Raw genomic sequence first — 69,997 nt, 5'->3', positions numbered from 1 at the left:
AATTCCAAGAAAGTGCAAGAATTCCAAGAGGACAAGAAAAAAGAAAAACTCACCACCATAGGCTAGTCCAAGATTTTGAAGTTCTAATTCAATTTGGGGATGAATTAAAGCTTTCTTTTTTTGATGAAGTAAGTTGTATTAATAACAGCATGTAGAAGATACAAGAGGGACAAGAAAAAAAACTTAACCACCAGAGGCTAATCCAAGATTTAAAGTTCTAATTCAATATGTGGGTGAATTAGAACTTTAAATCTTGGATTAGCCTCTGGTGGTGAGTTATTTTCTTATTCAAGGAGTTCTGAAATATGCTGAGTTACTAGTTGACTCCACTGCTCCACTCCTCTCTTTTAATTCTTGTAATCATTTTGTTGACAGGTTAAGGCTAACTTGGCGCCGGGGTTTGTTAGAGATATCAATGCGGATAAGGTGGAGTTCACATTTAAGAAGCCAAAATCTTTGGAAATTGGCGGGAGTTATTCTATACATTGTGTTACCAAACGCGATCTAAATGTTGATCTTTTTCTTCACTTGCCAAAGGTGTGCTGTCTATTTCCTCTAGAAAGCTATACTCTCGAGTGTCTTAAAGCCCTACTTGATGTGTATTGTATTAAATTATATTGTAATTTATTTACTTTTCACTTTGATGCTAAGTTAAAATGTTTTAATTTGTTACACGATAATATAAGAAGCTTGGTATGTAAATAAGAAAATTCACATGTTTGAAATGTCAAAACTTTAAACTTTTAGCTCTTTCTTAGTCTATGCAATGGAGAAGGATTTATAAGCTATGAAATGTGAGAAAGTTCAAATTTCTTGAAGTCCAACTCCATTCAAGAGTTTGTTTAACAGCAATGCAGGGAACATGATGAGTAAAGCAAGCTATCTGGTTTCCATCTTCTCCTTATAGCTTCTTTTTTTACACAATACATGCCTTGTAAATTCCTAACTATGAATATGGAGAAATTGAAAGAAGTTTTACTTGATGAATCCTAGTCGCGGGCTTATCTTACTGGAAAAAAGTGGCCTGGAACACACACATGTAATGGTGGTTTTATAGTTGTGATAGACCATAAGTTTTTGTTCATGGGATCTGTCATAGGTGAAAGCTCATTTGTCGGTATGCTGAATGAATAGTGTGAAGATCGTACCTTATGCTTCATGTAAACATAGTTGGGACTAATTGATTTGGGCGAAATGATCATGCAGGTCTTATTGTAAATAACCACATTCATGATATGTTACTTTTCTGAGTTTCTGGTTGTGAGATATCTTGTTCTTTTTCAAATTTGTTCCTTTTGGCAGGAGTGCTTTTATGAAAAAGATTACCTAAATTATCGATACCATGCCAAAAGATTCCTTTATCTCTGCAAAATCAAGGAGCAGCTGACAAAATCTCCATTAATCAAAGCTGTGAGGTGGTCTAGTTTCCAAAATGAGGCTCGGAAACCTATTCTACTTGTCTATCCAGGTCGAGTCAAATTATCTTCCATACCTTCTCTTGCTTCTTTGTGGGCAAAGTTTTCTGGCGTTTACTGCAAGTTTCAGATGTTTATCTGACTTGATGTTCTTTTGTTATTGAAGCTGTTAAGCTTATTGGAAATGCTGAATTTGTTGTGAGGATAATTCCTGCTGCAACATCTTTGTTCAGTCCAACAAAACTACGCCTTGAGCGAAATAATATCCATACTCTCAAACAAGGTTTATATATTTCGATATTTTGTCAAGCTCCTGTTCTCCTATTGAATTGCTTCTTAAACATTGATTGCACTTATTTCCACTTCTAGGAGATGCTTTACAAGCAACACCAAGGTACAATAATAGTATATTGGAGGATTTGTTTCTTGAGGATAATGCCGAGTTTGTCAAAAGAACTTTCTCTGGATGGAAAGAATTGGGGGAAGCCTTGATACTGCTAAAGGTATTTTTTTTAAAAGGAGCTAATATGGTCCAATAGCTTACTTTTCTTAGTCAGAATATTACATCAGTTGCATATCTGCAGGTGTGGGCTCGGCAAAGGAGTTCAATCTATGCTCATGATTGCTTGAATGGGTTTCTAATCTCTATAATATTGGCCTTCCTTGCAACAAAGCCTGGTAGGCATCATATCAACAGTTCCATGAATACAATGCAGATATTTCGTATCACATTGGACTTCATCGGTATGTGTTCTGTCCTCTATCCTGGTTTTCTTGTACTATGTTACCTGCACAAGAAGAAGATAGACCATGTTCTGGATTCAGACATAGATATGTTAGGCTTCTGTTGGAAAATGTAAGATATTACATAGGATTAATAATTAGAGTTGGTCGAAAAGTTAAAGAAATTCATGAAAGCCTTGAGTATGCCAAGAATTCCCTACTCTCTCTCGCTTGTTGCTAGCCGATTACTCCTTAAGCATCCCTTGTTTTCTCCTCAGCTTAATGGGAAGAACTTTATCATGACCTTGTGTTTTTGCATTGAACAAGATGAGAATAAAATTCCTAGGTGCAGTGTGTTAGTTCATCCTATGACTTATGGGCATCAAACTCTGGTGTGTGTAGTTCGTAAGAGAAGTTATGCCTTGATTTAAATGGATTGTATTACGGATTATCAATCCCTTGATTTTGTACACTTGAGGATTAGCCTCCTTTTTTTTTTTCTGAAACTGCAGATTAGCCATTTTCCGTTATTTGTTTCTCATTCACCCACGAAATTCCAATAGGTATAGAAAATTGGGTGTTGTTTGTAAAAACCCATATCTTTTTGTGAGTTCTTTAACTTATGGTGTACTACTTGTATACCGGTAATTTTTTGCTCATTTGTTGATAAAATCTTATTGCTTGATAAAAAGAGAAGTTCATAAACTTTCTTTGACGAATGTTTGATTTTGCTGGGATTATAATTTGTAATCCTGGTAACAAAGCACCTCTTAAGTCATTTTGATAAGAATGTTTTGCTTGCCTGAAATAGGTAAAAAGTTCTGCTTACTACGTTAGATGCTTAAATTAATTCTGTTTTCTTAGAATTTGTCTTGCAAAGGAAAAAGGAGTTATCAGGCGGATATCTTCTGCATTTGACTTGAAAACCAATTGCCCAACACTTAGACTCGCAAACATTTGTTAACAACCTTAACATGAATATTAACTGAAGTCATGGGCATATTTGAACTCAACTTTTGAGATTTTAACAAAGTAGTGGTGCTAAATAATGTGAAGAGTTTCTCTAGAACTGATGACATTATTTAACATGTCCGTTCCAAGCATTTGTTGCTGTGGTGATTTTGTTTTTCTCCATGTTTTATCTTTTCATTTAGTGGAGTTGGCTAATCATGGCAAGAAAAATATCTTAATTAATGTGCTCTTCATACTTATCTTTTATTTGGTTGAGTTAGAGAACAATTGTAGTACTAATTATTTCTCTGTGTTCGCAGCCACCTCTAAGACATGGGATAAAGGGCTTTTTATTCAGCCCCAGCATGAAAAAAATGCTTCAAACAAGGTTTATTACTTCTCTTTGTTTGGTGATTACAAGTTATAGTTGTCAAGGGAATGTGCACGAGGCTTTAAGAAGACATACTTGCCAGAAAGAAGTGTGTGATAGATTATAAAGATGTATCTAGTGTTTCATGATTAACTTAATTCGAAAGATTTCAAGGATCTAGTTAGAAGTAAAGTCCAAGACATTTTTGATAAAAAAGAAACCAACAATCAACAAGGTGCAGAAAATCTATTAAATCACCTGGTACAGAGAATGGAGCTTCACCTTTCCAGGCAATGTACATGGAAGAATGTCAAACATGTTCCCCCCACCTTATATTGCATCAATTCATGTTCTTGTTTGATTGTCTCAGCTAGATTACTATATTTGTCTTTGGTTATTATGCTTAAAAAATCTTTATTCTGGGCTGATAACCAATTGTTACTAATCCCCTTTTTATTAGTTGTCTAAATAGGTGACATGATCAAAACAACAAAAGCTTTAAATTAGGCCATTCCTCCATTTTTATGCATTCTAATTTTTAGGCGTCAACATCTAAAAGCCTTGTTACAAATGCCATTGTTTGGTCTTTGAGAACTTGCATCCCACTATGTAGTTGTAGTGGCTCCTCTTCATAAGATGCATGAGTTCCATTTTGGTGAATTACTTCAACTTCTTATTTACTCTTTCTTGTCTCCAAGGAATTGGGACAAGTCTAATAATTTAAATTGTTGTTGTACGGTGTACCATACTCATGTTAAGTTTCAAATTGTAGGATATGCAGTTGTTTCCTGTGGTCATTTGCAATTCATTTGAGGACTTCAATTTGGCATTCCGTCTGTCACACAATGGTTTCCAAGAGGTGATTTTCGAGAATTTTAAAGTGCACATTCAGTTAATTTAATCTGAATGATAAGTGCATTGCCATATTGATCATAATGATCTAACTGCTAATAAGAATGGAGAAATAATAACACTATCCTTCCTCCATAGTTTGTTTCTTAGATGGTCAAAAAAAGTGAGAAGCAGGAAGAATTATATTTCAAGTCTGATTCATGTTCACTAATAAAATGTTTTGATTGCTTTTATAACTTACAGCTGCGCCATGAGGCTGCTTTGGCAGTTAATTGCATCAACAAATGTGGAGATGGTGGCTTTGATGAGCTTTTTATCACAAAGATTGACTTTCCCGCTAGATATGACTACTGTGTGAGGTGCATCAAATGAACTGTTTGTATTTGCTCTACTAGTAGTGTCTTCGAAGTGAATTTCCTTTTGCTATTATCGGAGTCCTGAATTGTGGTGGCTACTAAATGATGCTTAGTGGAGCTAGTCACCCTATAAAATAATATTTTTTAAATATCTATTTGAAAGATCTGCAATACACTATGTCCCGCTGGTCTTTAGCGCTTTTATAAGGGGGATGCAACATAAGGGGCTTTGTTTGTTTTTAAGTGTGGGGTGGGGTGGGTGGGGGCGCTAACAAGAATGGGTCAAGTACTAAGTGACTAACCTAAGTTTTCGATCACAACTATTCATGGAAGTGTAAATGTCTTATTTTGGTTTTGTTGTTCATCACCAAGATCACTTATATTGTGCTTTGATCCTCTAGGTTGAACTTGAGGGGAAACCGTGAAGTTTCTAGCTCAGGATACTGCTTAGACGATGAATTTTGGAGATCTCAGGAGCAGAAGGTAGTCTCCCTCATGGACCAAGGTTTGAGAGACAGATCTAAGTCTGTTCGTGTTATTTGGAGAAACACTTCATCTGAATGCAACTTTGAAGAGGTATGTGTATATTATTGGTCATTCTTCAACTAAGATATTGTGGTACATAACTGATCTTATTATGGAAACAAACTATTCTAGGGACTGTCAGAGCTAGACAATGAGCCATTGCTCATTGGGATTTCTGTCAGCTCTGCAGAGGCAGCATTTAAAATGACTGTCGTAGGTCCTAGCCCTGAGGAAAGAGATAAGGTACAAGTCTATCTCATTGATTATCCAGTTAACTTTTGTTCACTTTGCTTTACTCATACATACTGCATGATATCCCACCAGGCTTTAGAATTTCGGAAGTTTTGGGGAGATAAGGCGTCACTTCGACAGTTTCGTGATAGTAAAATAGCTGAAGTTGCAGGTTAGGTCATAGATAGACTTCTGTTTCTGCTTCTGCTTCTACCAGACTCGGAGACTGTTGAAATTGATATTTTTTTAAATTTCTATTCTGTATACTCCTCAATTACCAGTATGGGAACATGAGGAGTGGCAAAGGCATCTCATCATAAAAGATATTGCCGAGCATGTTTTGTCTAGGCATCTTTCCATTCCCAAACAAAAAGTTGTTCCTATTGTGGATCAACTTGATTTTTGTCTTCTCCACAGGGATGTAGGTACGGTCATTATTGCTAGTTACTTTCAGTCTTTGCCTTCTCAAGCTTGAAGAATGTTCCTTGTGAATAATGAATTTTATTTTTAGATCCTATATCTTTCTCAAAAAGTTTGCTGGTGGCACTTGAAGAGCTGTCAAAGCGTTTGCTTCAGCTGAATGACATTCCACTAAAGGTGTCGACTGTGCAAGCTCTAGACTCAGGTTTCCTTTTCTCTACTCTTAAGAGTTCTTTCATACATATATATTCGATACTCCTATTACTGCAAAAGTGGTTCGTGCTTACAGTTAGTCACAGCTGCTAGGTTGACATCTGTCTTTCCGCCCATGCCTCATCCTCTGGCACATGAGAAGAGTGTTGCCACAAAACTAAGGAAGCCTATTTCAACCTGTATAAATCCAGTTGAAGTTATGATTCAGGCATGAACAGCTATCCTTGAATAATTTTGTTGTATAGTCTGCACTGAATCCCCAAGAATCTTAAGGATTTACCTCCCCCTTTTATAATAGCTTGAAGGATCTGGAAGTTGGCCGATGGATGAAATTGCAATAGAGAAGACAAAAACTGCATTTCTTCTTAGAATTGCTGAGAGGTGGTCTTTCTTGAGTTTATTTTTTATGGAACAATACTTTGTGTAAGCCAACATTTAACTCATTTGAGTGCACCATTCTGGCAGTCTGCAGAACAATTGGGGGATGATGTTTACAGCTACAGAAGATGATGTAGATGTTCTAATGTCTGGCTATGCATTCCGCCTTAAAATTTCTCATGAAAGGGCTCTTGGTCTGGTGACTGGGCAAAGTAAGACAGTTTGTGCCTGTATTCTTTACTCAAATAGAAAATTTCCCTATTGTTATGGAACTTTTTATCTAATATGTAAAAGACAGCCTGTAGTGACCTACTTCTGTGTATTGATTATGGATGATTTTTTTCCACAGGTAATAACAGTCGACATCAATGGAGCCTCTCTGCTGACAGAAAACTTCTTCTGCAACACCAACATGCGAGCAAGATCAATGCTTTAAGGGGTCGTTATCCTATATATGGACCAATAGTTCGGTAAGGACATGAGTTCATACTCCATGCCCGTTTTCATCCTCCTTATAGCTCATTTACGTCTTTGCTTTGCAGGCTAGCTAAAAGATGGGTCTCTGCACATCTATTATCCACGGTGCTGACAGAGGAGGCAGTTGAACTATTGGTTTCAAATCTTTTCTTGAGACCTTTGCCATTTGAACCTCCTTTCTCCCGAATAACAGGATTTTTGAGGTTTAATATCTGTCACTCAGCATTCAATTTTACTCAATTATATTACCGGTTACTTTCTCTTCCCCACTTCTTCACACTCAAATACTATTTGGTTAAAAGTTAACTATCAAGAACAAAAGAATTACAATTTGGTTGCTTGGAACACACATGTGCTCTTCCGAAAACCTAATAAGTTCCTGCAAAATTGTGGGCGACTGTCATGCGTGCATCAAATAGTGTTCACTTTCTGTTGTTGTTTCAAAATTATCTTTGCTCTTTCACATTTATGATGGACCTCTTTTTTATTTTCCCTTGTGTATGTTTGTATGTGTCACTTGCAACTTATACTTCTTTCACAACACAGTAGAATGTTGTGACCTTGAATGGAACAGCTAACTTTTTGTGCATTTGATGCTATCTGTTTGAGGGTAAGAATGTGGTGGGTCTTCAGGTAATGTAATTATGTGCATGATTTATAGGGAAGGAGGTGGAGGGCTAAAAAATGTGCATATGTGTAGAGCCATGGTTGGCTGTGGTGCTGATTGTTAGCAGATTTTCTTTTATGAAATAGGCAATGGCTCTTGGCAGTTAAATAGTAGTAGGCTCTAATTGCCACTAATATAGTAACTTCAATTGATCTTTAATTATGATTTTACATGGTCTTAGCATTAATATGTCCTAATCATATGATCAGTTGATGTATTTGGTCAAATTCCTGGTGTCATTGCAAGTTGTTTGAGCCCCATGGCATATTCGGTCGGCCAGCCGTGGCACTTATCTGGCTTATTATTGATGATTGTACTGTTTTGATCCCCATAATCATGGCCAATTGCTATTCATTTCTGTTTTATGTTGCCTATTGCCTCCTGTTCTTCACTATTACTTCTTTTATTACCAAGGTCACTTTCAAAGCTTCAAATATAACAGCTATGCCAATTCAAGTTTTACAGTAATGGTAGGAATACTATGAACCACTAACCCCCGAATTTTTTTCATTCCTAAAACTTCACTTCTTGCGATCTTTTTCATTTACAATCCCAAGTTTGATTGAAGAACACTGTGAGAGAATATTTATCATATTATTTATTGGGGTTGAGTGTGGTGCAAAAGCTACTTCTAAGTTCTAATTGCTTATGAATATATGACTCTACAATATGAGAAGCTTCAAGCCACTTCCGCTGTCCGTGAAACTTTAACTTGATGCAGACTGAGAAAGAATTGTTGAAGGTGCAGATCAGTTTTGTATTTAAAAGTTCCAATATGATATTGGGGCTTGAAGCTAATTATAAAAAGTAAAGGACTCAACTTAAATAAGAAGTTTGCTTGTACCTTTATAAATTTATCAGTTCTACATGACAGCTTGTGCATCTATATCAAAGAGCAGCAGATTCCTCAAAAGAACAGAAAATCTAGGGTGGAAGTGCAGTACTTCTCCCTGGTAGTTATACCCGTGTAGGCTAGAAGATCTACATAAGACAAAAGTTACTGACGTCTGTAATCACGTCAAAACATACTCGTGAGCAGTCAATTGATATAGTGTCCTGCAAACCAACGTTTGAGCTCTAATAGCTGTGTTCTTTTTTCATGCTTGTTTTTTCCCCTTTTAAATTCCCCCGTCCTTTTATGTTCTTTGTTGTTTTTGAGGTAAGAAATGGATGAAATCTGAAATGGTGCTTTCGGTTTCAAATTTAGTTATAAACTCTGTTAGTTGGTCACTTTTTCTTATATTCTGTATCTTAAACAGGTTCTTACGATTATTATCGGAATATGATTGGGCCTTTTCTCCCTTAATCGTTGATTTTGATGGTGACTTTTCAACTGAGGAGAAAAATAAAATTAATGTAAGTACCAAGCCAAATGATCCATCTTTGGAGGGTGTTCCATGCTCTTATCTTGTTTTTCCATGTATATTTTTTTATAATTCAGAATACTATTTGCATATGAAATTTGACAGGAGAATTTCATGAGAAGTAGAGAAGAGCATGAAAAGGACACACAGAAATCAAGTCCTGCAATGTTTTTAGCTACTAAATATGACGTTGCATCTGAAGCTTGGACAAGATCCTCACCAACTACAGCAGTAAGTGTTCCTCAATGATTGAACACTTGTATTAAATCTTCTCCTGTATTTTATGGAATCTTGTTCACCTAAGCATATTCTTATGCTTTTACAGAATTAAGGGGTTGTTTGGTAGAGAGTATAAAAATAATGCTCAATAGAGTGTATTAGTAATGCTAGCAATAGTTTTACTTGCATTGGTTATGCATAGATTATTTCTTATGCATTGTTTGGTTTGGTGTGTTAAAAGTGGTATGCATTGTATAAAAATCTATGTTTACAAGAGTATCCTTCACAATTATGATGGAAAAAATGTAAAAAGTGCTTTTTGAGGGGTAATTGAGTCATTATTAAATTTTTTGCATTGCTAATACCTAGAAATTCATGGTATTAGTAATACACTCCTCAATAGTCAATACACAATAGAGTGTGTAACTAATGCTTACATTAGTTATATATAGCATGAAAAAATGCTCAAACAAGGGCCTACTAATACACATTAGCTAATGCATGCATTATTTTTGCTATTACATTCTACCAAATGACCCCTAAGTGAAGAAACATAGTGTTTTGCTTCCTAATGTATATATATTGCACCCAAATAGTTAGCACATGTTTAGAAAACACTGTAGATTAGATGTCAACTTAAGACCATTGTCCCTAGAATGTATGACCAAGGTTTCATTTGTAGAAAAGTGGCCTCTGGAGAGGCTCATGTTAATCTTAGTTTCCATCTGCAGACTACTTTTTGCAGCTGCCTTACTACCATATACATACTCACAACAAAAGTAATTCTTAATTACTATATGCAAACCACATGCTTTGTCAATATTGTTTGTGGTTGAATCATTTAGGAGAAAGGAGAAGTATTTCATATGATGGTAACCATGATCTGTCCTGTACATATTTGGACCAGTGATGTTACAACTTCACACTTTGGCTAAACATGTGCATAGGATGCTTATCAAACATATATACAACACAAAATTACACCAGATCCACGTTTCCACTTCTTGTGCATCCTTTTCTCTTTTATATTCCTAGATTAAGAAAAGTAGCTAGAAGTAATTCTCTTAAGAATTTTTTTTTTTTATGGTAAACCTGTTGTCAAACCCACCAAGGAGCTCCATATTGATCCTATTCCTCCTTATCTCTCTTGTTGGCTCGATTCCTCAACCTTATGGTTGGAGGTGGAGGGTTCTTACCATTAGGTTATCCCTCGCATCTCAAAGTCTTCATAAAGTCAATCGGGGAAGTTTAGCTTGGGACATGACTACCGAAAAGGATAAATATTGTTGTCTTATGGATAATGAGATATCACAATATGAAGAAATCAAACAATAAGATAAAGCATTTAAACCTTCTATGGAACCAGGGCCTGTAGTGTAACACAATCTGTGCATGTATACTAGTTTTTAGGAAATATTGTCGTTCATGGTCTTGAGAACAAACTCCTCTCATGATTGTTTTGTTGATAAGTTTTCACGATTGTCATGGCTTTTTTTCTGGCATTAATGTGGGTACCGATGTGTACTAGGAGCTAAGACGACTGGTGGCTTATTCAACTAGCAGTGCGAATTTGTTGACCAAACTGATTACGCAAGATGGATATGATTCTTATGGATGGAAAGTATGTAAAAACATCAATTTTCCAGTATCTGTGAACTTGTTTGCTACGACGTGTCATTCATAGTGCTGTTGATGTTTATCCTGCAGTGTCTTCTCCGCACGCCTCTGAGCAACTATGATGCTGTTGTTCTTCTCCACAGAGATAAATTGCCCTACCCCCAGCATCTTCTCTTTCCATCCGAACTTGAACAAGGTTCTTTTTCTCATCTTACTTTGTAATTGCATTTGTTTCCACATGATATCTACCTCTATTTCCTCCCCCATTTTCACCCATTAAGCATTGAAACTCCTGTACTAATTAAGAGTCTGAAACACTTCCATTTTTTTTTCTAGAGCGATGTGTGGTGCGTGGGCATGCATCCAAGATTTTCCATCCTTTCTTTTCTCCTCGAGACTTCAAAGTGAACTCTGGGGAACTGAAAAGTAAGCTGATGGTGAATTTTGATCCAGTAAGGTGCTTTATTGCCGATATCGAGGCAAGTACTTACATTTGCTGATATTTTTTCCACTGAGGTGCTAGTCAGTTATTCAATCCCTTGAATCCCATCGTTCCTGTGATTCTGAGGATCACCCATTTCTTCTTGCCCATATGTGACCCATTTCTTCTTGCCCATATGTGATGCAGAAAGGATTTCCCGATGTGGTCAAGGTTTGGTACGATGCTGTGGGTGGTGATGCTCTTGGTCTTACACTAGGAAAAGCAAGTTCACAGGTATGCTTTCTAGTTGTATTGAAGTAACAATGATGGTTTAGTAACAAGATTGTAATTGTGGTCTGTTCTCCAGAAACGGAAGCATGATGACTCCGCGGAGGAGAGCACAGATCTTTTGAATACGCTAAAAACCATAGGCGAGGTTGGGAAAGGCCTTGTGAGAAGTATTCATGTTGTCAAGGCCCGAAAGGCGTGATAATTGAAATGTTCAAAAGAATGTACACTATGGGTATTGTTATCAAGGTTACCGGCCGGTAGGGAGCTCTTCAAATTTTGCAGCACAACTTTTGTACATGTGTAGTCTCTTGTCGAAGAGCCAACAATCACTTGTATTTGTAATTGTATTGAGAAATTCATTTTATAATTCGAGAAAAAGAAGAAAAAAGAGAACTGCATGTATTTTCTTTTATTTCAATTTTAACCAATTGAGCCACTAACAATTGTTTGATGTAATCCACAGAAACCTACGGGTACATTGCAAGAGGGAGATGGTAGAAGTATGAATTTTACGATGATTTTTGTACTTGTACAGATTAAATTGAGGATTCGGATAAGTTGACCGTAATCGTACCTTGGTTTTATGAAAAATATGTTGTATTTATTATAGTCAAGAGAAGTCTAAAGAAGAAGTATTTCAAACGCTTTTCAAGACAACATAGCCATCATAGTGAAAGATGAGTGATACACTTTTTAGTTTTGGTGTTTCAAAGAAAAACTATTAGAATTAAAACTTTACAAGTGAGATGGATGTATTTTTTTTGGTTTGGCAATTAGGTTGTCAAAAGAATATGTGTTGCCTCTAATTAAGTTGTCAAAAGAATATGAAGAAGAACTAAATCTAATTAAATTGTTATATCACTTTTCTTATTAAAATTGCGAACTTTTATTTAAGTGTATAATTGTTTTGATTAATTAAGAGGGTCTTTTTAATATATAAAAAAAATAAAAAAATTTCAAACCAAATCGTTTTACTATTTTGTATATTAATAACATGTTAAATTTAATATATAAATATAACCTAGGCCCTAGATATTATAATAAATATTTCATCAAATAATACGGCAAAATCTATTCAAAATCTATTCAAGAACACAGATTAAATGTTTAAGATTAAACAATATGGTAACAAAGTTTTACATTCTTGGCATCTTGATGAAGAAGTTAAGTGCTTCTTCAAAAACTTACCTACAAAGAAGTATTTTAATAATAGTATATTTTGTGGTGACTCTTTAAAAGTTATTTTTTTTTAATTATAAATGAATTGTACCAATATTGAAAAGAAATCGATATGATTGGGATGATTTTAAAAAAATTAATTTTAATTATATATTATAAAATACCAAACATTTGAAATGGTGTAATTTTTTAAAAATAACCAACTAGTCTGTACCCATTAAAACCCCATAAAAAAAAGAATGTAAAAAAAACTAAATAGTTATTACTCTCTTCATTTCAATCTATTTGTTGTTAAATCTATTTTTTTTTTTATAGCTTTTCTAGTTTCAATCTGAACGCAAATCAAAATATTTTAATATCAAATAAAAACCCAATAAACAAAGTAAAAAAGGAAGGGAGGAGTGTGGAAAATAGGCAAAGTTTATGAACAAATTCCCAAAAGAGCGGGACAAAGCATTAACATGCTAATAATACGCATGTAGATTGTGGAACAGAGAGGTTATTTTGACATGCTACCCAAATCAATCAGGGAAGAAGAAAGATGGTGCACACTGCCTACGATACCTTCCAACTCCTCAATAATTCTCCCTCCAAAATCGATGCCATTGAATCATACCGCTCAAATTTGCTCATCGCATGTTCCGATGGATCGCTCCGTGTTTACGTTCCAGAATCCTCAGTTTCCGATCAATCTGATTTCCATTCCGAAACCTTAGGGCTTCATCAAGGACCATATGTGCTTGAAAGAACTCTGAATGGATTCTCCAGAAGACAAATGCTGGCCATGGAAGTCCTCGTCTCACGAGAACTTCTGCTTTCCCTCTCCGAGTCAATTGCGTTACATCGATTGCCTGATTTGGAGACTTTATCAGTGATTACTAAGGCTAAAGGTGCAAATGTATATTCGTGGGATGATAAACGAGGGTTACTTTGCTTCGGCAGGCAAAAAAGAGTCTGTATTTACAAACACGACGGTAATGACTTGAATGTAATTTAATTGTTGTATTGTTAATTGAAAATTTTATATTATTGTCACGGCAATGCGGTTTCGTGCATGTGTACTAGATCAGTCTCTGCCATATGTGAAAGGAAAAAGGAACTACTTTTCTCTATGGGCTGATCAATCATTTAATGATGTTACAAACATAATGTAGAACTGTGCTTTCCCACTATCAAGTGGACGTAGAGATATTATATATGTTATAATAATCGCTGGAAAGATTGTTTGATGTAAAAAACATAAGATAATGCCCAAAATAATTGAATAATTTAATGATTTGAATTTTTGGAAGTTGTATAGAAACAGAATGGTTCAAACATTTTGTGACATCCGAAAATAGCCGAGTGTTACATAAATTGGGACAGGGGAGTATAGTTTTTGGTTCACTACATTTAGTTTAACACAAGTATCATAAAGGCCTGTAATTTCTTTTTCCTTTGATTATCAGGTTTGTTGCCTAAAGCAGTTTGGATACTGATGATCGTATTTGTCTAATGATATAAGAACTCTATTGCTGTAACCTGATTTTTATTTGGAACTTCTATAGGGGGGAGTGGATTTGTGGAGGTGAAAGAATTTGGAGTACCTGACACAGTTAAGTCGATGTCATGGTGTGGTGAGAATATTTGCTTGGGGATTAGAAGAGAGTACAAGATATTGAATACCACTAATGGTGTATTGTCTGAGGTGTTCTCTTCAGGGAGGATCGCCGCACCTCTTGTGGTGGCTCTTCCACCCGGAGAACTACTTTTGGGCAAGGTAATGTTGGTTATTTCTTGTAGAAAGGTAACAATATTATATATCATTGGTACAGAGGTTATGCAGGAATCATATTTACATTTCCAAAGAAGGAAAGATATCTCCTTACTCTTCTTAGAGGGATTCTACTATATCTATCAAAGATTCAGCATCATCTAGGAATTTAACCTTACACCAAAAGTGAACCTAAGAGCAGGTAGTTCATCTTGCCAAAGCTGGTCAACTCCTATCCTTCCCACACAAAACACATGTTGAACACAACTTCAACCTGTTTTCCATCAAGTTGTCTTGAGTCAAGCATGATTCTTTTGCAGCTAGCCAGAAAAATGCCACCCTACAAGGTATCTTCACTTCCTAGATATGCTTCCACGGCCATTGGCTGTCTTAAGTGGCTCTATTACCTGGAAAATGCTCCAAACTTCTGAGAGATTCAGCTATTTTATTTACTTCCCAGTCATTCAATGGTCTTCTAAAGCCTATCGCTGTCATTATTACATTGAGTTGATTGACATTGTAGTTCTTTTCCACACTTGCACACAACACTATGGCCTGGTTGACTGAGGTGGGCCATCTTCCCTATGTGTTGTTTCTTCTCAAATTCCACATACCAGAGCTCCGATGTATCCATAGAGCAGGGGAAACATACTTTTACTTCAGAATTTTAAAATTCATGTGATTCACCTTTGATCCTCATTCCTTGGATGATATATGATTCCATAGAATCTATAGCTTTCTTTCTATGACTTAGCTGATGAAGCCCTTGTGGATCATCTTTCACTTCTCTCGAGTAAATTCCTAATCTTTGAAAATTATCTGTCCAGCTTTTTATGCATACTGAACCAGTACCGGTTGGTTCGGGTTGCCCTTTTGCAGTTTAATCGCTGTTAAGTATTGTTGTTGCAGGATAATATTGGTATCTTAGTTAACCAAAACGGGAAGTTGATCCAAGAAGGGAGGATTTGTTGGTCTGAGGCTCCTGCAGCTGTTATTATCCAGAAGCCGTATGCAATAGGTCTTTTGGGGCGACATGTTGAGGTAGCTTAGCTTGAGTATTTAGTTTGCTTTTCTGTACATTTTGTTCATTTAACCGAATCTCCTTAGATCTAATAATCTGGAATGACAATGCAGTTTGATGTTTTGGAAAATTGCAGATACGTTCTCTTCGTGTACCTTATCCTTTGATTCAAACAGTTGTCCTTCGGAATGTTCGTCATCTTGTTCAAAGCAACAATACTGTGATTGTTGCTCTTGATTATTCTGTTTTTGGATTTTTTGCTGTACCTCTTGGTGCGCAGGTAATTGTCACTCTAGAAAAATTTCTGTCATATTATGTTGAAGTATATTGCTTACGCTTCTAATCCAGTATTAAAACTGTAGCACATTTATGTATTGTCTATTTGAAGGACTCATTTTGGACGGACTCAAGTTTGTCATGAAACTAATCTGAGAATGCCTTAGACACTCAAACAGAAAGTCTAAGTCCTGCAAAAGAAATCTATGTTGCAAGTTGTAATGATTATGATTATGAGTTTTACTTATAAGACCTCATGAGCCAAATAATTCATCTTCTTACTTCAGGTATCAAAAAAGGATCATTTTATTCTAGAGTTTTATGGAGAAAATCGTGAAAATAAATATTGCACTGGAGAATATTCCTTTTTTTTTTTGACGACAAGGGAAACCCGCAGCCGCTACCCTTTTGGGTGCGCACAGGGTAAAACCCCGCTCCTATGCAATAGCTCGCAAACCACATAGGAGAGGTAACCAGCACAAGGCAAGCCTGGTGCGACGAGCTCGACCCAGAAGGCAAACCCCTTGCTTTCGCTGGCAAGGGGTTTCGAACTTGAGACCTCTAACATGGATGTCCCAAGCTCAAACCACTGGGCCACCCCGAAGTTATAATATATCCATAGAATCTATATCCTCAAAGTTTTCTTCATTGTATATAAAAGAGCAAATGTAGCACATTGTCCAAATTCTTATGCTGCCTCATCTCTTTGAATATTATGTGGTTTGACTAGGAGTGCAAACTAAGAAATTTGTTTGAATTGTATATCACATTCATGTGGTGAAAAAGATCAAGTTAAATATTGGAGTTCATGTGAACGGCTGGTTTGATTGGAAAATATAAGACTGCAATATAGTTTAGACTCGAAAGTTTAATTTGGGAAGTCATCCAAAGTGAACTGTGTAATATACGTCAGATGGGGGTGTATTCTAGTACCAGTGTATTTTGTCTTTATGATTTACCGTAACTGAAGTGCCCTCAGTCAATAAATATCGGTGTTTAGCTGAGGTGATGGATATTGGAGATTGAAGAATGTTAGTGATCAAAACAGTATGTTGAACCTTGTACTTTAAGGTTTGGAATGTAGACTCTTGGATTACTATTATGGATCCTAGGCCCATCTACTGTTCAACTCAAGTACCACCATCTTTAGCCTTCAACTTGTAGAACTCACTACGATTCCAGGTGGCCCCATAGAGCCGAGTTCTGATGCCTAAGTGAGTGTTGACCAAAAACTTCTAGGTGTTGACCAAGGTAGAAGAAAGATTGACACAACCTTAGCACCAAAAGCTAGCTATTAAGGTGGGAGAGCCCAAGGCTATATAAGCCCCACATAGGGTGGCTCTGATACCATTGATACAACCTTAGGAGAATCACACCTCAATAGCTAGCTATTAAGGTGGGGAGAGCAAGGCTATATAAGCCCCACATCAGTTTCCCATTTAATTGATGAGGGACTCAATTTCCACTCCTTGCAATAATGTCATAACAAAGATGGAGAAATATGGGGTTTTGCTTGTAATCTCGTGCTTATATTGTGCTTTGTGAACTGAGGAGTGGTAGAGCCACTCTTGTTCATGGACTGCACCTCTGGCTAGTTAATCGAGATATGAAGGCAATTATACCATCACTTGTTAATCAAGATTTGTAGCAGTGAGACCTGGGTTCAGGCTCATACCTTGCTTCTTGGACTTGATCTACCAGTTGGCCAAAAGAACTTAAGGTCTGAATTATTGAGTTTGGATCAGGGTATGTGGAACCTGTTAGGCCATGCACCTTGAACCTGTTACCAACAGATCTTAGTAAAGGATCCCTAAATTCAACAGCATGTAAAAGAATTCCTTGACGCACTTCACAGGTACAAAAGTCGGGGGAAGACCCATTACTCACTGAGTTAACTTTGAGAGTGTGATTCCAACTTTTCTCCATGATGCAGATTGTACAACTAACAGCATCTGGAAACTTTGAGGAGGCCTTGGCTTTGTGCAAATTGCTACCACCAGAAGATTCCAGTCTTAGATCTTCAAAGGAGCAGTCAATTCATATGAGGTGATTGCCCCCTTCCCTTGTCCCCACCGCCCCTCTTCTGCACTAACTTTGTGCTAAGTTGTAAGTCAATAGCAACAGCATCTCACTTAGATCATTTTCAGCACCTTCTTGTTTATATAATTATATTAATGAAAGTTAATTTTTACCTGAACCAAACAAAAATATATCTCATTGAAGTCATGGTTACATTGAACCTCCTGCCTGGGGTGGGGGGTGGGTGCGTGATTTAACCAAATATTATGTGTTAACGTTGCAGTTCAATGGCAATAGTCTCCTGTTATGTCAAATCTATTGAAATTGCATCTTTTAGTATATGATGTTATGGTGTATACGTGTTTATATCTAGCACAAGTTATAAATTGATATGGGTCCATTTCGAGGCTGATATCAATGTAGCTGTGAAGTCTTAATTTAAAACTTTTAGATCAAGAATCGGCCAAAAATTTGTGGAAACATCTGTAGTTGATATTCTTTATAACTAGGGATTTGTTCTTTCTTCTAGAGTGCTTTTGAAATCCTCAACTCGGAAAGTTTTGGCTTGTTAATGGCTTTGATAATGTGGGTTCTAACAAAGTATGTCACATATCTTGATAAAGATTAGATTATATAGAGGCTATATGGAAATTAATTCTTGTAGAAAACTTGGAAACATCTTTGATAAAATGTAGGCTTCAACCAAAATGTGAAATTATTGATAATGTACATTTATTTCTTTGGATAGGAACAATGTATAGGGTATTAGCACCATAAACTTATTTGAGGTGTTATGTTTGCTTAAAGTTTTACTTCATCCAGTGTAGTACGCATGAGTAGTAAGACTGACAGCATACTGGCTTGACCAGGAAACTGTCCTGGCTCGATTTTCTAGTCAGTTTCTTTTTCCCAGGAAAGATGAAATAAGAACAACACCCAAGGGTGAGGCCTAGAGGCTAATGTAATTGAAAAGGCCCTGGGAGACCAGGGCTAGAATTTCAGCAAAGGCGAAAAAATATAGGTGATTACTTCTAATCCTGCTATACCTTGGTGGGCAGGGTCAACCAGTACGTGTGCTTGTGGGAGGTAGAAGGTAACACGGATTATTCGAGGTTTGAACAATCTGTCATTTACACCATTGTTGTGGGAAAAAATTGAAATATGAACATTGCTTGGCAAGAAGTTACTAAATACAACTTGGTTCTTCTCTTTTATTGTTCTTTCCATTTTTTGTAGTTTTAGCTCATATAGTTTGTTTTTTTTTGGGAAAGAAGGAATGAAACGAAATGTGAAACTAATATACATGAAGATTGATAATAAATCTTTGATTCAGATATGCGCACTTTCTATTTGAAAATGGGAGCTATGAAGAAGCAATGGAACATTTTCTGGCATCTCAAGTTGAAATCACTTATGTGCTCGCCTTATATCCATCCATTATTGTTCCAAAATCATCTTGCATACCTGAACCACAGAAATTTGCAGATGTTGCAGATGCACCATATCTCTCCCGAGGCTCTTCTGGTCTGTCAGATGATCTAGATTCTCCGTCTTCGGATGTATTTGAATCTGATGAAATGGATATAGAGTCCAAGAAAATGAGCCACAACACTTTGATGGCTCTGATTAAGTATTTGCAGAAAAAGAGATACAGTGTCATTGAGAAAGCAACAACTGAGGGAACTGAAGAAGTGGTTTCAGATGCTGTTGGAGATAATTTCATTTCTTATGGAACTGACCGGTCCAAAAAACCAACCAAGGTAACTTTTCAATGTGTCTTGTGCCTTCCATAAACAGCTTTTCGGGGAAATCTTTTTTGTTGAATAAGTTCTCAATTGGAAGTCAAAGTTTTGACATTAAGCATATCTCTTCTTGATAACTGTGACTAGCAATGTATTTAGTATTTTCAGCAAAGCTTTCTAGAAATCCCAAAGATATGCAGTTGGCAGCGCGCATTATATTGAGCTGTTTAACATGTACCTTTCTTTGCATCAAAGCATAAATACCTTTCTGGCTGCATGTGTTTGATCATTTATGAATTTGATGGATTATTCAAGTCATCGATCATTTATAGCCTTCTGAAAAATACTGTTTCATTTGTATCTTCCAAAAGTCTGATGTCAGGTAGGTAAGTTCTGATTCTTCCATATGCAAAAGTACTGGCTTATTCTAGTGAGCCTACTGAAGGGAGAAACCACTTACGCCTCAAAGAGCTGTTAGTACTTGGATAATTTCTACTTAGCTGTATTACTTGCCTAATTTAAATCTAAAATGTGTTTTTCTTTGATCCATTTAGGGCAGAATTCATATTCCTATCACTTCCATCGCTAGGGACATGGCTGCAATACTGGACACTGCACTTCTTCAAGCTCTGTTTTTAACTGGACAGTCCTCTGCTGCTACAAATTTTCTGAAAGTCCTCAACTACTGTGATGTGAAAATATGCGATGCGTTCCTGCAAGAGAGAAGCCAGTATGCTTGTCAGGTAGAACTTTATAGATGCAATTCAATGCATCATGAAGCACTGAAACTTCTTCATCAACTGGTAGAAGAGTCCAAGTCAGAGCAAACTCCTGTAGAGCTCTTAACGAAGTTCAAGCCTGATATGATCATTGAATATCTCAAAGTATGCTTCTTTCTCTGCTTTTATTTTCTTTACTTTGGGTTTTTAATTGCTTGAAAGATGTGGAAGCTTGTAAAGTTTTTGGATCAGCTATCAGAGATTTGGCAGGTAGTTTGAGTTTTGGGTCCATATCCATTTGACCCACTAATTTCTTATCTTTTATACAAGCAAGTTTCTGGAATTTTTATAGTTTCCTTTTCTTTTCTTTACACACTTCATTTATGCTTAGCACAGGGAATGAATCTCTCTTTAAGTATTTTATGGAACAATGCTTCGCCAAAACAGTTATCTGATTATTTTTTCTTTTTTGGGCAGCCCCTTTGTGCAACTGACCCCATGCTTGTCCTGGAGTTCTCATTGCCTGTTCTTGAAAGCTGTCCGATGCAAACCATTGAGCTATTTTTGTCTGGTAACATTCCAGCAGACTTGGTGAATTCTTACTTAAAGCAGCATGCTCCAGACATGCAGGCAACATATCTAGAACTCATGCTTGCCATGAATGAAAATAGTATCTCAGGGAATCTGCAGAATGAAATGGTAGAGGCACTTGTCCATCTGTCTGGTTTTATGTAGCTTCTCTCTGTCTTTCCCCTTTTGTACCTTTTATTTCATAAAAACCATTAAAGCAACATTGCTTCAAGTGAAGCCAGAAAGCTGAGGCTTATAGTTCTCCTCGTGATATGGGCATATGTCTAATGAAGCTCACATGTTTAGGCTTCTTTGAACTCAAATCTTTGAGAAACCCTGAGTGACAAAATTTAGGAACAATTATCTTGCCTCCTACTGTTTCTCAGGGATAAAGATTTTGCTCGGACTCTTCAAAATGGGTGCGTGTTGGATCCTCCAAAAGTAGTGTATTTTTGGAGGATCGAACACAGTTGGAGTAACATTTTTGGAGAGTCCGCTCAACAGTCTTTTGTGCTTCAATCCATGCGTCTGACAAAATGTTGAGTGTTTATGTGATTATGATAAATTCGCTTAGCAACTTGTGGCAGGTGCAAATTTATCTCTCAGAAGTGCTTGATTTTCATGCTGAACATAATTCACAGCAAAAGTGGGATGAGAAAACATGTCCTCCACCAAGGAAAAAGCTACTGTCTGCTTTGGAGGGTATGTCTGGATATACTCCAGAGGTGTTGCTGAAGAGACTTCCACCAGATGCTCTGTATGAAGAACGTGCAATTCTTTTGGGGAAAATGAATAAACATGAACTTGCCCTGTCTATTTATGTGCACAAGGTATTTTTCCACCTTAACTGCACATGATATTTTAGGATTGGCTTTTATCTAATGCATTGGTGCTTTCGAGGGTATTTAAGGTATGCAAAAATCTAAAACTGTGCAAGTTCTCCATCATAAGCATTATAACAGACTTATATTGTGAACTTCACATTTGCTGTTAGATCGGTTGACTAATGTAGCAGTCATCTCAATAGTGCAATCATTTCACTCTTCTTTTAGTTAGTGTACCTGTTCGTCAGACATGTTAACCTTCTCATAGTTTAATTACATCATTGGATTTTGCATCGACCCTTTCTTTCTCTGTATGTTGTTGGGCTAGTATGCATTCCCAAGTCGGGATATTGGATATGTAATCTTTTTGTCATTAATACATGTCTAATTTTATGAATTTGATGGACATTGAAGTCTTTTCAGTTGTCTCTGTGTTGCATTTTATAAGCTTAAATTGTGGGTTTTTTCATACTGAATTGAATTTCTCTCTTTGATTTGTAGCTTCATGCTCCCGAACTTGCACTGTCCTATTGTGACCGGGTGTACGATTCAGGACTTCAACAACATTCAGCAAAATCTTACGGAAACATTTACCTGACTCTACTGCAAATCTATCTAAATCCTAGGAAGACAACAAAAAAATTTGAGAAGAAAATTACTAATCTGGTATCAGCTCAGAGCCCTAGGATTCCAAAAGTTGGTTTAGGAACTACAGGAAAGGTAAAAGGAGGCCGCTCCAAGAAAATTGCTGAAATTGGGGGCGCTGAGGACACTCGATTCAGTCTAAGCGGCACAGACAGTGGTAGGAGTGATGGAGATACAGAAGATGCTGCCGAGGAAGGTGGTTCTACTATTATGCTAGATCAGGTACTTGATCTTTTGAGCAGAAGGTGGGATCGAATCCATGGTGCCCAAGCGCTGAAACTGCTTCCAAGGGATACTAAGCTACAGGTAAAAGAAACATCAAAATGTGATGGTATACATAAGCTAGATAAGGAAGTTGGTCATTATTTAATCAAAACAGACTGAAGTAAACAAGCATCACTCCTTGTGTACAGAAGTGATTTTCTTTCTCTCACAAAAGAACCCAGAGACAGGCTCCTCTAAACCATCATGGCACAACCACCTCCCCATACCCAAAAGCTAAAAATGAAAACTCACAGAACACAAGCTAAGATATATGTTCAAGAGTGATTGTACTCTCTGCATCTGAGTACTAAACATGTTAATATGTCCTAAAGTTCTATGTGTGAGTGTTAGATTAGTCATGGTCCGTAACTGCATGTTAGATGTTTCCAACTATATTATCTCTAAGTATTGACTTTGAGATAATACACATTAAGGAAGATGCAAGATGAGGTTTGATCAATAAAGGGAACTCAATGCACAAAACATTTGGCGTTCACGCAGGGTATGGGGAAGGGCCGCACCCTGAGGGGTGTGATGTAGACAACCTACTTCCCCAACTCACATATGACCTATCGTTCATGCGGAGACAACTTTACCTATAGGTCACAGATTGAAATTTGATCAATCTGTCTTTCAAATTGTCGAGTATATCAAATCATCTGTTTGAAACAACTATGCCTAGTAAAATACTATCGAATGTTACTCACTATGCACTGGTAGATATCAAGTTATGAGAAGCTAAGGTAGTAGACCCGACATAGTTTTCTGAATATTCACATACAACCATAGTGGGATAGTACATATAACATTGTTTATTTTTTCGCGTGAACATCCTTTCGTACATAGTGAAACTGCAGAATCATTACATCTAGCTTTGTCTGTGCATGGAATGAATGTTTCACATCTTGATGTTATAGTATTGTGCTGATCCATTTTGGCTTCATGCAGAACTTGCTTCCATTTCTTGGACCTCTTCTGAGGAAATCCAGTGAAGCATATCGGAACTTCTCAGTGATAAAAAGCTTGAGAGAGTGTGAAAACCTACAGGTAAGTTCTACTATTGTCACATACAGATTCCATATCCAAAATGCTCTGAAGGAACCTTCGATATCCTACCCCACGTGGAACCTGCCCTAAGAACAGTTTTCGAGAAAAAAACTGGTCATTCTGATGCATACAACAGTTTATATGTGGTCATTTGGGTTTGCTGGCATCATTTTACCTGTTATTTTGTTCCCCAGCAAGGCTTAGGGGGGCTTGTTATATCAATGTAGAGTACATTGATATTTTTTACTGGCATGAGCAGGGCATGGGCGTTTCACATCTTTTTTTCTTTTTTCTTTCCTTCTGTTTTATGGCAACTGCCAATTTCATCATTGCTATTCAACTGTTTGAGTATACTTTTAATTTCTATGACTGGATTGTTTTACTAAAGCTGCGGTCTAGTATTTGTTGCCCCTCATTTTAAAGCTGTGAACGAAACAGGTTAAAGATGAACTGTATAACCAAAGAAAAGCAGTTTTGAAGATCACAAGCGATAGCATGTGCTCTCTTTGCAATAAGAGGATTGGCACCAGTGTCTTTGCAGTCTATCCTAATGGTAAGACAATTGTGCACTTTGTCTGCTTTAGAGATTCACAGAATATGAAGGCAGTTGGAAGAGGCTCTCAGTTGAGGAAAAGATGATAATGAGAAGTTGGATTTGGGATTAACTGAATGTTTTGGGTTGCTATTGGTGGCATTGATCCCATTTCTTCATGCTAGCACCATTTAACATGTTCTGCAGCTCAGTTTTAAGTTGCCATTTATCCTGAAAGTAAGACACTTCTGCTCTCAAGTCACAAGGGCTGCAATGGGTTGCAAATGGTACAAGTGTGCAAGCCTAGAATGACAGTGCTCCTCAAGAAGTAACAAGTTATACACATTTTTTTTGCAGATTATGGCCAATGTAGAAGCGAATACAATTGATTTGATGTTGTGTATTTTTTCTGTATTAAAATGGATGAGAGCTCTTAACTTGAGGTGTTTATAACTTAATTTTGAGTAGAGTTTTGTTACAACTCAAGGTTGTGAATGTTCAATTAAAATGCAATAATACACAACTTTCTTTGTTGATTGTATTTCCACGTAAAGCAAATACAGTAGTTTTTTACTTCTTTGTTGGGCTAACCCCATCCCCATTGTTATACATGACATGACAATAAGATTCAGACTGACATCCCACCAACATCTAGCCTTGATTGACTATAGTGGCTATCTTTTCCCGGTGAAAAGGTATACAACCACCCCAATCCTAGACCCATCGGGCGGAGGCTCGGTATGTATGATTTGGACATCAAAAAGCTTCTTGGCTCTCTTGAAGAAAGCAGATTCCTTCTTCCATCTTCTCAAATGAGCCATAACAAAAGCTATCTTCTTTCCACCTCCTAACAGGAAGAACCTCAACGTGTTAATCAGAGGATCATAGAGGTGATCATGGTACACCACATCAGATCCCAAAATCAGGTCATAATCTCTACCAACAGCCTCCATATGCTGGTTATCCCCCCAGCTAAGCGCCGCAACATCAACACCCCCACTCTGTTGTTCCAAAACTTGTGAGTTTGCATCAACATTGAACTGTATATTAGGCAGCACATGAGGAAGGTCAGTGACAGTAACCTTAGCACCAAGAATAGCAGCAGCAGCTATCCCAACAACACCTGTTCCTGAACCCAGTTCGAGAATACGAAGGGGTAGCGAAACCCCTTTTTCCTGACGTTTGAACAAATCGGAAAACGGAGTTGATTCGCCGTTACGAGTGTTATCAAGGAGAGTGACGAGAATAGTAGCGGCAGGCCAGAGTTGGAAAGAAAGGCCTTCAGATGGAAGTTGTCTGATGACTACGTTTGAGTTAATGGATTGGAGGAAATGGAGTTGCTGTTTTTGCTGCTGCGGAGAGGCGTCATTGTCATGGCCATCTTGTGGGAGAATCATAGTGAACGGATTGAGGTCGTCCGTGTCAATGTCTCCTTTGATTTCGACAATTGGAGAAGTCATGTGACAGGCGGCGGCGATTCCGGGGTTCTTGAGGGGTTTATCCGACCCAGTCTGCGGAGTCTTGCCCTAACAACAAATTTTTATTTTTTATTTTTTTTTGGTAATATAAATGGTAAAGTAGTATTACCATAAATATAGAATATAAAATGGTCAAGTTGCCAAAGAATTTGAAGGACGCCAGATGGTAATAACGAATTTAAAACCAAAAGGATTGATTTTTTTGTTTAAATAATTATCAATCAATTAAGTCTGTTTTTTTAATAACTTTGGTTATAGTAGATTTTGTTATTTTCTTCGATTTATTCAGATTTTGCTGATGTTTTCAATATAATATATGATAATGTATTTTTAAGAACATAATCAAAATATAAAGAAGAGAATGTGATTTGCTGCCTATGTATTCCAATGTAAATTTCTCATCGGTTAATTGTTTGATGCATTTTCAACTTATGCACAAATATTTTTGGGGTTTTCAGTTCATTATTGAAAGATAAATACATTTTTACTAATAACTTCAACCCAATAGAGTGTTAAGAGAAACAATTTTCCTAGTTGTAATTAATATTACTATGACTTAATTCCCAGCATGTCACAATTATTTTCAAGGGTATTTTGCCCAAAAGTTCCAGACTAATAACTTTTACTCATGAAAATTGTATAGATCACAAATTATTTTGATTTTAACATCGTCGCCAAAAGCTAAAATTGACAGACTAGTTTCGAGTCAAAGTTGTTCAAGCAGATTGTAAAAGCTTGGAAAGCAAAAAGTCCACGGTGAAAACGTCATTTCTAATTTTGGTGAATTGTAAAATTTTCTAATTTCCTTTATATTTAAGTCCAAAATTGCTATTTAAATCCAAAATGCAATTTAACTTATTCATGTCCAAATTATAACATATTGACTAGGTCTTCTATTGATTAGTGAATATAAATATACTTGTAAAAGATAATTATTTCATTAGTGTATTTTCATTAAAAACAAATCTAGTTGGTAATCTCATAATTTCTACTGGTATGAATATGATCGCGAGTCAAAAAACAAAAGGAAACAGGTTGGGCTTTTTCAAGAGTATTGGGCCGTAGTTCGTTCTAAATCATTCATGGTTAGTTACCGATATTTTGCCAAATAACAAACGAAAAATTACTTAAATACACTACTTTAATTATCTTAATAACCATTTATCCCAACTTATTTTAAAAATTTCAAAAATCCCTTATTCCCCCAATTCAAAAAAATATAAAAGATACATCAAGATTTTCCACCTTTTTTTCACCCAATTGGCAAGTTTTACTTTACCAAAAACTAAATCCTATTTTTAAGCTACCCACTTCCCCATTAACATCCCCAATTAAAATTTACCATATTAATTTTTATTCCTTTTCCTTTTTATTTCCCTACATTGTAGGTGTATAATTGTCTACTTTTAATTCCCCATTCCACACGTTTGCAGGTTAATTTTGAATTCCAGTTAAAATTTCATCCATATCTATTTGATATTCTAGGACTCTCTTTCCATCTACCAAATTTTCTCCTTCAGCTTATTCATCGTGTGAGTTTACTAATTTTTATTCCTTTTCTACTTTTAATTCCCCATTCCACTTGCAGGTAAATTTTGAATTCCCTTCAAATTTTCATCCATATCTATTTGTTATTTTGTAGGACTATCTTTCCATCTAACTAGATTTTCTCATTCATTCAATTCATCGTGTGAGTTTACAAATATCATGGAAGAGTGTGGTAATTTCAAATGTGTGTATGATTCTGATGATGAGCTGTGGGCTGAGAATAGATCTAAGCGATTGCATGACCCATTGTTGATGAAGAACAACAATGATGAGCCAAAGAAGAAGACTGAAGAAATCAAGAAAAAAAGGCCAAGAAAAGTTACATCAACTGTGTAACTTATTATACGTAGCTGGGACAGGATGAACAAGTTTATATGTTGTTTTGTGTTGAAGACAATTATCTTTTGTGTTTTTCTAAAAGCTTATTGGTATTACAATATTTTATTAGTTATGAATGTTATATTTTTTCAAGTTATTTTTTTAGAAACAGTTGTTGCTTTACAAATTTTTTAGTGTTTCATTTTAAGTTATTTTGACAGCTAATTTACAAACTGAAGTATATTACACTTAAGTTCTAATGTGTATGATACATTATTAAGTTTTTTTCACTTTATACAAATGATGTATATGATACATAAGTATAATATATACTTGAAAAAATATTGCAGTTATATATTTAGCAACTTGAATTATATGAATGTATATGATACATCATATACATAAACAAACTTAACCTTGATTACTATTACAGTATAACGCACCACTAGAATGTACTATATCAAAATTACAGTTCATAAGGCTGTACACACTAAACATGTCGTACACATTTGAACAAGTCAAGTTTTGGGACACTAGAATAACTCATGATGGAGTATACACGAAAAATATAACAAAATTTTCACTAAAATGAATGTATCTGATACATAACTGGTTACAAATAAGCCCAGCTTGAATTACTGTAAAACTGAAACCCAAACACTGTTGAATATAATATATCAAATTTATAACTCATAAGTATGTATACACGAATCATATAGTAAACAATTGAACAAATCAATTTTTTGTACACTTAAATATCTCAAAATACAATATACACGGAACACATAACATCTTTTCAATAATATTCATGTATATGATACATCACATACACAAACAAACTCCTATATCATTACTGTTACATTGAAAACGCACCACTGTTGAATCTATTTATTAATAAAATTTGGAGTTTAAATTTGGCACATAATTAAACTGCAAAGTCACAAATTCTAGACTCGACCAGAGCAAGAGCTTCAGTATCTCTTTCGGTACCTTCCACGCATATGACTTCACCTGATGAACAATCAAAATTACGTATATCCCCAACAATTTTATCAGTTGTATCAATACAAAGCGGATACATGCCAATTCCAGTTGCATTCTTTTTCACTTCGAAATAAAGTTTCACACCCATGTCGTTTTTGATTTTCAACGGACATGAGCTTCCCTCGACAATGTATCGTATTTCAATATCCTTTGTAACATTGTCGATCTTAAGCTCTGCTAAAATCAACGTTTTCAGATTCACAAACGAAATAGAATGGCTAACAACAATTCCATCAACTTTGTAACCTTCATAATTAATATTGCTTACCCAAATTCCAGAATGCCGCAGCAGAATTGAGATATTCATCTTCAAAACCTTTTTTTTTTAATTCTTAGTATGCAGATCAACCTTTACAAGAATATTTTTGAATTATGAAGCTAATCTGATTTAAAATTTGAATTTACTAATCAGTTACACAATCTGATGACCATTAATTACGTGATTTCAGTTAAGAATAACAGGAATCACGTTAATTAATCCTAATTAATCGCAGCAGCCTTTTAATTATGATGTATCAGTTAATATGTATCCCGTGCCAGAGTGATGTATCCCTTGCCAAAGTGATGTATCCCTACTAATCCGTTACATAATTTGATGACCATTAATTACGTGATTTCAGTTAAGAATAACAGAAATCACGTTAATTAACCCTAATTAATCGCAACAGCCTTTAACTTTGATGTATCAGTTCTTATGTATCCCGTGCCAGACTGATGTATCCCGGTTCTTTGCTTTTTAAGGGATTTTTAGTAATTTCAATTCTTAAAGGGATAAATGGTCATTTTGTATTTATAATATGCGGTTCCTATAATTTATACAATAACAAATAGGAAAAGTTATGCGGCTAAGCGAACTTATATTATTTAATCACTCATTATAGCTATAATTTTCTATATTACCACTGGCGATAGCATTATACATTAATTACGTTGACTGACTTCGAGTTTGTATAATTAGTCATGTTTGTATATGTATAATTCATCAGGATATACAAATACATATGTATAATATAAAAAATTTTAACCTATATACGTATACAGTTCACCTCTCTCCCACTGTATTTCCTCTCGCTTGCCTCTCTCCTCCCTCTCCCAATTTAGATTGTCATTTATACAAATGTATATGTATAATATACAATTATATACAGTTATATACAATTATATACATATACAATTCACCTCTCTCCCACTCTCGGACCTCTCTCGCTCGACTCTCTCCTTCCTCTCTCGATTTAGATCGCGTCTCTCCTCTCTCTCCAGTCTCGCTTGCCTCCTCCTCTCTCTCCAATCTCGCTCGCCTCTCTCCTCCCTCTCTAAATCTTCTTGTTATATATACAATTACATATGTATAATATATACAACTATCTAACCAATATACATATACAAGTGGTCTTTCTCCCACTCTTTTCCTCCTCTCTCTCTTCTCTCTTCTCTCTCTCCCAGTCTCGCTCGCCTCTCTCCTCCATATAACATGTAACTACAAATTGTAATCATCAAACTATAATTATGAAAAGTAATTAATTATTTTTAGTGGCTATATGTAAAAAATTTCCAATTTAACGTATATCTATTTAAACTAGAAATTTATAAGGGAAAGCCTGCAGAATGCCTAAACGAGTCCCTATATTTATCATTTATGCCTAACAGATTTCAAAGAATATCAATTACTATTTAGAACTATGAATGAGTACATGCGTAGATACATTGAATTCAGATTTTTTATTGTTGTAATTTTTTTAATCTTGTTAACTTAGAAAAAGTATATATTTATCATAATTTTCTAATCTACCCCTAGAGATCTGTTCTCGATATTTTATGCTTATTGTATGAACAATATTTGATTGCACAAATTGCATAGTAGTGTCATAAATAGTCATCTCAAATATCATCAGGGTCCTTCAAAATGTACTGGCATGTATGAGATTGAAGGGTTTATTTAATTTGTGAAGTTTCAATGCATTTTGTATACGTGCAACAGTTAAAACAAAATCCTTGTTTATTTAAAAGATACAAAGTTTTAGGAGAGGGGTACAGATTATTTAATATATTGAAGTTATAAGGAGGACAAAGAATAAAATCTTTAATAAGCTTGTGGGGAAAAGGAGCAGGAATATTATATATATTATATTATACATAATACATGGCGGTCGTAATTAAATTGATGAAAGGGTTCACAGATCAAAACCAAACAAATGTTACACATATAACAAGAACACACCATACACAGCACAGCAGGAACTTTATGCTCATCATTATAACCATTTCTTATGTACCTAAAAATGCCGATTGTCGGCTACATTTTCTCAAACCTAGTAAAATCACATAAAATAAAATTGACGCTCACTTATTCATTGTCTTCGTACATTTTATTTGTTCATACTTTAGTTGATGTATCATATCCTATAACAAATACAAGGGGCCGTTTAGTTAAAAATAAATTATTTTAATATAAATTATTTCAAAGTTAATTATCTCATTAGTATAATATGAATGAAGAGATTGATAATCTCAAAAACTACCTAATACCCTTTCTTCAACCAAACACAAATTGAAATAATCTCATATTTTATTTTAGATTTATTATATTTTATACCTCGTATTAAAATTACTTCTAAAATAGAGAAAAACAACAAATATACTCATAAATTATCATATATTCTATTCAAATATCTTTGTCTTACTTTTGGGACATTGGTGTTTTTGAAAAATTAGAACATATATATCATTTATACTAACGAACATACATGTGTCACAATCTTATTTACCAACCTGACATTTATTGATATTGAATCGATGAATAATATTGTATCACGTATCTCTATTTATCTTACGTTAAAATAAATAACATATATATTCTAACTTTAGAACGACTATAACAATAATATCTCAAAAATATAACAAAAAATATCTTCATACTATTTATAATATTTCTAACATATATTTATCCATTGCCCTCTAAAATAAGAAGAGCGAGGAGTAATGTATTTGCCTCTCTCCAGTACAATTTATTTTATTTTCATCCAATTTTATTATCTTATCCTATGACGGTGCATCTATCAAGTTAATTAATTAATTTTCTTACTTTTATAAACTTATGTGCTTACTGGTATTGTTGGATCCTATTTCAATAAAAAAAATTGATGTGTCGATTCATTTGTTTATTCACAATCAAATTGATTTAGTGGGTGGATGAGGTGGGTGTACTAAAAAAATTACTGACCCGGAAAATTCATACTATTAATAGTATCTTTTAAGATCCATTTTACTAATATATTAGTTGAAGGTTTTGTTTGATTCATATATGTAATGTAAATGCTTTAGTTTATCAAAAAATATAATTAAGTAATAAATGTGTAACATATCTAACAATTTTTTTAGAACTATATCACACAATTTAATATAGTAGTATATCATAATTGTGGGTACAAAAACTTTTAGGTAAGATGGACAACATACTTCAATTAGTAAATTTTTAGTAATTTGTATTATCTATATTTAATAATTTGTCCTATCTGTATTTAGGAGGTTATGATAACAAATGTGTGTTAAAGAATGACAACAATCTAATATTAGTAATTAATGAGATGTGTGGACTCTTTATAAGGCTCAGATAATTTTTTTTTGTTTAAATTAGCTTTTGGAGTATAAGTTAAACCTAAAATCTAATATCACATGAATTCAGAATAGAGTCCATCTCATTACTAATCCAATACTAGGGTCTCCGAAATCAAAATTATGTCCGTCCATCTCACTAATAGTTTAATATTGAGATCTCCAAAATCAATATTATCAACGCATCAGATATTAAGCATTGGACGTGAGTTGAAGGTTAAAAAAATAATAAAAATCCTGTATTGATTGATAATAATATTGTTACTCTTTGTAAGACTTGAATATTAATTTTCTTCCCTTTCTTTGAGCTAGTTTTTAGTACGTGAATTAATGTAACTAATTTCACGGAATAGAAATTAAAGGAGTTGGGCATACATATGAAGGGAACAAAGCTTACATGCGAAATGTATAGCCATGCTTTAATTGGCAAATTATATAATCTTAGAAATTGGAGAAACAAATTCTTTGAAAACTCACTTTAATGTAATTTGATCCAAAACTATACTTGTCATTTATTTATTTATTGGTTATAAATGTATATATAGTAATAGAAAGAAACTCATGAAATAAGAACACTGTATCATTTTTGCACTAAAATTACAAGACAAGGTAAATTCAATCTAGTTCAAGTACATACATCTAAATATGAAAAGCATGTACTTAACACGAGAAATTCATGAGATGAGAAGATTTGGGAATAAAACTATATCAGTGATGTAGTGAATCTATCTTTTTCACCTTTTTAATTGAAGGGGATCTTAGTACGTACAATTGATGATTATAAAAGCAAAAAGCAAAAAATATCACTGTTGTGTAACAGTATTAGTAGGTATTTAACCATAGTTTTCAAATATTTTTCACTTAATTATTTTAAATTTATGGAGTTATGGATGAAAATAGAGTTGATCATATGCTTGAATGTAAATTATTTTCTTCATCCCATATAGTTAGTTATCATTATACTAAAATAGACTCGATAGTTATCACATATCAGTTATCCACCTTATAAAATAAAATAAAAAGTATTACTTACATTTTTCATATTATCCTTTCAATTAGTTCTTTTTAGAGTGTTCATAAGTAATTTTTTAAGGATGAATTAGTGAAATTATCTGATTTCTTAATATGCATATAAAAAAAAAGATCAATTAATATAGAATTGAGGAAGTAAAAAGTACCTAGAAAGTGAGTTAAAAAACAAAGTATCACTGATTTTTTAAATTTGAAATATAATTAAAAAATTTATGGTCAAACGGATCTTAAATCGTTCCAAAAACAGGAAAAGTAATTAGGGGTATAAATGACATTATGGGCATTAGAAGAAAAAGTCTCGAGAGAGATCTAAGTTTGCTTTGGGTACAAGGCTACACCACCCTTACAGGAGACAATAAGAGGTTTCAGTTTTTATTCTTTAAGAGGAATAATATTGAGATTCATTTTTTGACCATAAAGTATAAACTCAAAAAACTTTTATAATGATACAAGTACAGCTTATAAGTTGTATAGATCTATCAATAGTTGCACTCTCTTTAATTTCTCTTTTGAATTTTCTTTTGCTTTACACTATCTATATATGATCTATACATATGTAGAACCTATACTAAACTTACTCTAGTTATACACATTGAAAGCTTAAAGAAGAGACTGCATTGAGACTAACGAAATGAGATTCATCCCAGTTGTATCTTTGTGACTTTTGAGGAATCACTTCTTTCTTTCTCTTTTTATAAAGTGTGTATACTTCATTTGAATTTTGGATTTAAACAAGGCCAAATATACAACTATATATGGACAATGACAATACATTTGTTACATCCTACTCTCAATCGATCTTTATGTATAGAAGTTTGGAATTTCTTATCACATCAATTTAACCTTTATAAGTTTGAACTACGATAGAAGCACCTGTTTTGTAATTGGTTTTGAATTTAATATTTATACTAGCGATTTTTCAATAAATAAATATAAAATTTAGACCAAAGTAAATTAGGACCCGACCCATACTTAACTTTCTATCGAGTTATACACACATTCTATAAACTTTTTATGTTATCAATGTAATTTAAGCAGTGATTTATATTAAGTTAAATTATTGTTTTTAGGGGAAAAGGGTTCAAATATGTCATTAAACTTTCAAAAAAGGCTCATATATGCATCAGTTAAAAGTTTGGCTCAGTTATGTCATTATCGTTAAAGAAAAGACATATTCATGCCATTATTTTTAATAGTAAGTTTGCAAAACTATTATTGACACGTGGCCAATTATAATTCAGCCGCATCATTAATTTTTTTTAAATCAATTCAATTTTTATTCAGAATTTTTTATTTTAAAAAATTGATGACGTGGACAATTATATTCAACTTTTTTCAGAATTATGACTTTTTTAATTTAAAAAAATTATCACCGAATTACAATTGGCCACGTGTCAAACTGGTTTTGCAAAACCACTGTTAAAAAATAATGGCATGGATGAGTCTTTTCTTGAACGGTGATTGCATAGATGAGCCAAACTTTTAACTGATGACATAGATAGATTTTTTCAGAAAGTTTGATGGCATATTTGAGCTTTTTCCCTTGTTTTTAATTTTCCCATGCTATATAATATTTTATGATTTTCTTTTTACACGCATTACTAAAAAATTATACATAAAAAGATAATTCTATTAATTCTTTCCTTAAAAAACTTTTTGAAAATTTACGTAAATATTTTCAAAAAAGAACTAAAAGGGTAACATAGGAAAATCTTTGATTAATGATTTCTAATAAGATGATCAATTAATATGAAACAATTATTTTTAATAAGATGACCAATTAATATGAAATGGAGAGAGTGTTAATTAATGTCCCAGATACTATAGATTGAGACTTTAGTTTAGCAATAATAATGGTGGGGTTGGTTATAGCTAATTTGCATGTGCATGCATTGCATGGAGAGTTGGATAAGTGCATGTAAAGGGCCGCGTGGCACGTGAATTAATGAATAATGATTTAACACTTTATTGGGTTAGTGTATTAAGCAGCAAAGTACCATAATAATTAGAGGCAATATAGAGAAGTATTTGGAAAATTGGTCCCAAAGGGCCCACAAAATCTAACAAGCCACGTAGACAACAACATCATTATCATCATCATAATAGAGAGTGGTGTATAATTAATGAAGGGAAGCGTGAGTATATTTGTTGGTCATCCTTAAACGATGTGAACATTTAATGGTGCTTGTTTACATCATTAACCAAATCCTAGAGAGTTTCATTAAAAAATTTAAAAAAATTACTACGGTCTCATATTAATTCTTAAGATTACAAGAGTAAAAATTATGTATCTGTATTTATTTATGTTTTTCCAAGAAACGTAAAAATAAAAACAAATATCACATTTATTTATTGGCATTTGAGATGGTTGTTTTCGTGTTTCGTTATTATTCCAATTTTCTCTTGGAGAGCCTCGCATCTGTCACTAGTAATAATCACTATACATTATCTCACCCCTTTCCCTTTCTTAATTTGAAATAAATACATTTATGAATATTATTTGTGAGTTTAATTTGTGTGTAGTTATTTGTTTAAAAATAGTTACATAATAAAGTCTTAAAAAGTGCAAGTTAACTCTATGTAATAACATTAATTTACATATTTAATAAAGAAATAAGTAATTTATTACTATAACAACAAGTTATCTTACGTGTTCAATATAATAATTATAAATTATTTACATTTATTTTAGGCTACCAATCAATATTTATTGAATTAAGTTACCTATAATTATTTTTTACCTGACTTGACACTCTAATATTTTCTTCTTCTAAGTTTATAAACTTAAATTCATGGTGAGCAATTTAGTTAGAAATTAGTCAGAATGATCAATTGCTGTCGAATTTCTCTCGTCATATCAAACACACGTGTATATATTAAGTGTTAAAGATGCATAATCGAAAGATAACATGTTATATTTTTAAAATCATAAATAATTTTACATTAAAATCTTTTTTATAATGGAAAGTGCTAAATGACCAAAAAACTAATCGATTTTATAGATATTTGGGCTAGAGTTGACAAACAAACAAAACCAGCAATATACTTTATTAGTATCGCAAAAAAATTAATTATAATTAAAAAAAAACTATAATTTTTTAATTTTAAAATACGCTGATACTTTTTTCCATTTTTTATTAAAATGTCTAATAGTTAAAAGGGGATAAACATTTAAAGGTAAAATTACATAAATAAAATATCATTCTAGCCAAATTTTTTGATTAAATTTTTTTTTTCCTTTAATAAAATTATATGATCATATGGAAAAGTTAAAAGAATTGTTTTGAATCATAAATTTAGAAATTCTATTTTATTTTCTTCAATTTTATGTCATGGGTTTGTTTACACATAAATTGAGAGAGGAAAGATAGTATTTGTAAAAGGCGAAGCCAGAGTTCATCCGAAGCTCCTTCGGTAGAAGACATTATCAATTTCTCCATCTACATTTTATTTGTCATGTTGCGCTTTTAGAAAGTCAATTTGACTAATTTTAAAATATGTTAATGCAACATTTTAAGCAAAAAATGAATATTTAAAAACTACATGAAAAGTTCAATAAATTGTAATTTTTTACATATCAATATGATGAAAAAATATATATTAAAATGTTAATCAAAATTCTTGTAGTTTGACTATAAAAATAAAAACCATAACAATTAAAAGTAAAAAAAAAAAATACTATGTATACCTGATTAAAAATATTTTTTATATATATACGTAATAAATATTAAATCTTCTTTGATTAATTCATATTTTTACTTTTTAAAATTTTAAATCTCTTATTAAAAAATTTAACAATTTTTAATTCAGTAGTAGAAGATTTGAGTATATAGAGGGGTAATGAAAATTGTGTAAATCGAAGAAACATGGTGGGGTGTGTTGATAGAGCATCTTTTGGAAAGTGGAGGGTCTGGTCTGGTCTCTGGTCTTCCCGTTTGTCGAACTAAGGGTGACACCAATCTCAAGATGATCTGATTCTCTCTCTCTCTCTCTCTCTTTTTGTTCTTTGGACTTTGAATCTTTTAATCCCAAATCCCATTGATATTCCAGAGGTGTTTTTGTTCTCTTTTGGTTTTGGACCCCATCACATTTCATCATTAGTATATGTGATTCATGGTGGCCCCCACACCAAATCTAGCTTCATTTCCCTTTTTCTTTCTTTTCAAACAAATTATTAAAATCCGGAGGGTACTTTTTAGCTACACTAAGTTTGCATCTTTGAGTCAAAGATTTGCTCTCTATGTCATGTTCCAAACATTTGTTGCTTTGATGATTGCAGAGTATCTCATTTTCATGATTCCTATTCCTATTCCTTCTCATCCCTTTTTCTCTCTCCCACTTTTTGTCTACTCCACACTAAATCTTTGCTCCATACTCTATCCATGTTTTGTTTTATTTCGTAACTCGAATTTATAATTTAATAATAATTTACAGGGGTGTTTATTACGAAATTGTCATTTTTAGTTATTTTTTTATATGTATAAAAATTTATCTTTAAATATTTATTTGACTTAGGTTCACATTTAAAATATATGACCAAACGAGACGTCCTAGATCATTTTTATGAGTTATATCCAGACAATTATTAATCTTAATAGAAATAAGTCTAGAAAAATAAATCAATGTCGGAACTTGGATTGAGAAGAATAAGAGTGAAGGGTGGTTGATATAGATAGATAATCATGATGACAAGAAGACCAAGATTACCTAAAACATTCATAGATTCTCTAAGTCAGTTCACGTGAATACATGGTAGTACGACCAATTTACTAGTGATGTTGGACAATGCCTAAAACTGCTAGTTGTTATATTCTGCACCTTAAGCTGAAGAGAGGAGTGGTGTATACTCAGTAATTAGCAACTTTTACTCCTCTTCAGTATCATTTTTATCAATCACTTACAATATTCCTTACTCTAACTTGATGGATTTGACTGCCTATTACACTAATAAAGTGTGGTCTTTTTTCCTTCATACTTATAAACACCACTACCTTACACTGACCCAACCTAAAAGTCTCATGACACTATAATAAAAATAACTTTTAACGATAATAAATAAACACATAAATAAAGTGCTAAAGTTTTTATCGGCATTAGTTAAATGTTATTAGATTTAATGTCGCTAAAGCCTTTAGAGACATATACAAAGAGTGTTAATTGTCACTATAAGTATATATTTAACGGCAAATGCTAATTAATTAACGCTAAAAATCAATTTTAATGTTGTGTGACTTAAATCTGGTACATTGAGATTGAAGATTTGTTCATGTAAGAGAGATTATTTTTACTATTTTACTGTCATTTAGTACATATATAATTTTTTTACCATAAATTTTAATTTACTTTAAAAATATTTAAAAATAATTACATTAATGACAAAATAGGAAAAATAATAGTTTTCCATCGTATTTACGAGTTTAAATAAGAAATAAAAACTTTTGATACTTATAAAATATTATTACAAATCATTCTGTTAAAAAAATATATTTATTTATTTTTAAATTGACTAAAAAGAAATAAATCATATAAAATAAAATAAGAGAAATAACCAACTTTGTTATAAACTTGAAAAATGACCAATAATTTAAAAGGGAAAAAAAAATAAAGTAATTTCCAGTATGATTGGGGTGGCAGGGAGAGTGCAGAAAGGTAGGGGTGGTGAGAGCTTAAGTATTGGGTGTTGAGTTGAGAGTTGAGACAGGTCGCCTCGTGATCGGAGAAGGCAGATCCCTGGAAGACTGTTCCCCCTTGTCACGTGGGTTTTCCTTTGACTAACAATAATGAGTTATGACCTATTTATTTCTTAGCTATAGATATGAAATTACAAAAAATTATAACGTAAGACATGAGAACTAGCAGTATAACTCAGGTATTACTATATATATAGTGACCACATGGCATTTGCTTAGCTTATCAGTCTCTCATGTCACACATGATCATATGGTCCCTATCCCTCTCTGCAATTTTTTCTGCAAACAAAGAAACGTTTAACGATCAACGTGGACTGTCCTGCACCTGCTGACTGGTATTTCAACATTTTATCAACTTATATATATCAGCTAACAGACAATACTACTAAACCCAAAGCTCTCTCTCTACTTAATTCAATTCAAACCTTCTATTATTACTTACATTTCCCTTATAACTATTCCCCTCTTTACCCCTCCTTTCTCTATAAACTCCTCGTTGATTAATTTGAACAAGTCCAAAAATAAAAAAATGATGCATCGTTGTAGTGGGAGTATGGTTGGTCCATGTTCATGCGGTCTTTTTCATAACCAAAGTGGAAGTAGTGGTACTACTACTTCATCTGCATTCTCAATGCTCTTCTCCCATGAATATTCAGAAAACATGTACTCTTCTTCGTCTTCCAATGTTGATTGTACTCTTTCCTTAGGAACTCCTTCTACACGCCTTATCAATGAAGACAATCATGAAAAGAGATCCTCAGTTTACTCTAAACATGAACGTCTTCGCTCTTCATCTAACTGCATCTCTAATTTCTGGGATATACTTCATCCCAAACAACATGTTACTACTCCTCAATACAAGTCCACTCGTGGTGCCAACAACAACTCTACTACTACTGATCCACTGGTCGCTCGCCGCTGTGCAAACTGTGACACCACTTCTACACCTCTTTGGAGAAATGGACCTAGAGGACCTAAGGTATATGTGATTCATTTTTAATTTATTTATTTACATTTTATAATGATGAACAAGTAAGATTATTATTTATTTTTCTTAAAATGTTTTTTGCAGTCACTTTGCAATGCGTGTGGAATTCGTTTTAAGAAAGAAGAGAGAAGAGCGAGTGCAGCAGCAGCGACGGCTAATGGTGGAGGAGGAGCGGAAACGACGACGCATCAACACTGGGTTCATCATCATCACCATTCACAGCCAACAAAAATGGCTTGTTTCTCTTCAGCTAGTTATGGAAATGAGTTCAGGTTCATTGAGGATAATGAGCATCACCGTGACTCCGATGCTGCCGCCACCGCCATTCCATTCTTTCCTTGGCGTCTCAATGTTGCTGATAGGCCTAGCCTTGTTCATGACTTTACTAGATGATTTTTTTTTATTTTTTTTTAAAATCAAAAGTAGTAGGATCAAGGTTTAATCATTAATCTCAAGAGGAGAAGAAATTAAAACGGGAGATGAAACTATTTGATGACGTGTCATGATGATGGTGGGCCATGGTTGAAGAAATTCTTTTTATCTTTTTATGGTCCAAAGTCTTTCTTTCATAGAGATGGAGTGAAAATGAGTTAATTCTATGTTTTTATGTTTCTTGGCTTTTTTCCATCCTTTTGGGTACTAGTTGTTATATACATTACTCCTAGTATCTTTAACTTTTCACTTTGATGATGATCAATCATATATCTATATATATACATATGTTACTTTTGAGACTCCTATCACTTTTTCTCTGTTAGTCCATATAATTTACACTTTCTTGAATATGATGATCCACCAACACTGCTCTCTTTATCAACTGAAAGTTTTCGACTGTTTATGCTGCCGGCAAATTCTGAAACACTCTCTTTTTAGCTTTCTGTGTGTCACTAGAATTATTGCTACACTACTGCTACATGCCTGCATTTCTGAATTAGTAATCGTGGCAGAGTCGAAATTTTTGTTTAGAAATTCAAGACAAAGTAAATACACATAAAAGATAAAAAAGATTTGCCATTTATTATATATAATAACAAGCCATCATATGGTGAAAATATATTTAGATAAACATTTATTATATATAACATAAAAAAATTAAAATTTAAACTTAGATATATAGTGCAAATCTTACACTCTGCACCTTGTTCCGCCCCTAATTTATTAATTAGTACGAGTAGTTCGTTTCATTTCATTTCATTCTGGGCCACAACTGAAATATTAGTTTCAATCAGTGTTTGAGTTAACTATGACTGAGATGATTATTTTGGTAACAATTACTCTTTATGTTTTAATTTATATGTACAAACTTTTTTTTTTTTGATTTGTTACCTTCCAATAGTTGGAAACATTTTAATTTTAAAATTCTATTTTATAGTTAACGAAATGATTTATAGTCATACAAATTGAGTCAAATCAGTTGGTAAAACAACAATTTTTTTTTTTTGGTCTTTTCGTTTGAAGTGCAACAGGACAGAACACTGAGTACAGCATGGTCCTGAAGAACATGAAAATGAAATTGCAGTGTTTAGCTGTAACAGAAAACTAAAGGGCTCTCTGTATGTATGCATTGCATGATGTGATGTTCCATTTTGGCTCTTTCGGGTGCCTGAAATACGTTAATTATGGCTTTTCATTTGTGTCTCAATTTATCTAGGCATGACAAAAAATTATAATTAAAAAAAAGATAGAGATATTTATGTGGTATAAATTGAAACAAGAGAAATTTCAATTCACTATTGGGTCTTCAAGATTCGGTTGAAGATAAGTTTACCATGTGAAAGACATATACAAAGTGAAGGACTAATCTGGAAAAATTTAGGTGTAGTGGCTAGTTTTTGGACTGCCTATTTACCACCATTTAAAATATAAATTAGAAATAACCACATTTAAGGAACATTCATCACATAAATCTTCGATATTATAAAACTTTTTTATTTTTGGACAAGTTTAAACCGTCAATTTTAAAACCCCAACATTATTTATTGGAGTTCGCTCATTGTGCTCTGCTAAACTTCTCTGGCAACTCCTTTCAACTTTTATCAAACTCTTGAGTGGCAGAATAAGATTTTGTTTTTATCAAAATATTTAAAAGTAAATACGAGAATAAATCAATAAAATTCAATATTTATTACGTATATGAATTAAAATAAATAATTTTAATTTTATATACGACATAATTTTTCAAAACAATCCAAATGAACTGCCCCAATTTCAAAGTAATGAATTTGCATATTGTCATATGAGACAAATGAAACGTCATGTAAAGAGGTCAACTTTTTCGTGTTTCTGTGTCCAGGGCTACTCTACTTCATTTATTCCTTCTGTTAATTGCCAGAATATGGTATTTTAATCATATCGAAAGCTATTGGATAGCAAATAAATATATTATACTATGATTAGATACAAACATATTTTAATTGAAAATGACGGAATAATATTCTAGTATCAGTTGAAATGAAGGTTGGGCTTCTAGTGTTGATCCCTTTAAATAGCCCACGGAGCAGATGAAATGACCTGGCCATTATACTACTGAAGCCCATAACTCTTGGCATGGACAAGGAAATTGCTTTCATGATAGTTAACTATAAATATTCATAATCATTATAAACTTTTTTTTTTGGTTGAGTTAAGGTTGTTTATTCGAAAACAATCTCTCTATTTCATCCCAAGTAAAATACACTACCCAAATTTGAAATCACCCACAAACTTATATCAAAGTTCGAGTCACCTAAAATAAAGTAAGTAAAAATGTTATTTATCATTGATTGTGAAGCTAGCTAGGTAGACAGAAAAGTCGTAATGCACAATACATAAATGTGTATACACATTTCTCGTATAGTCACTCTGCTTTAATTATTGGCTTACCCCCCAAAAAAAAAGTCTACACAAATGAAAGGGATCGGTGCAATGTGGGTCGAAAGTAGGTAGTGTGGTTGATCAAAATTTAAACAAACTTTGTATTGTATAGGAAGACAAATGATAATCAGCATTCAATTAATAATAAATTGTTTAATAGTAAACTGACCCCATCAAGGCCATAAAATATGTAAAATGACGTGCAAGAAATCCCCAATTGATTAATCATGATCTTCAAACTATTTGTACCGTAAAAAAATGCTCCTCAATTTTTCTCTAATTAGATTGTGTCAAATAGACTAAAAAGTGATAATTTTCTTGGAACGTTTATTTTATGGATTTACTATATGTTTTACACATAATCGTCAGTGTAAATTAGACATTTTTTTATCATCATTATATTAAGTTTTTCAACGGATATAATCTTGAAACAAAGATATACTAATATATATTATTATTATTATTACTATTATATGTATTGGTAGGAGGTGTGCAAAAAGTTGGTTGAAGTGTACAAGGATTAAATCTTTGACAGTTTTCTCCAACAAGATTCAGCTTCACTTTCTCTCCGCGAATTATCATAATTAATACTTTGAATTAGAAGTCTCTTTCAATATCTATATGTCCCATTCAATCAACATATATATGTCCCATTCAACGAAACCTACGCATATAGATTTATGCGTATAAAGACATAATATACAAACATGTTCTTTAACTTGGTCTTTAACTGATGACATCACCTTCAATATACTCAATATTTATTTAAATTTATTTAAAATTAAGTGAGTACACATATATCCTACGTTCTACGAGTGGTAGGCCTTTTAATTGACTCAAAAGAATGAGACAAAGTACGTACCATCGGCAAATTGCATAAGTTCCATGATTACTGCGCCGTAACAATAATATTTTTCTTATGTCAAATTGGTAGATATAATTTTTAAAAAAGTATATGAAGACGTAGTAGAGGTTTGATGACAAGTTGTTCCTCTATCACTCTTAACCAGCTCAACAAAAATTATGTGAACTTGAATTGGATGTTAGACCAAAATACAGTAGCATGTAGATAGAGACTTGATAGTCATATATAGCTAGATTTGAAGAAGAGCACATATCTAATTTAGTGGTAAGTATTTGGAGTAATTTGATAAATTCTAAGGTAGATTCAAGTTCTATCAAGAAGTAGTTCACCTCATTTCAATGCTAAGATAAATTTGTTAGCTAAAATGAATGGGACTTGTTGAATAATATAATTGAAGTCAGAAGGCCCTTTTCATTGAACTACCTTAGTACTATATATAGTTGTCACTCGTCAATATCATATTTTTGGTTCTAATTAAACGTGAATTGCGGCCACAGCATTATTTCAACTTCCAATATACAATTCATCATATTAAATGCTATCATAGCAAGAAATATTCACGGCGTGCAACCAACAAAAGTTATAGTGAAGTGATAAGTATTTCATTATCTTTAAACATAAATTTTGAGTTTGAGAGTAAACCAACAAGCTCTGCATTATGACATTGTCTTTATTATGGAGTTTTTTACTTGAACTTAAAATACGAATGCTAAATATCAAAAACAAAAAAAAGTCCAATACAAAAAATACGATCATTGTTGAAAATTCATTTGATCACCACACTATGACAAAAATAATTTTTAGCGATATTAAATATTGATATTAATAAAAAATGTTAAAATTTTTGCCAGCATTAGTTCTAATGATATATATTTTTTTTTGTGTAGTGTCACTCACCACAAAAGATAGGGGCTTCGGGCGTTTTTCGAGGCAACTATATGGACCATGTTGCGACTCATTATATTCTAAAATGCTTGTTAATAAAAATAAAAATGAATTTTGGGTCTAATTCTAGAGGTGATGATTGTTTCTTTTTTCTTTCTTGTTTTGGTTTGTGGGGCTTGGGGTTGTTTAGTCGTTTAGTGTATTCATACAAGTACGTCAACTAGTTCACAGAGATACACTTACGAATAGAATTATTCTAGAAGTAGATGCAACTATATATACCAACTGCATCATCTTTGGTCATTGAATTTTTGTATAATATAAGCTTTGTTACATTTAATGACGAATAACGGATAACAACTCAACACCTAACCTTACTTTAAAAATCCCCTTCCTCTCATCTCTTCTATCCTTAATTCCTCCGTACACAAGAAACATTTTTCTTGCAAATAAAAAAATGGTGAACTTGGTTGAAGCACAAAAACCATTGTTACATGGCCTAATGAAATTAGCTGGAATCAGACCTCATAGTATAGAGATAGAACCAGGCACAATTATGAATTTTTGGGTTCCTTCTGAAACCATAATTCAAAAAACGAAGAAAAACAAAAAAATCACAACCACTACTCCTCTCTCCAACAACCAATATGCTATTTCCCCTGATTCCACCACCGAACCCGACCCGAACAAACCCGTGGTCGTACTAATCCACGGCTTTGCCGGCGAAGGAATAGTGACGTGGCAATTTCAAATCGGTGCATTAACTAAAAAATACTCTGTTTATGTACCGGACCTACTTTTCTTCGGCGGATCAGTTACGGATAGCTCCGATAGATCGCCGGGTTTTCAAGCAGAGTGTTTGGGTAAAGGGCTGAGGAAATTAGGCGTGGAAAAATGCGTAGTGGTTGGATTTAGTTATGGAGGAATGGTGGCGTTTAAGATGGCGGAAATGTTTCCAGATTTAGTTGAGGCGTTGGTGGTGTCTGGATCGATATTAGCGATGACTGATTCCATTAGCACTACCACGCTCAATGGTTTGGGATTTTCATCTTCTTCGGAGCTGCTGCTGCCTACCTCTGTTAAGGGTCTTAAGGCCCTGCTAAAAGTGGCTGCTTACAAGAAGCTTTGGTTCCCTGATCGTCTTCATAGAGATTTTCTCGAGGTTGGTTCATTTTTCTTTTATTTAACAAAAAGTTACAACTCTCTCTGTTTCACATGGATCGATCATGAGTATCAAAATATTTAGTTTTTTCATGTAAATTCGGACGTGAATCCTTCATGTTTACCGATGTATAAACTAAAAATTACTAGTTAGTTGGTTGTCACAGTATAGTATATCATTTACGTGTGGCTTTAATGCTCTCCACTGAGGAATCAGTTAACGGCAAACTAAAATGTTTATACTTTGAAAGTTTGGTAGAGGCAAAATTATATACAACAGTCTAACTATTTTTCTTTGCCAACAAAAGATAAAAAAGGGAAAATAAGAGAGGAGACAATTGAATTCATTAATAAGTTGAAGAAATTATGGCATACATTTTCCTACAAGGCCATAACTACATTTTACACATTTGTCAACAAAGAAGGAAAAAAAAAGGGGGGGCACCACGTAGACTTGCATAATTTGTGAGTTCATTATTACACATGTCATCCAGCCATATGTTATTGACATCACTGCCAGTTTGCTCAACCAACTAGACCTAACTGCTTTTACCGTTTTACGATCAACTATCTTCTACTTTTTTATCGTCATATATATGTGAATAAACCAAGTGACTAAAAAGCCCATTTCAGTCACTTCGTCAATTTCAAACCCGTTAGTGCAAGACAAATAAAATTCCAAGTTTCTTAACCAAATTCTTGAATGTCTCTCAAGTTTCTTTCGATAATATTAAAAGAGCAAGTTCATAACTTTGGTGAGATAAAATTAATAATCTTGGAGAGGAATTTTTGTATTTATAGACGAGAGAGTGTTGCTCGAATGGTAAACACTTCTCACTTTCAACCTAAAGGTTGTGAGTTCGAGTCACCAAAAGAGGTGGGAGCTCCCAGAGAGGGGGTAAAAAGAGAAAGGAATTTTTGTATTTATACTAATACAAGTATGCAACAACATTGATGTCATCGTTGTGATTCATATCTAAAATGTCCCTCACTTGACGATATGTCAGGTAATGTTCACCAACAGAAAGGAAAGAGGAGAGCTGCTAGAAGGGTTGGTGGTGAGCAACAAAGACACAAGTATTCCAAATTTTCCACAGGTAATTGGAATTTCATGAGTTCTATTCTTCAACATTTCACACAAAAAACTAGAAAACATAGCCATTTTTCCAACTTCTTTTTTTGGCAGAGAATACATCTCCTCTGGGGTGAGAATGATCAAATTTTCAATTTGGAGCTTGCTCAGAACATGAAACAGTAAGTTTTCAGGCTTATATTATATACTCAAACAAACATATGAGCTCCAGGAGTAGTATACAAGATCTCACATTAGAAACTTTTTAACATAGAAGTTATAGTAATAAGTAGTTCAATAATGCACCATTTTAATATATGGCCCATGTATATAATTCAAACTACTACATCAACAATAATTTAGTACAAGTGCCACAGAGAATTTGAATAAACCTGATTGTTTTGCTTTACTTGATGCCAGTCAACTGGGTGAGAAGACTACATTTCATGGCATAGACAAGGCAGGGCATCTGGTTCACCTAGAACGACCTTGCGTTTATAACAAGTGTCTCAAGCAGTTCCTTACATCCCTGCATGCAGAAAAAGCCCAAAAGTGAAGGACACTACTGCAAAGTTCACTATCGTAATATCATGTAACTTTTTGTCAATGAAAAGGAAAACAACTATGTGCTTCCTCTGTAATATTAGTTACTATGTAATTTGGGTTCAGAATTTGAAATCATCATCTTAAACAAATATATACAAACATATATTGCAAATTGCAGATGTTAGCTCCACAAGCACTAGCAGTACACGAGAAGAACTTCTTGGACAATATATAGCGGTACATGGTGAAGTGGAAAAAAACAACTTTTCAGTCAGGCTGGAATTGCATCACTTGTTCCATATACTCGTCTTACTCAATTTTATTTTGTATCATCTGAAGGACTGCTGAATTTCTTCCAGTGTTTTTCCTTTGGTTTCTGGAACCCAAAGCTTCACAAAAACCACCGTAAAAGCTGATACCAGTGCATAGATAGCAAATGTTCCTGCCAAATTTACAGTCTTTAGAGTCACTCCAAGCATGGTGTGAATACCAATAGAGAAACGGAGAGAGAGAGAGAAACCTCCTTTACTCCAAGTTAAAAGCAAATTTGCTGTCATTGTAACAATCCATGCTGAAAACCAATTGGCCAAAGTTGCAACACTGCCACCCAGACTTTTGATGCTTACAGGCAGAATCTGCACAACCAATTAAAAACTTGATGTCTCAAGAGATGAAAAACAGATCATTCTTCCTATTGTCGTGCAATAGGACTATTTATTAGAGCAGTGAGGCTCTTAAATCCCAAAAAATAAAGAGAATCGTAAAACCTATGCTAGTGTCCTTGAATAACATCTCAAGTTCAGTAAGAATATTTTCTAGGAAGAAAGTTTGAACCAAAAATTTGTCCTGGCAGTTACTTAATATGTTAAAGAAACCTGCAATAATGCTTGATCTTCCTTTAAAACTAATATTATCTCCTTTAACGGGGTGATCTGTATGTCAGTTTTTCTCAAATTTCTCAACCACATTCTCCGGAAAATGTTACAAGTTTCATCTATGCTCTATTTTTAATTATGTTTAGGAACATATATATTTCCTGGTCTCCCGAACTATAGATTAGCTTTGTTATACCTCAGACATTATGATCCAAGGTATGGATCCCAATCCAACACCAAATGCCATCACCAAGGCCTGTAAAAATTAATACGTTAAGTGTCTCAGATATGCTAGAATGCAACAATGGAACAGAGATGCGAGCAGGGGGGGGGGGTTAGGATCATAGGGTTGGAACAATAGAAGGTAAGACAGGAACTATACCACAAGTCCAACCAGAGACAATACTGCAAAGAATGAATGCCAATTTTCAGAGGTGAACTCCTGGATTGAGTAGAAAAAGTTTGTGGAATGACATATAAAGAAAGTCAATCCCGACAGAAAGAAAGAGATCTCATTAAATTCAGGAAATTGCTTGATCAATTATTATGAATGTAAATTCAACTGACCTTCAGGAAGAATGACATTGCAACAAGCAAGCTGCTAGCAGTCATTACAGATGAGGATACCTAAAGAAAAGAGTATAATCAAGTTATCCATTTGTTTTATTTTTCAGCAATAGAAACTTCATGTGAAATTTCTGGAAGGGCTTACAATGAGGAGTAGCCTGCGTCCCGCCTTGTCCACCAGTGATGCAGAGATACCAGTGACGATGACCTATAAAAGATGTACATCAACTTGGAATAATATATAAATATAAACTAAGACTAGATCCAAGGGAACCAGCTTACCTGAATAGCCCCAATACCAAATGTTGCTGCTTTACTGGATGATATTCCTGCCAATTTGAAGAGCATTACAATTAAACTCCTATGTCAAACCAGTTGTAACATTTCATAGTGTCTCTATGATTAGGCGGTATTATACATAAAGTCTAATTCTGATACACCTGGAATTAATTTGGCAAATTAAGAGAAGGCTCGTGATACCTTCTTAGAGTGGGATACTGCACGCGATAATGTAGAATTAAGACAATAGTTCGTAGTAACTTGCCTATTTTACTTGAATCTACTACAAAAACTTCATCCTGATATCAGATGTGGTCCCGACTTTTTGTTGTCTAATTCTCCAGTTCATCACCTCTTGCTGACAATGTAATCAAAAATTTTGTTCAAGGTGGATATCATGCTACAACATGGTTGGGTCATGAATGAATATACAAGTCTCTAGCTGGTGTTTGGTAAAGCTGTTTACCCAAACTGTAGTATATGTCGATCTGCTTAAGGGCATATTACCTTTTGGCACTGCAGTGTATGTGAATCTGGATAATGGTATATTATCTTAGATTGAGAGATCATCACAACATGGGAATCATTTCTCAGGTACCAACAAAATGAAAATGATAGTTCAAAAGGCATGGCATATTTGAATGGACACTCATGAAATATGGCTAAGTTCCATATCAATTTCCATCAAGCAGATTTTCCAGGCATACGTTCAAGCAAAAGCAAGAAGTACTGGAAGGAATTTGAAAAGGACATAAATATCAAAACTTCGTTTTCACAAACATCAAAATAAAAATTCAAAACAACTTAAAAAGAAACTGTTTATTGTGTTTAGTCAACTTATTGTTTTTTCTTTCAAGAGTACCTTAAAAGTAGGCTTGATCTTACCAGGTGATATACATTCTACGGTTCCTTTACAGTTAATAGCTTTAATACTTTTCTTATTAATAAGTTGATAGTTTCTTTTTTAGATGGAATAAGTTGATAGTTCAAAACTTCAAACTTTGTCTTTTGAGCTCTCCCCCCTCACACAAAACGAAGTCTTTCGTCATCCCATATTTATTGCAGGGTGTTATCTAGGATGCAGAGGAAGAAATTCATTATACTCTTCATGCAAAACGTGGAATTCTTTTTCCCATTTCTGCTCTCCGGGTTGTTACTTACTCTGTTTCTACCAGCCAGAGTAAAGAACAAAAAGAATGGTGTGATAATACTTGTAACTGCCAGTTTCAAATCATTTGATGATTCAGGTATGCATTTCTTTTTCTTTTTTTTTTTAATGACAAGGGAAACCCGCAGCAGCTACCCCCTTTGGGTGCGCACCATGGAAAATCCCCGCTCCTATTGCTAATTCAGGTATGCATTTCTAACAGATAATCAAGGAACGGAACTGACCAGCTGATTTGAAGATGTTACTGGAATAGAATAAAACACCATTAACTCCACTGAGTTGCTGGAGTGCGAGTAGTCCAATACCTACCTGAATAAAATCAGCCGATAAAATGAGTCTTGACAAGAGTAGGGGGTTTCCTTTCAAGTCCTTGTCTAGTCAAGGATACCAGACATAAATCAGCATAATTAAGGAATTCAACACAAATGTGTACCAGCAAAGGATAGTAATATCGCCGTATCTTAAGCTCAGAAAACCGAATGGTAGCTTTTTTAGTTGATGATCTCACAGATTTCTGAGACAAGGACAGGAGAATCAAATGATGATGAACACATTTTTAGTAGTTTGCATTGCAAGAAGTTTTTGCAGTGCAATTTGAGGGTTCAAAATAGTTGAGAAATCATCATTTAACACATTCCACATATTACCTTGATCTCATTCACTTCTGAGGATATATCTGTGTCAAATCCCCGTAGAACTTGCAAAGAAGTTTCAAAATCTTCATTCAGCCCATTTTTAGCCTAAATAATGCAGCATTGACATCAGTATAATGTAAAAATGAAAACCTAGTTGTGACAAACATAAGTTTGGAACTCATACCAACCAACGAGGAGATTCAGGTATAAAAAATAGACCAGGTATCAAAACCATGCATGGTAACATTCCTGCAGAGTGACATAAAGGATTATTAATAAATATGTTCAAAATCAGGTATACAAATGACTTCACATTATAACAGAAAGACATCAGCTCATTCAATGTTTTTGAGTTGCTTCAATGAACTTGCAGATGAAGAATAACTTCAAATATTTCAAGAAGGAAAGGGAATTTTAGAAAGATGAAAAACTTGTTTCAACAAGATGAACGTCGTCAAATGCTTACTTGATTAAAAAAAAATCCTACTAATTCTACCATCTTAAAATAGAGAAGTTAATAAGATAACAATCAGTTTGTCAATCACCACATGGTTAGGGAAACTATTGCAATTAAGCTAATTTAAAAAGAAAAACTGTATTGCTCACCTATAACAGCAAGCACTCTCCAGCTTACAAATAATCCCAACAGATATACCAGCATAATCCCCACTGTTACAGAGAGCTAATGCCAAGAGATCAAATTATTTCTTTTTTCAATTGAAAATGAGCCATTTTTATTTGTATATCATAAAACCTAGAGAATTGAGTGACCAGGGATATCTCTAAATCCCAATACAAAACCAACCTGGTTAATGGATCCAAGAACTCCCCTCATGTTTTTAGGTGAAATCTCTGCTATATATACAGGCACCTACAGATAACAAGCAAGAAGATTCACCAAGCAGGACTATTAACCATAACTTCAAGAAGAACAAGTAGAGAAGTTGAACACTTAAGATTACCACATAGGAAATAATGCCGACACCAAAACCTTCCAACAGCCTTCCCATATATAAAAATGAGACATCCTGTTAAAAGTGGGAAAAGGGCATGTACGGTCAAGTAAATTACCTATAAAATTGCAGATTCAATCAGAATGAGCAAGAGATAACAACTAATCACTTACAGTGGCAAATGAAACGGCAAGCCATCCAATAATATTAGGAATTGATGCAATCATTAGAGTCTGTATTTCAGAGAGAGATGAGGTAACTGGGAAAGTTACTAAAGAACCAAAGAAAGAAAAATAAAAGATTATCATAGTGTTGAACTATTGTTGAGAAAAGTTTTAGACCAACGGTAGAGTTGCTCCTTTGGTGACATGTAGCTCACAGATTTGATGTGTGAAAACTTTTTATTTCTTTTTTTAAGCAGAAATGCGAAGGAAAGGTTGTGGCATTAAGAATACAAGACTAAACAGTTGAAAGTGCCTTAGAATTATACCCCTTTTCGTCCAATGTATTCTGATATTTGACCGCTTGCAATTGCGCCAATCATTGCACCAACATTTGCTAAAGATCCAAAGATTGAGAACTGTCCATGAAAAAATAACACTATGTTTAACCATACATCAGCAAGAAGATACTAAATAAAATCGGCCACCTATGAACTTTTTCAAGAAAAGTCCCACGGTTTCTTTCAGTCACTAATTCTATTGTTTCCGTTTAGAACTTGTAGCTTCACTACACTAGATACACGGTGTGTCTGGTAGGAAGGTAAGTGTTTTCCATGAAAACCTCATTTTCTATTCCTTATAATTATTTTCAATTGTAACTTCATATAACAAATCACTTGCTTCAATTAGCATTATTATCAATCTGTAGATACTTACTCAAAAGAAAAGTCTAATCAAACACTCTAATTTGCGACGTAATAGTATTAGTATCAATTTTTTGATATATACTTGTGTATATATATAGGGAGAGAAACAAATTTTCATTTTACTGTACCACATACACCACCAAAAAACTACCCCAGTTTCCCTGATGTTGTTGAAAAAAACGGAAATAAATGTACTAAGACAATATAAATACCTCTGAAATGGTAAGTCTAAGGTCTCTGGTGATTTCGGATTGGGTAGGGTTAGAGTAGCCACACTACAAAATTACAAAAGCAACCATAATACAATTAATTATATAAAATTTGTATATGGAAATGCAAGGAAATTAATCGTCATACAGTGAATCCAAATTGAATTGGGCCTAATGCAACAATGAGAACACAAAGATAAATGGAGATAGATTCGCGGAGGATTTGGGCTGAGGATCCCATCATACTGGACTGGCGGGAGCTCATCCGGTACCAGCTACCGGTATGCAGCAAGGGCTTCCGAAGCCCGTCCTCTGTGTTATCATCTCGGAAACTCATCGTTGTTCCGTGTCTTCTGTTTCCGTTTAGGATAAAGGTGAAAAAAGATGAGAGGAGAAGTAGAATGGTGAAAGGGATTATTCATGAAAACGTTAATGGCGTATGCTTCGCAACTGACTCTAAAATAACGGTGAAACATTTCCCGCGCCACTAGAAGCGGAATGGACACACCTTTTCTATTTATTTATTTAACTTCCTTTTAATAGTTCCAATTTTATTTTATTTTGATTTAATATCAGTGACATAATTGAAATATGAAATATGCAGGTTTATATAGGTCGTTTGATATTGCTCTTAAAAATCATGATCAAATATAATATAGTGGATAAAAGTTTAATGAGACCTCATTTATAATTTGCCAGGTGATCCATTTCAGATAAATGGTCAAATTTCTCTTTCTCTCGTTTTTGATTTCTTTTCTAATAAATTTTTTACTTTCACTTAAATAACATTATTCATGGAAAATATAAAGTCCAAAAAATCTTGTGAGACTCATTTTATTTATAACATTTTGATATTGTTTTTATCTCGATTTTGATTATTTATATTATTAAAATAGTTATAATTATTTGTTAATTTACAAAGATATAGTTAATGATAAAATTTCTATTTTATTACTATAACAGTTAATTATTTTTGAATATATAAATAAAATTTATAAGTTACCAAGAAAATTAAGGTATAACTTAGTAAAAGTATTATTCTATTTACAATTTCTTATAGAAATTTGTAAAAGAAAAAGTAGATTATTAATATGATAAACAAAGAAGGCCTAAATTTAAGAAGTTATTTTATTTTTCTCTTAATAATTTCATAATTTAAAAGCACTTCAATCTACAAATACTATTCAATAATTAAATATAACGGAAAAAATATCAATGATCTTGGCTAACAATTACATGAGCTTTGATACTATTACCATACAATCAAAAAAACGAAAAAAAAAACATCCATAAACATCAACATAAATACATATTATTTTCATCTATTTATACGATATTTTTATTCTTAGAATTCATGCTAGGTGAAATTTAGTAAATATTTTGCTTATCTACTCTTCTTACACGTTTCTTAAGAAATTATTAATATAAATAATAATTTTAATAATTTATTCCTTAAAAGAATTTTTGAAATTTTACAAAAGTTATTTATAATTTAGAAAACAATAATTGTTAGGATTAAAAAACTACTTATATCTTAATTTTATAAACTAAAAAATAAATTTCAAACAACTATTTATTATAATAGAATAAATAGCATGGAATAGAAAAAATAATATTGAAATAAAAAACTAAAAACTTGTATAATGAATCTAAACATTAAAATTAAAATTCAGTACGTAAAAAAAAGAAAAGCAAAACCTAATTAGATCAGCAAATAAAATTCTTAAAAGATTTGATTAATATAATTTTAGAGAATAAAAAAAATTAAAAAGATCAAAACACAAAATTTATTGAACAAGGAACATAAAACCAAAAAATAGGCATAATGCATGTTATGATCCTTAACTTGACGTCAATTGATAATTATGACCTTTAATTTTGTGTGTGCATAGGTATACACTTAAACTTGTATAAAATTGAACAAATAAACATATTCGTCCTACGTGGCAATTTTGTATCCTACATGGCATCCTACGTGTATTATGATATGAAAGACACTCGTGTCTACTTGTTTAATTTTATAATAGTTTAATTGTCTATTTGTACACATTCAAAGTTGAAGGGTATAATTATTTGTTTACGTCAAGTTAAGAGTCATGTTTATGTATTATACCAAAAAACAAAGGCAACTTAAAGATATCCCTTTATTAGCTTGACAAATGAGTTCCATCTATGTCGATTTTCAAACAAAGAATGCCTCACACAAGTATGACATGGCGTGCCTCATACCTAATAAATTTTTCTAAAATCTCTTATTTTTTGAAGCATTTTTCTTAAATAGCTTTTTAGAAAATGCTTTCAAAAAAGCAATTATTTTTTGGCAAATTCCTTTCAAAAAGATTTTGATAATCAATTTGTGATTGACTGATTTTCTTTAAAAAGTTCTTCTGTGAGTCAAATTAAGAAAAAGAATAAGTATCAATATACTTTCAATATTAAAATTATTTTATAGAGAAAAACTATTTTAAACATGTAAAAGCTCTAATTACGTTTTTAATTTAATTATTTAAAATGTACATATTCAAATTTTCAATCAATATTGTACGTAGTTAATATTGTTAAAAAATATTAAAAAGAGAAATCCTTTTCTCCTTTTTAATCCTACAATAATATTGTTGGCACATTTATTTTTAATTCTGTAAAATAATACAACATAATATATAGATATTAATATGAAACATAAATATGTAGAAAATTTATTGTATAAAAATAAAAAATAAAAATAAATCAAACTTATCAAATTTGATAATTTATTACTAAGGGATATATAATAAATATGTATATATGTAAGAATATTTAGTCTTAAAAATTAATTTTCTATTTCTGTTTTTATTTTTTTTAGAAAAAAACATAATCTTTTTAGATTCTTTCCTATCAACATAAACTTAAAAAAAACAACATTTCTGACCTCTTAATAATCTTAATAACAATAGCAAATAGGCTCTTAATTTCTTTGACTATGGCCAACAAATTTATCATGGTTATTAATTGTGTCATCACTTAATTACTCCTATATTATATTGAGGTTATTTTATTATTTCATTTCGACACTATATAATTATAAATATATTTGAGAAATAACATACAAAGAGATTAAAAATACATATTAGTTAATTGATGATTAAATATACTTTTTAAAATATACCGAGTATTAAAATTAATGATTATCAATTACTCGGTAACCAACCAAAAATTAATTACTAGTATTATTTATTTTTGTGCGTTTTCTTTTCAATTTTCTTTTTGTGATCTTCATTCTTCCTCGATGTATATATTTGTCATGGCATATTGAGGATATAAAAGTGATTAGTAGTTTATTCGCTTTGAGTTTATACATATATATAAAATTGCACGTTGATTTTGCTATTTTTCAGATTTAATATATACTGAATCTTTCATTTCTCACATGAGTAATATGTGTGATTAATTATAATTTAATGTTAATGAAATATAGTTAAATGCTTATTACATGATATGCATTTAGATATGATTTCAAAAAAATATTCTACACTTAAAAGAAAATGTAAATTATATGAAGATTTTTTTGAAATTTAATATGAAAATTCATAATAAATTTATTTTTTTTAAAATTTTTCATATTAATCTTTAAAAAAATTATCATATAATTTATAATTTTCTTATAGTGGATTAAAAATTAGAATGGGCTCGATCTTTGCAACATTCCAAAACTTTGGGCAAGCCTTTAGTAGGCCATAGAAAAAGAGGGAAAAATATAGACGCACCTTTAGTCCATCACATATGTTGGCATATGGACTCATGGATTACCAAATTGTATGGTGTAATTTCGCAGTAAATTAACTTGAGTGAAGTTGAAAAGAAATAATCTTGAACTTATTACTAACTCTCAAGATCAAAAATCAAATATCGTCAAACTTGACGATAGAAGTTGAAAGTATGACAAATAGAGGAATTTATTCTGTTCGCTTTCGGCTGTTGTACACATCCAAACCTGATAAATTCTTTTTAAAAAAATTAACACTTCAGTTGAAAGAGCCAATAATGTGTTGATGTCGTTTGGGGGGTCTTACATAGAAATTTTACTAGGGATGCAAGTGTACTTTTCTATGACACATTGTCCCCTAGGGAGGATTTATTCATCTTTATCATAATCATGTCCTTGAGTTATTTGACATAAGGTGAAAGCCAGGGAATCGTAGAAACTTTATTTCTTTATACACGTAACATTAATTTTCACTTAAACACTTATTTATCGTACATATCTATAATAAAGCATAGTATATATGGGGTGATTTGAAAGGGATTGACTATGCTAGTGGAGAAGTATATATGGGCGGGATTTGTCTACTTTTCTCCTTGTTTTATTCCCTTAAGAAACGACAAAATAACCTTTGCAATAGTGGTGGAGCAGCCATGAGAAAATTTAAAATACTAAAAGATAATACAAAGGAGTAATATATTTTTTTGTCAAAAGAATTTTAAAGAAACTTTTCGATCTTACTTGATTCCGCTTATACTTACAACCTATCTTTTACGCGAACCAAGCATAACATTTTTAGCTTTAATGACAAAGATAATAAATTTTTTCAGCCTTCCAAAAGAGTTTTTCCATAATAATGGACCTTAGTGTATGTCTGGAGAATATATTACTTCTTATGTTTTATAAAATGCTATAATTGATAGGGGCCGGAAGGCACGTGAGATTTGAGAATGCCAAATTGGCAAAACAGTGAAAATTAGATTAGTTATGACTTATGATACTACTCCTTTGCACAGTAAGTAATTAGAGTAAAAGAGATGGAATGTTAGTTATAAAAAAAAAAAAAGAGCGTTACTTTGGATTTATTTCTCAACTAACAGTTACTTTATTTTAGATAGTCATATATCTTTTTTGTTCTAATTTAGTTTAATAAAAGAATAATTTTTTTAAAGATAATAATTATTAATTGGAATCACTATCGACTTTCATGTGACTTTGTAAGAACAACGGTTGGGCAATTCCTTTTTTTTTTTCTCCAAATTAATTTCTTTGATTTTGTGGTTTGTCAACGTTTGACCTGATCAAACTAACTAAAACAAACTCGCTTTGGGTACTTAATTTTCCAACCCTTAACTTAGGTTATCATAATGATGGTTCACTAATTTTGATAAATGTTGTGGTGGAGTAGTAACTACTCTTCATCTTTAATCAAGTGATTTTGGGTAAGGATCATTTTATCGACTTCTCCTCATTAAAAGACCTTGGATACGAGTCTCCTTAGATATGGAATCACCTTTGCAAAAAAATACTTTATACATAAGATTTTATAATGCGAATCAAAATTTAATCAAACTTTAATGCATATATATACGCGAAACAAAAACCAAAAATGACGGTTAGTTGAATGTATACATTCTTTTGTTATTTTATCTTCTATGATCATAAAATAAATCAATATCGTCGGGGGTGAAGAAAGGATATGAGTAAATGTTTTAGAAAGTTTGTGAGTTGATGATGTGGGACAGTGGGACTAAAGAACATAATAATATGTGGGCTCAAAAATGAGAATGCTAGAGAAACCATATACTTGAGGGATCCTGGAATATTGATTTTGATAAATTTTTACACAAAGAGCTAATCTTCTAAAATTTTGAGTTAGGTTCGAAGTTTGATTTTGACATGATATCAAGTCATGTCCATCCATATTATGATGCATGTCCTAATGGATCTCATCTTTTACTGGTCATTTTCCTGTTGACGTCAAATTTGAGAATGGGAGGGTGCAAAGTATATTATTTGGCATAATATATAAATATGTTATTTAAATTAATTTTAAATTATATTTATGTTCTTAAATTTTGGGTGTGCATAAGTAGACATTTAAACTAGCATGAAATTGAGCAAGTAGACACACATGACATCCTACATGTCTTATTTTGTCCTAAGTGATGTCCTGCGTGTATTGAACCACGTAGGACTCATTTATTTACTCGTTCAACTTTATTTAATAACAACATTTACATTTTATGCTTATTTTGTGAATAAATATTAACTAAAAGTAATTTTAATAAGGAGAATTATATATATATATATATTAAATTTGATAGTAGTATCAAATAAATTGAGACGTAACAAATGTGTGCAGATTCCACTAATTTCTGAGGAGACTCAGATTTAACTTTTATTTTTTTTTGGGAGTAGGAAGCGTGAAGCTGGTGATGTGACTTGTCCATAATCTCCCATTAGATTTTGCCTGTCCTTTTCTTTCCGCTCTTCCAGGACTCTGTATTGGACCCCCATCCCCTACACCCATATTTTTCTTCTTTTCTCCTATCAAATTTAAGGGTAGTTTAGCCGTAGATTTTTTAAATAATATTTAAAAAAAAATTTGATAAATAATGTTTGTTTATATAATTGTCATTATTGATAAATATAAATATTTTAAATTTTCAAATAGTAATTTTTTTTAATATTTGGGTCAAATTTTATTATTTGGAATCTTTTGAAAATTAAAATTACATTCCAAACTATTATATTTACAAAAACACCCTCTATAGTAGTTGTTTGCGTTGTATGACATAATTTTTTATGTGAACACCAAAATATTGATTAAATATTTAGTGAATATTAGATAATGATATGATTGTTGATGAAAATGATGAAAAATTAGCTCAAGATAACAAAGTCATATGTGTTTTGTCTACTTCACGGTGTATGAAATGATGTTTGTTGCATTCACTCCAAATTACTACATTGCTCTAGTATCATAGACACTATTTGTTATTGTTGTAACGAACATCCAATTGACTTGTAATACAAACTCATAGTTAGTTTTGATAGTTTTTAAAACTTGTGGGTATAAATCATATTTTTTTTAAAAAGGTAAAATATATTTTCCAAATTTTATGGCCAAACACATAGTGAAATTCCATCCAAATTTTCACTCAAATAATATTTGAAAATTTCTGGCCAAATGTTAGCTAAATTTCTTTGAAACTCTCATATATATTCATTTTTACGTAACAAAATATTTTTTTATTTCCAATCCGATTACGCACTGCACAATCCATTTGAAAGTGACACTTTCAATAAAAAAAATCTCAATACACAAAGCTCAAACTAAAAATTTCAGATTAAAGGTGAAATAGTTTCACCACTCCACACGATGCATATTTACTTTTATAGTAATAGGTTTTTAAAGTGCTAGATATTTCTAAAAGACTCACAAATAGTCATATTAGTATGCAGATCATAGAAACAAACCCAACTCTCTGAAACAATGATACCTTACTAAACAATCAAGTTCTTCGAAAGAACTGTTTTCTATCTATAACAGTGATAATCGTCTTTACAACATTATAACATTTGTTTTTCTTTTTTGTAGTATGATTACTAATCATTTTAATAGAATTCTAGAATATTTTTTTCCTCTATATATTATGTGAACATATTTTTCTTAATTGAAAGATTTTCTCGTTCATTAAGCTTAAGATTGTTACATCCAAAAAAGGAAAAAACAAATTTATGCCTATAATGATCAAATATTATTTAAATAGTGCTATTGCAGACAAAAAATCTTGAAACCAGTTATGTCATGACAGAGACATTTGATTGTATATGAGTTTTCAGGTAAGAAAACACTAGGAAATGTTACTCTATCAATTCCAAATTACGCAACAAAGATAAATTCGATATGATATTTATCTCAACTAGTGGATGTTGTGTGAATATAAGAGTTTATAAAATAGAAAAAGAAATCTCAAATCAAATCGCAGATGCCACGCGATTTGTCCTGTTGACTCTTACTCCTCAACAGCCAAAACATAGCCATAGGCTAAACGTGACAAAGTAATAGATGTGAATAGTGACAAACAAAATAAAAATATAGTATTCTGAATTTAAATGTGGCTTTCACCCAAAATAAATAAATATACGATCTCATAATTCCCAATATTACTAAAAAAATATGCTCAGTGATAACTATTATTCAAACACATTTTATATATCATAATGTTATTTACCAGTATATATTTTTTCGATAGTTGTCAATAAATCTACTCCAGTACATTTTAAATTCATTTTCGCTATATTAGTAATTATTTGAAAGATTGACAAAATAAGAACAGAAAACAATCGTATCACTTTAATTGCAGTACAATTATTTTCTTCTACTTCAAAGTTAGAGAAGAGGAAGAGAGATACTCATGAAATGGGACGAAACTACCGTCTAAACGAGTAAAATAATGCTTCCTCCTTCTCATTTTACGCCAGGCTGTTTGACTTAATATAACATTTTTTAATTTTTTTAAAAAAAATTATAATCTAAAATGATTCTCAATAGTTATTAATCATTTCATTAAAAATAATAAACAAAAGTTTTGAAGTGAGAATATATCTAATTATAGCAAAGTCTTATTCACTCTGTTCACTTTAAATTATCAATTTTCACTTTTTAAAATTCAATTCAACTACTTTTTAAAGTAAATTGAATATTCAAAAATTATACAAAAATTACTATAAATAATAATATTTTATGTATTAATATGACTAGAAAATATACTATAAAATATTAATAAAATTCTTATAATTTTGAATCCAGGGCAATAATTAGAAGCGAATGGAGGGAGTTTCATTTTGGGACTAATAAAAAGGACGCATAAAATGAGAGTAACAAATAATAAGGTTAGGGTTCTGGCACGTGTATCCATATGAAGCTACTCGTTGTAGTACTTAAATTAATGATTAGTAAGACCCTTATCTCCTAATTTAATAATTGAAACCCTAATCCAACATTAGATTTAAATAACATACTACATGTTCCACCAATCAAGAAAAGCGTAGTCTATGCAGATCAATTAAACAAATGGTTTCTAGCTTTCCGTTTTTTGTGATAGGCAACTTCAATCATCAATGATTAAACTAGTCTACTAATGGATTAAAGATTATTTAATTGCTTAATTTTAGAATTGAAAAATGTGCAAACACTGATCTTGGACTCTTTTATTGTTACTATTTTCAGAAATTCTAATAATTTATCCTGTTCGTATGTTTTCATTGGACGGTGGTGCAGTGATGGCCAGGAACAATTTCCAAATCCTTCTCCGACAGATAATCAAAAGTAAAGATTATAAAAGTTGCACAGTGTTATCTTCTTTCCAGCTCCTAACAGAATAACAGCTAAGCTGATTGCCTAATATAATGACAAGTTAAACTTTCTATGTGTAGTATTATTTAAAAAAAAGTATTTACTATCCAAACAACTCTAATTTGATTTATTAGTTTTTAAGTGAGGAAATTTTCAATGTCAAAAGTTGCTTTTTAAATCCACAATGAGTACCGTTAGATTTAATTATATTCGTAAGCAATCAGATGACGAATTCTTGTTTTTCTCCATACATGTCTTTTCTCCCTCATTTTTCGTATTTTAAAGTTCTGGTGTACATTTCAATTGCAATACTAAAATAGTTATGTTGCCAAGCCGTATCGCACAACACAAGAGGCCATTCAGTATCGTCTTTATTTGTGAATATTAATGTGTCCATAAGAAGTTCTGATAGCAACCGCTATCCCCACTTAAAACAATATCCTATTGAGAAACATAAAGAACAATCAACCTCTCCATCTCAAAACTTCTAAAATAGTTAATCGTAGATAGGGAACGTACCCTCTACCTCTAATACTAAGATTTCATTTAGCTTTAAATTTTGAAGTTGAAACTTGAAATTTTGAATTTCGAAAAATCTAAATTATATTTTACATGATTTTTTTAATTTTTTTTTTTTTGTAAATTTTAGTTTTGGAAACCTAAAATTACTTGAAACAAATTATATTTCATCACCAAACAAAGAATTGAAGATGAACTTCCAAAATCTACTCTCAATACCCATGATCAAAAGCTAGCTAAGTCAAGCATAACTCCCCCAAAAACTCATGTCACTACAAAATAATATCCATCACTTATTATATAGCACCCTTTATTTAATTTTTTTCGACAACCCCACGCCAAACAAATTCCGTGGAAATTCATACAAGAGGTACACATACGGAAGTCTTTACATGAGACCCACACCTTAGGCTGTCACGAAGTCCCAAATTTTGACTATACCTCTCCCCAAATGGATATCATCCCCCTCCCCATCAAAATAATTATCTGCCTCTTAAAAACATGGAAGTAAAAAAATAAAGGTAAGATCACTTTAATAAAACAAAGTGATAAAACCAGGGAGCAGAGATGCCATTTTGCTTGTAGAAACAGTTGCATTTTACTACTATCTATCATCATCATCAGAAAACTAAAGGCAAATCTCCTTTACAGATTCTCTTAATAACAAGGTTGGTAATTTGCAAGCACTGCCTTGTCGTTTTAGAAAGAAAAGTGAGAGTGTGTATAACATCTGACACACACACTAACGGAAACAAATTGCTGCAATTGCTTTACCGTGGACCATAATACACGTCCCCCACTTTATCTTTCCAGTACCAAAAAGCCCCCCCTTCCTTTGATGCCCTTTCTCTTTTTTAATATAACCTCTGATTTTGTCTTATCTTTGAAAATTAGGGCTAATGCAATTGTTATCTTGTGTTTTGGTGAAGAATTTAATCTACATATTAGATTAGATGGACCCTATTTAGTTAGGTCACCATCTATAATTTCTTCTCATATATATATCTATATTCCACGTTTTCTGACCTAGTGAAAGGAAGCGTTAATCGTAATAATAATGAGATTGTTGGACCAGTGTGCAGGCTGCAGAAGAGGACGAACATGACCTTGTCGGTTGTTTAGTGGAGTAAGTCTAACTTTCATCAATGTCTTGTGGCAACTCATTACTATTTCTTTACCTACCAAACTCTCTTTCTTTTGTGCTTTCTTCGGTTGGATGCCTCTTAAGGAGACACAAGATCATTTAATTTCTTCTCTAAAAATTATCTTCATTTTCTTAATAAATTTCGGTATTTTACCTCAAATTATTACTTCCCCCCTACCTCCTACTACTAGAGCTAGCTCAGCACCAAGGTCATTGGGTCAATTCTTTGTCCATTTATTAGCCTCTCTAATAGTACATACAGTGGATTTAGCACTAAAAATATATCACACTCAATTGATTAGTCCTCCAATTATGATACATCACTGTGTTACCTAAAAAGAGATTACAAGATATTTTTATTTTTGTAACTTAGGATAGATTACCAGAAGGTGAAAGTTTAAGATCATTTTCAGATAGATAGCAAAATTAGGATTTATGGAACACAGAGGCCAAGAAAAGGATATGGGCTTGCCTAATCCCAATCCCATGAGTTATAACCCATCTCAACTTAACCAGCAAGAATCATCTTCCTCTGCAGCAAACAAGTTCCTTACCGCACCAAATAGAACAACAAATGAACATGAGAATACCATTTTTAGCCCTAACCAAACCCTAGATCAGCATAATATTACTCAAAATTCAGATCCAGATCCAGTTCGACAACTATCTACTAGTTCAGCAAGTGAGAGGAATATTACCCCCGTCCGGTACAAAGAATGTCTCAAAAATCATGCTGCAAATTTGGGAGGATATGTACTAGACGGTTGCGGAGAATTCATGCCAAGCGGAGAAGAGGAGACACTAGAATACCTGAAATGTGCAGCTTGTGATTGTCACCGCAATTTTCATAGGAAAGAGACTGAGGACGAATCACAAACACCTGGTGTGCATAGAAATAACCACCGTATACCCAACCAAACTCCGCCTTCTCTTCCAGCTGTGCCTACGCAGCAACAACACCATCATAAATACCCTCACAGCTATCCAAGAGGTCACATGGCACCAGTAATGATGAGTTTCGGCGGGAACACGGGAGTTGCAGCTGAATCATCAAGTGAAGATCTGAATATGTTTCACGGAGGACAAGGGGTAATTCAGCCTTGTAATTTTTCGGCATCGAAGAAGAGATTTCGAACGAAATTCAGTCAACAACAGAAAGATAGAATGCTAGAGTTCGCTGAGAAACTGGGATGGAGAATTCAGAAACAAGATGAACAAGAAGTGCATCAATTTTGTAATGAAGTGGGCGTGAAGAGACAAGTGTTCAAAGTGTGGATGCACAACAGCAAACAAGCAACCAAGAAGAAACAAAATTAAACAGGCAAGACTACAAAATCCCAATTTAGATAAATTAATTAGAGACACTCTTTTTTTTTGTGCATAAATCTGATAGTTTATTATTAGACAAATAGTAGTAATTACTATTCTTTGATCACAAAATTTAAACCTTATGTGGTAAGTACTCACTAGTAGCACCAATTAATTCTATCACAAAAGTCTCTTTAAATTCCCTATTCTGTGCATTGGATTGCGATCGCTAAGTTACTGGATTTGTATTTTTCCTTGTTTTTGTGTTGTCGGGGGTATCAATCATGGAAATAACATAGACAAAATTAAACAGTCTTTCTCTTTCACCGTGCTTGCTATAATTTGAGTAGCAAAGTAAAGGGAAATTAAACTACTGAACTAATCAATAGGTAGGTAATAGAATTAATGATTTTATGCTCTACAAATATAAAGTACTAGTAGGATGCTTGATTATATTTAACATACTATGATATTATTAGTAAGTAGTTGCTGAATAGGCTTAATAATGCTTGAAAGGTTGTACTTGTAGATAATCTTAATTATTACTAGTACAATGAACTAGTACGTATAGGGCCCTCACTATATCATCCCAGAAACTCTTCGGTCAAAAATTAGAGCCAAAACATGTGACAACCATAACACCATAGCCATCGTTGCTCACCCAGGTGACATGAGATTAATATGCTTACTACAACGTTTTATACTCTTATAGTGTCCTATCGGCAGTATTGCAGTAATCACAAACATGGAGTTCAAGTTTTTTTAAAAAATATGAAGTATTACAGAAAAAAGTCCATTGTCGTAGTAGGTTATTGTGAGGAAATTTTTTTCCCAACCCGGAAAGGAAAAGAAACGCAAGTTTTTGCGACTGAATTTGTATGTGTAAAATTTAAATTCTTGTAAAAGGGGCATCATGCAGATAAAAGTTTAGATCCAGTATTCATCTATGGTGTTTCATAAGCAGAAGAAAACTTTAAGCACGTCAATACCGAAGGAGGGAATTTAAACGAATATCCAATGATATTTATGATACCTATTAACCCAAATTATACTAGTTCTACTATTAGTTTGGACCGTCCAAATTGAAAAAAGATTTTTGTATGGCCCATCCAGATCTTAGCCATTAATAAATTCTATGGAGAAAACAAGCACAAACTCACTACGAAAATGCCACTAATTTTTGATGAAATTAGATTGAATCAGAATGAAGAGAAGACAATAAAATATATATTTAAGCATAGGTCTTGTCATTACAGTAGTCATAAATTGAAATAATGAGATTCTCGTACACGACTGCTCAAATTCAACGATATTATTTTAATAGCTGGTAGTTGGTACAATCACTTTTGCACCTATTTTATTTTGTCAATGGAAGTAGTGACAAGTTTGAGAAAATAGTATGCATAGTAAGCGTCGTCATTTTCTTTATTCAATTTAACACGAGTTATAACCTTACAGAATTGAGAAAGATATTATAGTAAAATCTAAGCTACTCACCAGATAGAAAATTACTTCAATGAGGATTTCTGGGGCTGTTATATATGTCTAATTGATCATCATATCATAATTCATTGCCACTCGCACTTCTCAATTTTGCTCCAACGTTACCTGCAGCGTCCGACGCCTTCTCTTTGGCCGTTTCATATTTATCCTTTGCTTGTTCATTCATCGTGTTCTTGGCACTGTTGTAAGTTTCATGCACTTTTGATTTGGCCCCCTCATATCCAGCATAAGCTTTGTCTCTCGCTCTATCGGTAGCCATTCTTATGGTTTGATCGGCTTTACTAGAGGCGTACTCATACGCATCCGATGCTTTATTGGAAGCCTCGTCCCTTGCTCGGTTCATCTTTTCAGATACAAATCCATAAGCATCATACGCTTTGTCTTTCCCAATTTCTTTCGCATCACTTGCTTTATCAGAAGCAAAACCATAAGCATCCGATGCTTTATTCCTAGCTGAACTACCCATTCCGGAAGCAGCATTCATGGAATCATGCGCCTTCTCAGAGGCGACATCTTTGGCATTGTAAGCTTTATGTTTGACGCTTTCTTTGGCATCAGCGGCCATGTCAGAAGCAATGTTAGTGGCTTGACTTGCCTTGTCAGAAGCATAAGCATAAGCATCATGTGCCTTCTCTTTGGCAAAATCAGTAGCATCATGAGCCTTATTTTTGGCACTTTCTTTAGCATTGGCGGCCGTATCTGAAGCAATGTTCTTGGCTTGACCTGCCTTATCAGATGCATAGGCATAAGCACCATGAGCCTTTTCCTTGGCAAACTCGGCAGCTGTTTTTGTGGCTTGGCCGGTTTTCTCCGATGCATAGGCATAAGCATCATACGCATTTTCTTTTCCTCTTTCTTTGGCATGACTAGCGGTATCTGCTGCTGCATCCATAGCTTGATTGGCTTTCTTGGACGCATAATTTTTAGCATCACCAAATTTGTCAGATGCTACATCAGCCATCTCCTTAGCCTTTTGAGAACCATACCTTTGGGTTTCTGCAAAAGAACATCTGATTATTAGTAACTCTTTGCAATACAAGTTGTCTCTCGGTTTCTTGTAGAGAAGAGCGTGTCTGGATGGGCTTATAGTTCATAAGTTAAAGAATCTAAGTTCTTGACTTCGACTTATTTGTATTGTTCTGACTTGAAAACAAGTGCAAACACTTGCTTGCTTTACCCAAACACTAGAAAAGTGTTAAAAATGACTTTTCGCACAAAAAAAAATACTTAAAATAAGTCCACCCAAACAAAGCTTGAAGACAAGACGAATAGGTACCATGTGCAGCAGAATTAACAGAATCTCTTGCATTTGATGCAGTTCCCTTTGCTCTATCCGCTAATCTTTGGGCTTCATCTTTCGCATCGTCTTGGTGCCTAAAAATAAGAGTGGTAATCCCACAAATAGTTATTTAGATTAGCGTACTTACAGAGACCTGCGCCCAATTTAGAACTGATTGATCGACATTTGAACAGAAGGCGATGTCCGATAATGAAACAAACTACTACAGTATTCACTTGTTGTAAAAGCGTACGTAACAAGAAGTAACCAACATTTGCCTAAACAATTCAAATAAAATGTTTCAAACCTTCACCTGAAAATGCTTCGGATATGTTTGAGTTTCTTTCAAAGGTTTTCCGAATAAATTGTATGACACTTACACTTGTCCATTTATAAAAGGGGAAATGAAATTTGTAAAAACTTGTTTATCAATTACCTCCATTTTGAAATTTTTTCGATCACTTAAGAATAGATTTCTCAAAGAATTAATTGATCGTCATACAACGAAAAAGCCATGAGCTACTACCTATTTTAATGTTACAATCACAAAAGGTTGACAATGGAGACTCTATCTATGCAAATCAAGGGTCATGTTGAACAGTGCTCAAAATAGATTCTATATCCACTGTCTTAAGAGTGTATCCTAGAGAAAGATACAAATTTTGAACCTACATTTAGCTAGGGACTAGTTTTGTAAAAAGGCATCCAAATGTTATGTCTACGAGCCCAAAAAGATTTGTAGAGTATCACTTGCTCAAATAAGGCAGAGACTCATCGAAGATAGCAAAGAAGGATAAAGGGAAACTTACATACACTACATTAACATAAAAAATATCAGTTAGCGGCAATTAAGTTAATTGCCGCTAATTATATATTTTTAGTTGCAATTAAAATTCAACATTCTTTGATATGCTCGTAAAACTTCAACAATATTCGTGACAATTAGCCCTCTTTATTAATATAAATATTTATCGCTTAAAGTTATTTTTGTTGTAGTGATAAAAACATTATATTTAATCTAAATTATTTGTAAAAAGATATTATTACACTTAATTTTTGTGGCAATAGCTAAAAGTTTATACGTTGGTCAAACAAATTCATACTTGTTTTTTTTTTGGGTTACTTTTATGCATTTGATAAAAATGAAAAATGCTTATAAAGCAAATATTTATAAGCCAGAAACAGTTTTGAACCAACAACCTTAAAGGCATTTTTGGTTTAACCATATTTTTCTGGCTTTTACCCTAATATTATTCGTACTCTCTAAGACAACTTTAATTAAGTATAAATCTAATTTTTCCGCAGTTTTGTGTTCCTTTTTTTTTAAAGTAAACATAAATATAACTTTCAGTTCATATTTTTTCTGCAAACGCTTCGAGGATATTTCGCATATTTTAATTTTAAAAAAATCTTTATCAACGCCCTTTTAGTACTCCCTCTGCCATATTACTTGTTCCCTTTCTCCTTGTGAAAATTACTAATTTAGCCTTTAAAGAAACTTTTTATAAAAGTTGACATAGTACTCGTAACTAGTTTTACAAGTGTAAACAAGAAAATTTTCGTTAATTCATCTTGATTATTATTATTATTATTATTGTAGACGGGTATAACATGACAAAGAGAAAGTTTTGTTCCTTTTAACAGTTGTATCCAAACACAAAGACATACTTATTTATAAAAAAATCAATTGGGTTGAATGAATGTTATGTTATAAATAGAGGGAGTAATAAATTAGCTTACTGCGACAATTTGGAAGAGACCCAATCAGTCCAAGAATCACTTTGCTTAGACTGTTGTGCTTTGTTATTTATCCCTCCCGCAGCCATACTCGCTCTCTGCCACGCAATCTCCGCCGCTTCCTCTCCCCAACACCAACTCACACTTAATATACACCCCAATAACACTAGAAACAACGTCATCTTCAAACCCATTTTTATACTTATATGTATATGAATTTTTTTTTTTTCAAGTTTCCAACTTGATCGATTACTTTTCGTTTTTTTTTTTGGGAATTATTATGAAATAGTTAGAATGGAAGAGGGAGGGAGATATATGTACTATAAACTTTGGAAGTTGGAGAGAGCGGTTCTTTAGAGAAACAAAATAGCAACGTGGATGCATGTGAAATGAGGTCTTATGTTTTACTGCCACGTAATTAAAATGGCTAAGACCAAGTCTTTGCCGTTGATTTTTACTTGTTTTTTTCTCTCTCTCAACTATTGGACAACTTTCTTTTCTTTTTCCAACAATTATTATTCTGAATAAATCATTTGAAACTTTGTTTGTGTTAAAAAGAATGACAAAAGTTTAAAGGATAATTTCAGAGAAAAAAAATACTTTTTAGCAAAGAAATTTAGCATTGTTTTTCCGTTGTAAAATATGAGAATTAAATGAAAATTGTAATATTAAGAAA

The 69,997-nt window shown here is 33.1% G+C and overlaps 8 protein-coding genes and 1 long non-coding RNA gene across 14 annotated transcripts in view; 6 read left to right on the top strand and 3 right to left on the bottom strand.

Moving 5' to 3' along the window:
- LOC101260390 (uncharacterized) overlaps positions 1-12,081 on the top strand; it is a 12,678-nt gene extending 597 nt beyond the window's left edge. Inside the window, exons 2-26 of the mRNA XM_004232362.5 lie at positions 376-537; positions 1,303-1,468; positions 1,582-1,698; positions 1,785-1,918; positions 2,000-2,159; positions 3,410-3,477; positions 4,232-4,318; positions 4,555-4,670; positions 5,069-5,243; positions 5,325-5,435; positions 5,517-5,595; positions 5,705-5,848; positions 5,935-6,048; positions 6,143-6,264; positions 6,355-6,437; positions 6,522-6,646; positions 6,784-6,904; positions 6,977-7,114; positions 8,838-8,934; positions 9,048-9,173; positions 10,690-10,782; positions 10,869-10,974; positions 11,115-11,257; positions 11,407-11,493; positions 11,567-12,081. Coding sequence (XP_004232410.1) covers positions 376-537; positions 1,303-1,468; positions 1,582-1,698; positions 1,785-1,918; positions 2,000-2,159; positions 3,410-3,477; positions 4,232-4,318; positions 4,555-4,670; positions 5,069-5,243; positions 5,325-5,435; positions 5,517-5,595; positions 5,705-5,848; positions 5,935-6,048; positions 6,143-6,264; positions 6,355-6,437; positions 6,522-6,646; positions 6,784-6,904; positions 6,977-7,114; positions 8,838-8,934; positions 9,048-9,173; positions 10,690-10,782; positions 10,869-10,974; positions 11,115-11,257; positions 11,407-11,493; positions 11,567-11,689 — 2,997 coding nt within the window. The 3' untranslated portion in view covers positions 11,690-12,081. The remainder of the gene's footprint in view (positions 1-375; positions 538-1,302; positions 1,469-1,581; positions 1,699-1,784; positions 1,919-1,999; positions 2,160-3,409; positions 3,478-4,231; positions 4,319-4,554; positions 4,671-5,068; positions 5,244-5,324; positions 5,436-5,516; positions 5,596-5,704; positions 5,849-5,934; positions 6,049-6,142; positions 6,265-6,354; positions 6,438-6,521; positions 6,647-6,783; positions 6,905-6,976; positions 7,115-8,837; positions 8,935-9,047; positions 9,174-10,689; positions 10,783-10,868; positions 10,975-11,114; positions 11,258-11,406; positions 11,494-11,566) is intronic.
- A 938-nt stretch (positions 12,082-13,019) lies between these two features.
- LOC101260684 (vacuolar sorting protein 39) lies at positions 13,020-24,617 on the top strand. 3 transcript variants are annotated; one of them, XM_010318067.4, is made up of 13 exons: positions 13,020-13,643; positions 14,217-14,428; positions 15,332-15,463; positions 15,580-15,723; positions 17,653-17,765; positions 18,797-18,850; positions 19,072-19,498; positions 20,035-20,364; positions 20,677-20,898; positions 21,357-21,599; positions 22,095-22,544; positions 23,451-23,549; positions 23,988-24,617. In XM_010318067.4, exons 1-13 carry the CDS (start codon positions 13,211-13,213, stop codon positions 24,186-24,188), a joined length of 3,060 nt encoding a protein of 1,019 aa, XP_010316369.1. In that variant the 5' UTR covers positions 13,020-13,210; the 3' UTR covers positions 24,189-24,617. The 3 variants fall into 3 exon arrangements, with proteins under 3 accessions (XP_010316369.1, XP_004232411.1, XP_019067944.1); XM_004232363.5 differs by lacking the exon at positions 18,797-18,850 and having other exon boundaries at positions 13,021-13,643; XM_019212399.3 differs by lacking the exon at positions 13,020-13,643 and having other exon boundaries at positions 14,287-14,769.
- LOC101260984 (uncharacterized) lies at positions 24,595-25,541 on the bottom strand. The gene has a single exon (XM_004232364.5). The coding sequence runs from the start codon at positions 25,539-25,541 to the stop codon at positions 24,756-24,758; it is 786 nt and encodes a 261-aa protein (XP_004232412.1). The 3' UTR covers positions 24,595-24,755.
- Positions 25,542-26,803: 1,262 nt separating this feature from the next.
- On the top strand, positions 26,804-27,594 carry LOC104645738 (uncharacterized). The gene is made up of 2 exons (XR_739836.4): positions 26,804-27,091; positions 27,202-27,594. It is a non-coding gene; the product is annotated as an uncharacterized lncRNA (long non-coding RNA).
- Positions 27,595-39,020: 11,426 nt separating this feature from the next.
- On the top strand, positions 39,021-40,531 carry LOC101258225 (GATA transcription factor 19). The gene is made up of 2 exons (XM_004233673.5): positions 39,021-39,782; positions 39,876-40,531. The coding sequence occupies exons 1-2, from the start codon at positions 39,333-39,335 to the stop codon at positions 40,182-40,184; spliced, it is 759 nt and encodes a 252-aa protein (XP_004233721.1). The 5' UTR covers positions 39,021-39,332; the 3' UTR covers positions 40,185-40,531.
- A 4,211-nt stretch (positions 40,532-44,742) lies between these two features.
- LOC543933 (alpha/beta fold family protein) lies at positions 44,743-47,345 on the top strand. Its single transcript, NM_001247607.2, has 4 exons — positions 44,743-45,556; positions 46,563-46,652; positions 46,742-46,809; positions 47,048-47,345. The coding sequence occupies exons 1-4, from the start codon at positions 44,852-44,854 to the stop codon at positions 47,181-47,183; spliced, it is 999 nt and encodes a 332-aa protein (NP_001234536.2). The 5' UTR covers positions 44,743-44,851; the 3' UTR covers positions 47,184-47,345.
- SFP11 (sugar transporter ERD6-like 6) lies at positions 46,803-56,641 on the bottom strand. 4 transcript variants are annotated; one of them, XM_069293126.1, is made up of 20 exons: positions 56,471-56,610; positions 52,876-53,080; positions 52,731-52,793; positions 52,141-52,230; positions 51,824-51,883; positions 51,660-51,725; positions 51,503-51,568; positions 51,304-51,379; positions 50,882-50,946; positions 50,710-50,802; positions 50,496-50,576; positions 50,287-50,371; positions 48,898-48,944; positions 48,761-48,823; positions 48,616-48,675; positions 48,431-48,490; positions 48,245-48,304; positions 47,694-47,808; positions 47,487-47,615; positions 46,803-47,156 (listed from the first exon to the last, which is right to left on the bottom strand). In XM_069293126.1, the coding sequence occupies exons 2-19, from the start codon at positions 53,062-53,064 to the stop codon at positions 47,503-47,505; spliced, it is 1,452 nt and encodes a 483-aa protein (XP_069149227.1). In that variant the 5' UTR covers positions 53,065-53,080; positions 56,471-56,610; the 3' UTR covers positions 46,803-47,156; positions 47,487-47,502.
- A 5,814-nt stretch (positions 56,642-62,455) lies between these two features.
- Positions 62,456-65,006, top strand: LOC101261565 (zinc-finger homeodomain protein 6). The gene has a single exon (XM_004232366.5). It carries the CDS (start codon positions 63,930-63,932, stop codon positions 64,809-64,811), a length of 882 nt encoding a protein of 293 aa, XP_004232414.1. The 5' UTR covers positions 62,456-63,929; the 3' UTR covers positions 64,812-65,006.
- Positions 65,007-66,007: 1,001 nt separating this feature from the next.
- On the bottom strand, positions 66,008-69,734 carry LOC101258525 (late embryogenesis abundant protein, group 3). Its single transcript, XM_004233674.5, has 3 exons — positions 69,325-69,734; positions 67,582-67,679; positions 66,008-67,301 (listed from the first exon to the last, which is right to left on the bottom strand). The coding sequence occupies exons 1-3, from the start codon at positions 69,513-69,515 to the stop codon at positions 66,364-66,366; spliced, it is 1,227 nt and encodes a 408-aa protein (XP_004233722.1). The 5' UTR covers positions 69,516-69,734; the 3' UTR covers positions 66,008-66,363.
- Between the last annotated feature and the right edge of the window lie 263 nt (positions 69,735-69,997).

This window comes from Solanum lycopersicum, chromosome 2 (genome assembly GCF_036512215.1).
Source record: "Solanum lycopersicum chromosome 2, SLM_r2.1".
NCBI classification, from domain to species: Eukaryota; Viridiplantae; Streptophyta; class Magnoliopsida; order Solanales; family Solanaceae; genus Solanum; species Solanum lycopersicum.
The sequence above is the reverse complement of the archived record's forward strand: the minus strand, read 5'-3'. Positions and strand labels throughout refer to the sequence as shown.

What these genes read in the sequence shown, in the direction of transcription:
- LOC101260684 (XM_010318067.4), top strand. Translation starts at nt 13,211, where the DNA reads ATGGTGCACACTGCCTACGATACCTTCCAACTCCTCAATAATTCTCCC. An exon ending in GGTCCAAAAAACCAACCAAG is followed by an intron (nt 19,499 to 20,034) that starts GTAACTTTTCAA and finishes TGATCCATTTAG; the next exon opens with GGCAGAATTCATATTCCTAT. An exon ending in GAGAGTGTGAAAACCTACAG is followed by an intron (nt 23,550 to 23,987) that starts GTAAGTTCTACT and finishes TGAACGAAACAG; the next exon opens with GTTAAAGATGAACTGTATAA.
- LOC101260984 (XM_004232364.5), bottom strand. Translation starts at nt 25,541, where the DNA reads ATGACTTCTCCAATTGTCGAAATCAAAGGAGACATTGACACGGACGAC.
- LOC101258225 (XM_004233673.5), top strand. Translation starts at nt 39,333, where the DNA reads ATGATGCATCGTTGTAGTGGGAGTATGGTTGGTCCATGTTCATGCGGT. An exon ending in ATGGACCTAGAGGACCTAAG is followed by an intron (nt 39,783 to 39,875) that starts GTATATGTGATT and finishes TGTTTTTTGCAG; the next exon opens with TCACTTTGCAATGCGTGTGG.
- LOC543933 (NM_001247607.2), top strand. Translation starts at nt 44,852, where the DNA reads ATGGTGAACTTGGTTGAAGCACAAAAACCATTGTTACATGGCCTAATG. An exon ending in GTATTCCAAATTTTCCACAG is followed by an intron (nt 46,653 to 46,741) that starts GTAATTGGAATT and finishes TTTTTTTGGCAG; the next exon opens with AGAATACATCTCCTCTGGGG. An exon ending in CTTGCTCAGAACATGAAACA is followed by an intron (nt 46,810 to 47,047) that starts GTAAGTTTTCAG and finishes ACTTGATGCCAG; the next exon opens with TCAACTGGGTGAGAAGACTA.
- SFP11 (XM_069293126.1), bottom strand. Translation starts at nt 53,064, where the DNA reads ATGAGTTTCCGAGATGATAACACAGAGGACGGGCTTCGGAAGCCCTTG. An exon ending in TGTCTCTGGTTGGACTTGTG is followed by an intron (nt 48,305 to 48,430) that starts GTATAGTTCCTG and finishes TAATTTTTACAG; the next exon opens with GCCTTGGTGATGGCATTTGG. An exon ending in CTTGGATCATAATGTCTGAG is followed by an intron (nt 47,809 to 48,244) that starts GTATAACAAAGC and finishes TTGGTTGTGCAG; the next exon opens with ATTCTGCCTGTAAGCATCAA.
- LOC101261565 (XM_004232366.5), top strand. Translation starts at nt 63,930, where the DNA reads ATGGAACACAGAGGCCAAGAAAAGGATATGGGCTTGCCTAATCCCAAT.
- LOC101258525 (XM_004233674.5), bottom strand. Translation starts at nt 69,515, where the DNA reads ATGGGTTTGAAGATGACGTTGTTTCTAGTGTTATTGGGGTGTATATTA. An exon ending in GTCTCTTCCAAATTGTCGCA is followed by an intron (nt 67,680 to 69,324) that starts GTAAGCTAATTT and finishes TCTTATTTTTAG; the next exon opens with GCACCAAGACGATGCGAAAG. An exon ending in TGTTAATTCTGCTGCACATG is followed by an intron (nt 67,302 to 67,581) that starts GTACCTATTCGT and finishes GTTCTTTTGCAG; the next exon opens with AAACCCAAAGGTATGGTTCT.